The sequence below is a fragment of the Ambystoma mexicanum genome, chromosome 4p, assembly GCF_040938575.1.
Source record: "Ambystoma mexicanum isolate Mex_15411 chromosome 4p, UKY_AmexF1_1, whole genome shotgun sequence".
Taxonomy (NCBI): domain Eukaryota; kingdom Metazoa; phylum Chordata; class Amphibia; order Caudata; family Ambystomatidae; genus Ambystoma; species Ambystoma mexicanum.
The window spans coordinates 1,224,085,623-1,224,157,711 of NC_090927.1; positions in this window are offsets into that span (position 1 = coordinate 1,224,085,623).

The following is a 72,089-nucleotide window of genomic DNA, read 5'->3' on the forward strand; positions in this document are numbered from 1 at the left end:
ATGCAACGGGACGATAAACGATGCCGGTATTACCATACCGGCATAATTTTTGCCTTACCGGCATACCTCGTAATGAGGCCCCATGTGTGTTTCTGTCATGCAAGGTGTTCACTGAGATTCTTTCCACCCTAATACCCCACAGATGATGGCACAGATGTTGCTCGCTGATTTACAAACAATTAATATAATCTCACTGCAGCCACACAGTTGTAATATTTTTTCTTTGTAAGCAGGAAGCATTTTATCTCATCCAAAAAGCACCAAAAGTACAATGAGCCAAAAGCAACAAAGCAACTTACACTTCAGGCACATCAATTGGTAGCCCCCAAAAAGGAGTGGTCTTTTTCATTGTTGCATTGTTGCAAACGATACTGTATTTATACTTGGGGTTTTAACAGCAAGGAGCCGGGAGAACTGCCCTTCTCAAAACCACCCCTGTGGACTCCTGGCGACTGGGTTGCAGGAGTTGCAGTGCTATTCCTCTTTGGGTCACAATTATTCTAGCTCTGAGTGTAAATTGAGAATGTAAACACTTATTTTTTCTTCGCTCAACTCTGAGTCAAAAATCGGAGGCAGTTGAGTGGCTAAGTGAATGCTAAAGGGTGATACTCCCACCTCTGCGCCCACTCTTCACTCCTCAGGGACTTTCTTTTTGCTCTTTGGTGGGATAAGGCTCGGGAAAAGCAAAAATGAAGCCTGTCTCTTAGAGAGTCGTATATTTGCTTTCTATCCCTGATACTCTCACAGGCAGTCTCTGAAGCAAGAGCTTCGAGGGCAGTGCCAGTGGAAACAAAGTGGGAGCAAGGACGAGGAGATATGAACACTGACAATCCAACAATTCTTAGGTTGTTCTCCTTCATTTAGATGTGTTTGCTTGCACTTATACCCTTCATAATAACGTTTTGAAAAGATAAACAGGAAAGCTGAAGCATCTATCCTTTTAGTAAAGGATGACATGAAAACATTCATATGTTTTATAAAACCATAACATGTTAAATAAGATCTATTGTACACACTAAAAATATTGATGCACATATTGCTATGTAATGAGAAAATCAATGAAAATTGCTAATGAAAGAATGTGACCTTATGTACAAAACAGCAGGACTCTGTGATATTCAAAATGGTGATTATCTGGAAAGAGCCTGAACAAATCAGTCTGAAAATCTCAAATGTAAAAGAAAGTGGATGCAGTCGGCTTTATTTGGTCTGGGGCGTGGGCGCCAACATTAGTAAATAATTATGACAGGCAACTATTGAAAAGATGAAAAGGGCATAGGGAAATAATAGCATCGATTTTTAGATTTAAGATTTGTATAGCTATTGTTAAGATCCTTCTGTGGGACCAGATTGTGCCATTGTTGGGTAAACCTTGCAGTAAACATTTTCACGGCTTTCTATTGCTGTGCCTGCCATTTGGCGTTAGCAATGCATGTAAACACATCCTTACGAAGCACACACAAGTGGCTTTGGGGAACTGAGAGACCATTGGGTCTCTCCTTTTCTCAACCCGTGTAACCTTTAGAGACTTAATTATAGCTTTGTCTAATTGTATTTCGAGAATAGGTAAAAACCCTAATAAAATGTTTGGAACAATTGAAATGCACAGAAGGCTGGGGCATGAATCTCTCACGAATTGCACTGCTTTCCCTCTTCAGCATTTCAAAGGGCGACGCATCCCTTTCGTGAAAGGCAATGCACTTCTAAAAAAAGCGTGAAAAAACGGCCTTGCGCATTTGCTGATAAGGGAGGACAATTGTCATCGGTGATGCGCACATTCAGGGGACCTTTGAGAGTGGGAGCAACCTTTCCACACAGGTGAAGTGGATGTACAATCCCATTCCTGCGCGCCTGGTCCTGAGGGTCTGGCAAATGCAGTTATTAAGGCTAATCCTTTGTTCTGGGCTAACACACTGTCACAACTTTTTCATACTATCCTTATTTCCCCGAGAGTTGGCTGATGTCAGTGCTAACATTTAGAAAGGGAGACTGGTGTAGCCCCGACAATTACAGGCTCCTTGCAATGATGGGTAGAAGCCAGAAGATGTTTGCTACGATGCTTTTAAAGAGGCTAAATAAATGGGCAGAGGAAAAAGGCCTACTCAATAAACTCCAAACTGGCTTTGGAAAGGAGCATTCCACTAAATTGAATATCTGTGCAATACATTGCCTGATGTCGGACGCTTCTCGCCCGAAGGCAAAGAATTTGTATCTGTACTTTGTTGACTTTAGCAAAGCATTTGACACTGTGCCATGAGCTGGACTTTGGAGGAAGTTTCAGCCTTGTGGTATTGAGCCGTTTCTCCTTCATTTCATCCAAATGATCTATCCTGACACTTGTGCAATGGTCCAATTGAACCAAGAGGGCATGACGACTCTGCCCATATTAACAAATAAAGGATTAAAGCAAGGTTGTGCTTTGGCACCCCTTTTTTTACAATTTATATGTCTCTGACGTGGCCTTGGTGCTGGGAGATGGAGGTAATTTTTCTCCCAAATAGGGGTGTGAGCCGGTGGCTTGGCTAGGGTATGCTGATGACACGGTGCTACTGTAACACACCCCAATTGGCCTCCAGTGCTCTATCGATGCGCTGTCAGCCTATACAAAAGAAAATAACCTGAAAATGTATATTTATAAGACCAAGATTCTGATAGTTTGTCCCGTTCCAGGACCAAGAACACCTTTAATTGGAAATTTGATGATGCTCCTTTGGAGATAGTAGATAATTACATCTATCTTGGGGTACCTATTAGGGCTCGTCCAAAGCAATCTTCTCGTGGTGTATTTGTAGCTAGTAAGGTACAGAGGAAATAGTGAGTGTTAAAGAAGTATATTTACAGCAAGGGTGGACAAAACATTGAAGGTTTAATATCTATATACAAGACCTGTATCGTCCCAGTTATATTATATGGAACTGATCCTCTAAGTGTATCTATTTTGAAATGGCTTGAGATTTTGGATGGCAAAATACTTCGTTCAATTATTGGTGTACCACCGTCTCTTCCGGTGGAGGCGTTGAGTTTTGAGTTTGGGCTCCCTTCACTCAGATCGATGTGGCTATTTCAACAAGGTAATTGTGTACTATCTTTTCACTTACCTATGTAACATCATAATCGTTTGTTATGCCTGAAAGCAAAACAATACTTCCAACTATCCATTAGCCCTCTTTTTTCAGAAATACAGGCCTCCACATTGAAATATTTGTCTGAAGTAGGGCTTTCCATCCAAGAACTGATCCTTTCCCTGGCTCCTGCCAGGGATATGATATGATACGATAGGTTATTTATCAATCAATTTATAAATCAAAGACAACAGTATGAGATATAAACTCTAGCCTCTGCTACCTGCATGGAAAATAAAAGGATGGCACGTTCGCTAGTCAAGGTTTTTGTTTAAACCGACCTTGTGCCTACTTAGTTAAGGCATGCAGTATGCTTTATTATATACTTAAGATTTGAACATTCTTCCAACAAAAGAGTATATTGGAAGAATTCCAATATACTCTTCCAATATACTCAAAAGAGTATATTGGAAGATTCCCTATGAAGAAAGACACTGCCGCCTATGTAAACCAGCCATAGAAACTTCTCAGCATATCCTTACTGCTTGTTCTACCTTATCTAAAGCACATGAAAAAGGATATGCTTCCTTGCTTCCCAGTATGGATTTTATCATTACTGACCAATTTCGGAACCCCATATAATGTGCTGAATTTATTGTGATTACTGCGTCTGCCTCTTATATTTGGAAAAAGGCCTAACCGGCAATATTATAGCATTTTATGTTTTCTTTTAGCAAAATCATTTGTGTTACTATTTAATGAATCAATGGTACTGCTTACATGATTTATTATTATAAATTGGAATATTTATGAAACTATGATGTATTTCGCTGTTCTCTTTTCTTTATGATGTACTTTCTTGGTTTTAAGGTTTGATATGGATATTGTGTGCTTAAGGTTTTGATTAATTAACCAAATGCACAATGAAAAGAAAAAAAAATCTATTCCATCACACAAAGTTTTGTTTCTCCATTGTGATTGGGTCATCTTCCCACTAGCAGCATGTGTTGATTATCGCCACTGTACAATGCATGAGTGGCGGAGTTCAGCAGTGAGTTCAGTCTGCCCCAGAGTACGCTTGCGAGATGAGCTGCAGCTACTGTTTGAACTTTTGCTGGGTTATCCTGAATTGGTTGCTATACCTTTAATTTTCAAGGACCTCCTTTATATTCCTCTGCTGGGCATGGAGCGTGGCGCCGAGTTCGGCAGTGAGTTCAGTCTGCCCCAGTCCGCCTGACAGAATGTCTTGTGGTGCTCCGGTCATTTCTGCTGTTGTTGCCTCTCAGAAACAATCTGTGCCAGCGGTGTCAGGACGTGGCATAATGTGCTGCAGTATCACTGAAAATTGAACAACGGCTTAGATTTTAAGGTATGTGATAACTCTTTTCTTGAAATACCTGCTGCCTCCCTCGCGAACAGCACATTTGTAACACCTACATTAAAATGTCTGACAAAGGCCGTACTGAACAAGGCAGACTCTGTTGTGTCTCAGACTCCTCACATCATACATGTACTTAATGCACAAGCAAATCATGAAACCCGAATTCCGGAAACCGCAAGAGAAATTCATATTGCTCTATCATGCGGGTTCCCAGAGAGAAAAACGCTCGCTGCTACAGTCTTACCTTCACCGTCAGTTTACATCGATGCGGTGAGTCTCCATTTGAGATGACAGACTCAGATCTGCTGACGTTGCGTCAGGTGGGCGAGACCAGTGTAGAAGGAGCCACCGAGACGTGCACCGAGGCAGCTGTCACCATTGGTGCCCCGTGCTCTTCTCGGTGCTTGACGGACGTCCTTGCTGGCGACCATCGACCCCATCGGTCCACGAGTCGGAACGAGGCACGCACGTCAGCTACCCCGGCGGGTACGGGGCTATTGGTCGAGCCTGATATCTCTACACTTCCTCAACTCCTGTGTTCCAATGCGCTGCCTGTAATGAGGCAAAAAAACATTGAAAGAAATCACAACCCTTCTCTGACCACACCAAACTTGAAAATGAACATTAAATTGTTAGTTGACTTAAGACCTACAAAACGGCCGTACGCCAATGCACTGAGGCCCAACGATACACCCACAAAAAAGTTTGCGAGGTACGACGAAACACGAAATCATGACAGAAACGCCTTGTGCGCAGACACGGATGGATGTTCTGCAGCCCCCGCTGTAACAAAGACAAAAAGCAAAAGGCTGCTTCCACCCGAGTTAGCCGCGAGGGAAGCGCGTATAATTGAAAGACTAAAAGCAGATTTTTTGACGATGCGAGAATGACTCGAAGAGAGTTTTACTCACAAATATGCAAAGGCCTGTGACATGACCAACCCCGATAACAGAATGGGTCAGAACTCTTCGCTCTCAAAGACGAGCATGCCTCAAAGGAAAACACTGGCGAGAGAAAAAACTGCCAGTGTCGACAGAAGGAATTCAAATTCATGCCCTCAAATGAAGTTCCCAAAGTAGTGCGCAAACTATCACTGTCTGTCTCGCACAAGACAGTGATTCAGACTCTCAATCCAAGAATAAGGCCCATTTATCTACAGCTGCTGGCCTGCAAATTCATAATAACGTCTTAGCTGTGACATCAATTGCCATGTTACCATTCATGAAGTTGTATGAGGCAATGCATGACACCCTAAATGATCACACTTCATTGTTAGCAACAATACATAACAAGCTGAATAAGATGGAAACGCTATCGCAAAACATTACTCAGAGACTTGACAATGAAGCTGATGTTTCACAATGCTGGCAAGCACGCTTAAGTGATATTGCTAGACAAGAATCCAATGACAAAGTAGACCTCATGGAGGCCGTCATAGAATGCACAAAATGCATGCGGCACAATAAGACCACCAAGTTTGATACCGCGGCCAGTTCAATTTTCAGACCTTCCGTAAAGAAGCTAAAGACAAAGCCAACGTTGAATTCACTTGAGACAACTGTCATCTGCAAAGAGCCTTCCATTCTTGAAAAGGTCGCAACGCAAACAGCTAAAAATTCTTCAGCCTCTAACATAATGCCAACGAAACGAGGGAAATCAACTATTGCTGCAACTACAAAAGAAATTTCAGACCCGCAATATGCTGTTGGGGAAAGTTTACAGCAAGCTCCAATGTTGGAAGTCGAGAATGATCAATCGACTGATGACTCTGTGAAAGTCAATTCAAATGAATACAAAATCAAATACGGGTAACTCCCAAATGTTACCTGATGAAGGCTTGCAAAACTTGACGTCCAAATTATCATTCAGAATATTTCGAGGCGAGGCAAAAACGATAAAAGCCCCAGCCAAGCAAAACAGACATCTTAGAGCAAAACCTAATGTTAAACTCCTAAAAGCGAGGCTTGAACCAATGGCAAAGAGATCAAGATCAAATGAGGCAAAAAGATTTATTAGGAATATTTCATCCCTTCCTCCTAGTAGCATGTTCAAGCGAGTGGAAAAAAAGGGAAACACTTTGAATGAACAGACAACATTTTTTAAACCAAATATAGTGGTAGCACAACACACCAAGAGATCAAGAGAAGAGCTAAGTGAGGACGAAGACCCAGTGGGTGACTCCTCAATTGATCTTTGTGATCTCTCAACATATTCTATTAAAGGCGATGATGGGGACTCCATACTGGTCGGCGAAAATACAACCAGTGCAAACATCGAGACAAAGTTGACAGACGTGAAACTCGGAAAGACGCCACAAAACATGATTCCAAAAAATGCGGAAGTGAAAATAGAAGTATCAAAGGACTTGCCTTAATGGAAAATGACACATCAGCAGCAACAGAAATTTGCCGAAAAGGCAACAATGTGATCAATGATCAAACTTTGCCTGAAAATCTAAATCCAAAATTGACAATGGCCCAAAAAGCCAAATGCTTCCGTCAGAAAAAAATACATTCCATGACCCGGACAAACTTACAAAGACTAACATCTTCAAATTGCAATTAGAGAACTTCTTAATTGAACAAAACGATGTGAACCTTAACCGTCGCAACATCATTAAGATCCTGCATAGTATACCCATACTGCGCACAATAGAATCAGATGACATTGCAGTCGTCGGATATATGTCCGAGGAGCGATTAGATTGGGTTACTCTTCACCTCAAGTCGAAATTAATTGCAAAGTTAATAATCGACACAAAAGAAGAACTGATGTTCTTTGGCTTCGACGCACAGATTCTGGAAGATGGCTCAAATCATCAAAGTAATTCGAAATTGAGCCTGTCTGCCCCTTCGAGCGACAAACAAAAACGCGCAGAACTACGAAATAAATTGAGAGCTCTGCCCGCGTCCGCACAAACGGGCACTGCAAGTTCACGATGGAGATCGCAAGTGAACAAGATAAGCGACCACGAGGATAAGATCAGTGAAAAGACCTCTAATTACTGTTTGGCATCGTGGAATACAAGAGGTTTTGCGCATTTTTTTTTTAAATGGCCAAAATTAGATCAATGTACGATTTTATGCCTACAAGAAACCTGGATGCGAGAAAAACCAGCAAGAGGCGGATATACAATTTTGTTCAATGCTGCCGGAAAAAAACAGGCTTGGTCGTCCATTTGCTGGATTAATTACAATGATCAAAAATAATATAAACTGGACCATTGTAAAGACTGTAAATCCAAACTTGTTTACCCAAGTAACCACGCTGCAATTCCCCAATACCAACAATAGTCCTGGCCGCCACATGTTAATAATCAACGTCTACTGGAATCCAGCGATGATCTCCCAAACCAAACTAATAACAACTGTTACCGCATCAATTGATGAATGTCTAACCGCTTTTAATGACCCTGCAATCATCATATATGGGGACCTAAATTACTCTTGGTTCAAGGAGCGGAAATCACCCTGCAAAATAAACAGTCTGAAAAGCACCCAACTGACAGACAGAGGTGCTCGATGGATGGAAGAGATGACGATAAGAGACTGCACCATGTTAAATGGATGTACTAACAGAGACATCCCCGCTGCACCAACATGGCATGGCGGAACCAGCACAAAGACCCTTGACTATATTTGGGTGTCAAGAAATTTAAAGATTAAAATCACATATCTGACAACAGTAAAAAAAACAAGAAACGATCACGACGCACTACTGTTGACCTGGTATGACATAGAGAAACCGAGCTCTGATGTCAAATATACGGGATCTATAACCACAAATCATTCAGGATCAAGGCTGAGAATCAATGTTAAGCAACTGAACACGTTTACTGAAAAATATGTGACAAGCTCAACATTGGAGTCAAATCTAAATTACAGCTCATTGATGATGCAGTTCAGAGTCGAGAGAACAAATCATAAGATCCATCAAATTTATAACAGACATTTCTTTAGTGCAACCCTTTGCCAAGAAATAAAACAAATGCACATTGATTTAATGAAGCTAAAAAGAGGCAAAGGAAAGAATTGCACCAACCAAATTAAAAAACGACGTCAACAATACCGAAAGTGGCTCAAGGCATTTGACATCATTCGTGACCAGGAGCAAGCTGAAATGGTGTTACAGCTCATCATGCGGAAAGACACTAGTCTGCTATGGGAAATAATTAATACTGGCTCTGTAAAAGCATCATCCGACATGGCAAATGGTGTAAGTGACACGAGTTGGGTTTCCCTTTATACAAGTGTATTCGACGTACAGAATGTCATAAATCCAACAGTCGACACTGAAGGAAATTGTAATTGGCACACTGTGGAAACACTGGAGAACATAGAATGCTCAATTCAAATACTCAATAACTGCAGAGCGGTCGGTCCAGACGGCATTTCCAACGTAATATTGAAATCAAACAGTTCCTTATGGGCAAAGTTCATAGCCACATTGTTTGAGAGGATTGCGGCGAGCAAGTCCCTAGCCGAGTCTTGGAGAACAGCAATAGTCGTGCCCATGTTCAAAAGGGGCGACCGTAACAATCCTACAAATTATCGTCCAATCACGCTCCTCGACATATTAGGAAAGGTGTTCGCTGCTTTCCTTCAACAGAAATTAGCGTTCTAGGCCGAGCATGCACAGGTGATCGATAAGCGCCAAATGGGATTCACTAAAGGAGTTGGTGTCGAGTTAAATTTGATCATTATAAATACCATCAAACTCGAATCCATGATGAACAACAAAAATGTGTTTCTTACCTTTATAGACCTGAAACAGGCTTTTGATACTATCAACCGGCAGAAACTATGGGGAAAACCTCTTTCATGCACATGTCCTCTGGAGATATTGCAGCCCATCATGGCATTACATTCCAATACCTCTTTTTGTGTAAGATTGAACTATAAAGGTGATCTTTCTGATGTAATCCATACAAAGAGGGGAGTCAAACAAGGGTGCCTATTGGCAGCACTATTGTTTAAACTTTTTATAACAGATCTTCCTATCGTCTTATCTGAACCGAGGACTTCCCCTCCAAAGATAAACAATCATCATGTTACTTGGGTCATATATGCTGATGATATTGTCCTGCGGGACACTGCACAAATTGGGCTGCAACGATCTTTAAACGCATTACAAGTCTACTGTGACAAAAATGGCCTAACAATAAATACAAAGAAATCAAAGATTATGTCTATTGTCAGTGGACGATCAGTAAGTAAAAAAAAACTTCAGCTGGTACTTAAACCATGAAAAATTAAATGCAACAAATTCCATTTGTTATCTAGGAGTCCAATTTGACGTTTCAATACGTGAATGGAATTGGACTCAAGATCTGGTAACGCGAATAACAATGTTTGCCGTGCAAGGACTTAAACTTCATGTTGCATATGGCAAATTTACGTTAAAACCACTACTCTCCTTCTACTTGCAAAAAGTAGTACCTGCCATCATGTTCGGCAGTGAAGGAGGATGGAACATACCTGCTGATATTTGGTGCAAACTCGAGGGCAAATTCTGGTGAAAAGTTTTGTGCCTGCCAAAGAACCTTTCAATAACAGGATTCGCTACAAACTGGGCATAGATTCACTATATGGTACAGTTCTGTGGAAATTAATTTCAGCATGGCGCAAAATGAGAATTGCTCCAGTAGTAGGCCCTTTTTACAAAAAGGAATCAACTCTCAAATGGTCAATCTAATAAGTAAGTGGGAACAAAAACTTCTCGCCATAATGCGATGTGCAGATCTGACTGGCAAACTCGTAATAAAAATGCCACAAAGATCTAAAATAAAACGTAAACGTTGGAATTGGATACAGAACAATGAAAAGCAAATGAAGTTAAAATCTACACAAGACCTGGGAACTTCGTCTCATGGACTTGATGAAACTCCCAAGTATCTGTGAAAATTCCCCTCACAGTATTATCGTAACCAATTCATGAGATTGCGCTTCAACCTCTATAAGACCAAAGCGATGTTAATGTTGAGGCGTGATCCGGAAACCTCAGATAATCAATGCAGATACTGTAACAACAAAGTTGAATCAGCTAAACATCTTATAATTGAATGCACAGCTATTACGGCCCAAAGGTCGCTGGATCTTGCAAATTTCGCCCCAACAAACAACAACTTAGAAGACTGGTCGAGCTACCTAATCACAGAAACAAATACACGGCTGACTTGTGCAGTAATCAACTTCATGGACTCTATATTGCCAGAGAACTGACGTGCTTTTGTCAGAGAACATATTGTATCCTCATTATGAAGGATTGAAGTGTAGGATTAATGTATCCATGTAATAAAAAGTTTGTTTTTCTATAACTAAACAAAAAATTCCAATAAAAAAATAAAAATAAAAAAAACATTGCATCAGTGGGCACCGTGCATCTCATTTTGTCCCATCATGATTCACTCCCTTACGTTCATTCTCATCTGCATATTATGATTGTTTTGGAGTCTTTGATTTGGGAGCCCACAGTGACTATTCACTGGTACCCTGTGTATTGCAAGTGGTGTCCCGTGAACATTCGTAAGTCACTTTTTAAAAAGAAATCTTCCGGGACTGATCATGGCATTTTCAGTGCATTATGTGTCTGATAAAAAATTAAACATCAATTAAAAAACAATGTGCCTAATTCACAGAAGCGTTTTATAATGGAAAAAACCTCATTGGAGAAAGTTCTGTGAATAAGGCCCAATATGTGCAGACCAACTATTAAAAATGAATTGATTCTTATTTTTTTGTTTTAAATGATTATCTCTATTAATTCAATGAAAGAACTTCGTTAAAGGGACGTTATGGTTAAGTTGCACAAACAAAAACCTATGAAATTCAATGAACAATCTTTGTTAAAGGGACGTCATGGTTACAAGTAAAACAAAAAAAAAACAGAAATTCACCAGTTATGGTAAGCTAAGCAACCAGAACTCACACCACTATCGTGCACTGCTAAGACTAAGACCTAGGACATCAAAGACGACATCACAAATGTTATTGATGACATCACATATCTGGGCCACTTGTTTTTCTTCACTGACATATATAGGCCAGGTGGTTTTGTTCACTGACAGTCAGAATATTAAAATCGAAAAGGTGCTATATATCTAGACGTTAACCTTGTCATATGTTCTTAAAGTACTTTCCTTAGGGTTTGGTCTCAGCTCATGGTGCACATACATGTGGAAATGAGCAGGCCTCAAACACACAATTCCTTTGTGTACATGAAGATAAACATTTTCTAATGAAAATGTTTCTTTCTTCCTTACTTTAGTTTCCGTGTATGTGCCTCTGATTTGTATGCAGTGTGGTTCTTCATATCTATTGTTTGTACTAGCACAAGTGTTGTAAGTCTTGAATTGTTAGCTAGTTATTACATGTCTAACATTACTCAAAACTCTGATAAGGTAGCATTCATTATTGTACTATCCAAAATTACAAGATTATAAATATTGTACTTCTATGGTGCATGCTGCAGTTCTTGCCTATGTTTATATATGATTAGGTTTCTGTATTAACAACAACACTCCAAAACAATGATTTTAGATGAGTACATTCTTTAATAGATTAAGTAGTTCATGATAGGTCTCCTGATCACCCCTGACATCTTGTTACCAACAATATAAACGCAACCCCTTGTAGGGACTTTCCATTAAAATGTATCTCACATGTGATATCATCTTTGATGTCCTGGGTGTTAGTCTTAGCAGTGCACGGTGGTGGCGTGAGTTATGGTTGCTTAGCTTACCATAACTGGCGAATTTCGGGGGGTTTTCAGTTTTACTTATAACCACAAAGTCCCTTTAACAAAGTTTTTTCATTGAATTTCATAGGTTTTTATTAGTGCAACTTTACCATAACATCCCTTCGACAATGTTTTTTCATTGAATTTCACAGGTTTTTATTAGTGCAACTTAACCATAACGTCCCTCTAACAACATTTTTTCATTGATTTTCATATGTTATTATTAGTGCAACTTAACCATAACGTCCCTTTAACAAAGTTTTTTCATTGATATGTATAGGTTTTTATTAGAGCAACTTAACCATCACGTCCCTTTAACAACGTTTTTTTCAGTGAATTTCATGGGTTTTTACCAGTTCATGCTATTTTCCTACAACTTAATAATATCATACATACCCAATATAGCAATATTTGTGTCCAATTTACCCCTGTTACCTTAAAACTCTGCCATTTCCCACCTTGGAGAATCATTTTTAACACTTCTACACACTTTTTGCAACTATTTCAACCGGTTTTGCATCCATAGACATCTACGAACACCTGACTTCATTGTGGACCTTCCGGACAGTGCCACAAGACCATACGCTGGCGCGCCATGATGACGACTCTGAGAACCCGTCCGCACTTCACAATAAGATACGTACTTCATGGACAGTTCTAACTGCATCTTCTACTGATCTAGGAACTTTCAACTGCAAATGTTCCCTTGCGCAGCTCCTACACCTATTCCTACTCCTATTCCTACTCATTATCCATTAACAATCTAGTGCACAGTACATGCTAATGCCATCCTTCCTCCCCAAGAGCCACCACCACTGCGGTAATCAAGGGGCATGAGAAACACTGCCCCCTACCTTAGTACAACATTTTCCCCGTCCACCGGGACACCTGCGAAAATCCTTTTCCAAGATGGCCACCATGGAAAAGGAAGGTGGGGTTCCATACATCTACTCTTCGCTTTCCATGGCAGCCTGCAGAAGGCGAAAAGAGAACCCTATGACCATATTACCACAAGCACATTTTTCTTCCCTTTCAAACCTATCCCAATTTTGAATAATTTTTCTACAAAGCCAGTCCCATGGACATGGCCACTCCAATCCCATGTGTTGGCCCTGGTGATCATGGGCAGTAGCCAGATTGTATGCACATACAATCAGTGGTCGAAATGTATGAAAAGAAGTAGTGGAGCTATGTTCCCTGCTGGCCTGCCCCAGCTCCCCACAAACCCCATCGCCACACTACCTACGACACATAATCCAAACCCCCAAACAAACAAACCTGCTATTTAAGGGAATGTTCATTGCAGTGCACTGAAGTGCAAACTTCAACTTCTTCCTACACTTAATAAAAGTATAGGAACAGTGAAGCTTAAAAATAAAAAGTATAGGAGCACCGCTCCCGACCGCTCCTGCTCACTTCGACCTCTGCATACAATAGTGATATAATCTAGCCCCCACTTGACAAAATCCATTCAGACTTTACAAAAAGATTTATATCTAGATCTATAATCAGTTTGCCAACTTAATTGTAGATATGTCAATTGGCACCTCACTTATAAGCCTTTGCATTATTTTGGGACTCCCCCTCTAATTTTTTCCCCTCTTTGTCACAATCCGAGTCTTCAGACTCGTGACTCACCTGTTTATTGCTTGTGGTTCTCTTCTTGGAGTTTGTTAGTTTCTTTTTCCTGGGCGAGCGAGCCTTGTAGAGGTAAGGTCTAGAATACTCTGAATCCAGTCTGCTGGGAGGCGACGAGCGCACTGGTTCCTGTCTCCCAGCTGCGGCAGCTCCGGGACTTTGGAGGCATTCAGTGTTCCTAGAAGGATCCGGAAAGAACACGCACTGGAAAGGAATAAGGTAAGCAAGGCTCCGAATACAGAGGTCGCGGTAGAGAGCGGACCGAGAGACCAGGAAGGATAACGAGGGCGGACACCAGGAATCACGAAGGGAACAGGGCTAGGAAGATTAGAACACAACTTGCCGGGACGAAGGTGCAGGCAAGCGGAGGGTTGAGACGCGCGGAAGCGTGGCGGCGTGTCAGTGTTCAAGGAAGCATGAGTACGAATACAGGAAGACTAGACCGCACTGTTCCTTGGGGTCGGCCATGTTGGAAGGGATCAGAGTAAATCGTTACTGACTGAGAGACCAGGCTGACCAGAAGGGTCGATATCGCCGATTCATGACACTCTTGACCAAATCTCACCAAACTTTGCAAACTAATTTGGAATTGGGTCAGGAATATAATTGCAGAATTTCATGCATTTTCATTTAGTGGCGCCAAAGTTATAAGCCATCCAAGAACTGCTTTTCACCAACCCTGTAATGCAGAGTTGTCTGCGAACTTCACAGGACTGTCTGCAAACATCCGGACTGTTTGCTAACTTTTGTGGCAAAAAACACCTGTTTTTCTGCTTCTTGCAGTCATATCGCATCCCATCCTCACCACCCCTCACCTCCCCAGAGATTATTTGATAACTTTGACAAGTACATGTTGTGTTTTTTAATATGTTTTTACGGCGATGTCCACGGACACCGGCCGCTGTCCGTGAATCCAAGATGGCGGGCGTTTCCAAAAATCTGACGCTTTTCACCATCCAATCAGTGGGCGAGTCCGATGTCCGAGGACACCACGTTGCCCTCTAAGCCAATCAGAGTCCTGTCCGTGGACCGAACAGGTAAATGGGTCCATGGACAGGGCACAGATATCACACATTTTTTTTACTTACATTTTGGTCGTTTTAAAATAAACTACTAGACAGATTTACACCAAATTAACAAAAGCACACTTTTGGGACTAAGCCGCCGCTTCTGCCACAAAGAAAAGTATATGGCCCACTCTGAATTCATTTGCCAGGTTTGGTGAGGTTTGGTCCAGGGGGGTCCCAAAAATGTTTTTTTCCCATAGACATAATGGGAAAAAACTTTGCTCATGCCTACAGCTCAAACCGCTGGATCGATTTCCACCAAATTTGAAGCAGGAGCGGCAGCTTAGTCCCGAAAGTGTGCTTTTGTTAATTTGGTGTAAACCCGTCCAGTAGTTTGTTTTAAATTACCAAAACGTAAGGCAAAAATATTAGTGAGATCTATGTCCACTCTGCGGACACATTTCCCTGTTCGCTCCGCGGACAGGACACCAATTGGTTAATCGGCTTGCGTCATGTCAGCGGACACTCGAGATGTTCTCTGATTGGCTGAAGTGAGGCATGAGGTGCGTCACATTGTTTCCATGCGCCCACCATCTTGGATCCACGGACATCTGCGGATAGCATAGCGGCAAACAGAGGCAAAATGAAAATTTGGGGAGTGTGTTGGTGTGCAGGAGTGCTTGGGGAGGGTTGGGGAGTAGGAGATGGGTCAAATACTGTATTTGTTTAGGTGGCAGGCTGCCCTGATGTGTTTACCATGTCTGCGGTCATCGCGGCTGTCTGCAGACATAATAAATGCACTACTAGCTATTTTACTTTAGTATGATGCTGGTTTTGGGTTCTTAGTAGAGCATTGATTGTAATTAATATCCCCTATAAGCAGCCCACATACCACAGTCAAAATGTTTGGTAGCTTAGGTGTGTTATGCTGCAGTGGTTGTGGCCAGGGCCTAGAGTCTTGGGTGCATGGCCATGCTACCAAGACTCTAGGCCCTGGCCACAACCACCGCACCATAACACACCCATAGAATCAAACACCCATCAAATATCCACAACCCAAAAGTTTATGTACTGTTTCATTTGTAGAGTTTGTTTGTGACGTTTTGGCTGAGGCATAAGATACCCATACTTACTGGTTGAGTTTTTTGTGGTTGTATGGAGTTTTTTCATTACATGGGTAATTGGACCAGACATTCATTTTCGATCTCTGTGATAAAAGAAAAGATCATATGTTAGTGTAGGTAGTTCATAATGAGTTATTGCATTGCATAATAGATATTTTTGTATTTTCTTTACCCTCATATTTAGTACTTTACAAGTGCTATAGTTCAAACCAGTGTACTGTGCAATTTGCTCAGTTTCTGTGTTTGTTTTCTAAATCATTGGGTCTGTGGGCAAAAAAATCCATGCTGGATTAAAAAAAACTTCTATGTTGTGGTACAATATATTTCTTTCATTGTTTTACTGTTTATTTCTTGTTTCTTGCTAATCTTCTATCTGTTGGCTTGTTGCAGATTTTTTGGGAAGTTAGATACCTGCTGGCGTATTCTAATTGTTTATTTCTACATTTATGCTATTCATCTATCTGTTGGGTTGTTGCAGATTCTTTGGGGCAGTTAGATGCCTGTTGGCGTATTCTAACTCTATATTGCTGTAACGCTCACCTGATTCCCGTAGAGGCGCCGGTCTTGACTGGGCGTATACCGTATCTTCACAGGTGATGTGTAACACACGGCTGGCTCTTTGGGCTGGACCTCTGTGCACGGTATATCTGACACGAAGGGTAAGATGTCTGCAGATAGAAAATATGGGATTAAGGAACTGGGCTGTTGAATGTCTCTCTCTTCTTCCCTTTCTCTTCTCCTGTAGAACCCCAAGGTTAACACTCTCACCTTAGGTAAGTGAACGCTGTGCTCTCCATCTGCCTCGGGGCAGGGTGCTTTAACCAGTTTCTTCACTGGATAAGGGGAGCAGGCCTCTTGACTTCAGAGGACTGCTGTCCGTTGTTTACTGCACGAACGGTAAGTTTCAAGTAATTCTAATGTCTTTAAAGGCTTTAGTAATGATGTTTCTTGTTTTGCAGGGTTCCGGCGATGGCGGATGACGGGCTGAAGTGAGTTGAAGATGGAGCCCGTGTGATGAATAGAAGCGCCTGGAAGCACGTAAGTAAGCGCTTGTTGCCTGCTTCACGATGCGCTCTAACTGTCTTTTTATTTTGCAGGTATAAGTTCGGAGCGGCTGCAGGGTGCCGGAATACCCACTGGGTTAGATGTGGAAAGGAGTAATGGCACGTGAGTATTAAAGTTCCCCAATGTCTTTAAACGCACCTTGTTTTGTCTTTCAGATGCGGGATGCAGCGCCGAAGGCCTCCGGAGCGTGCGAAGGGTTGGTAAGCTTTTGTCTTTCAGATGCCGGAATGCAGTGTGAAGACCTCCGGAGCGCACGAAGAGTAGGTAAGCCTTTGTCTTTCAGATGCCGGAATGCAGCGCGAGGCGTTGGTGACAGCCGATGGACCAGGTAAGTGAAGAGCTGTCACTGAAGACCGTAATGCTAACCTGTTCTTTCTTGTCTTTATAGGTGTTGCTGAAGACTGGATTCAGGATGGTAAGCCTTTTTCCTTAGGCCCAGGATCAGATGCAGAAGACACGATGAGCGTTCTGCTGCAGAGGATGCAGAATAACGCAAAGCAAGATTCATCCATCAGGTGTGGTTTAAATAGCCTCCTGTAGTGCTTAGGTGTCTCCTTCCACAGCCACGCCTAGGTAAGAAAAGAGTTCCTGCTTTCCAGAAGAGTTCCAGTGTTCTGAATCTAGGGAGTGGCTCCTGCCCCACCCAACAGGAAAAGTAGTTCCAAACAGAAGAGGATCAGAGGCTCAACTGGCAGGCAAGTAAGCAGCATGGTCTGCTGCAGGTAAGTCCACCCAAGCATAATGAGCCCGGCGCTTCCAGCGCTGGGACTGGGCATATTTATGAGCCTGGTGCCACTGGCGCCAGGACTGGGTCCAAAAGGTCCCAATTGGGACTGGTTGGCACTCGGAACCTGGGTTATGGATCTGCTTCCAAGGGAGTTGGGAAAACCCTGACCTTTTGGAAGCAGAGATCATGACAGTACCCCCTCTCAAGGCCCCTCCCAAACCGGGCTTCTCCGGGGGTTTTGGTTTGTCAGGAAATGTTCGGTGAAATCTTTTGATTAGGCGAGGAGCGTGGACATATTCAGCAGGTTCCCAGGATCTCTCTTGGGGGCCGTAGCCTTTCCAGTCAATTAGGTAAAATAGTTTAGATTTGGAGATCTTGGAGTCCAGAATGCTTTTGACTTCAAACTCGAGTTCTCCATCAACTAGGATAGGTTTTGGAGATTTAGTTAGTCGGGTTTGAGGTTGCACGGGTTTTAATAGAGAGACGTGGAAGACCGGATGTATCTTCATGTGCGGGGGCAAGTCCAACTTGACCGCTACTGGGTTTACTATGGTAGTGATGGAATAGGGACCAAGGTATCTTGGGTTGAATGTGCGTGGCCCTTTTGGAGGTAGATATTTGGTGGATAACCAGACTTGATCCCCTACTTGATATTGAGGGGCTTCCTTCCGATGTTGATCTGCTCCTTTCTTGTATTGTTCTTTAGCCCTTTGAAGGTGAGAAACAGCTTCCTTAAAGGCTTGGGTGATTGTAGAATGCAGGTAGTCTACTGCTGGTGTTTCAAGATCTTGAAGGGGATCCAACTCCGAGGTTCGAGGGTGACTGCCGTACAAAAGAAAAAACGGGGTTTTCCCAGTTCCCGAATGGACAGAGTTATTGTAGGCATATTCGGCTATCCAAAGGATGTCTTTCCAAGTTTTTTCAGTTTGTTGCAGCATGCAGCGTAAATACTGTTCCAGAGTTTGATTGGTCCTCTCGGTTTGTCCGTCGGTCTGAGGGTGGTGACTGGTCGATAGTCTCACATCAATTTGAGCCGACCGACAGCAACTTCGCCAAAAATGAGAAATAAATTGACTACCTCGATCCGAAATTAGAACCGAAGGAAAACCGTGCAGTCGGACGATGTTTTCGAGAAATTCTCGGGCCAGCGTTGCTGCTGTTGGCAAGCCTTTGAGCGGAATGAAATGCGCCATCTTGGAGAATAAGTCCACGATTACTAGAATCGTATTGTATCCGGAGCATGGAGGTAGATCGGTGATGAAGTCCATAGAAAGCGTATGCCAAGGGCGAGGTGGGATGTCAATAGGGCGTAAGAGGCCTGCTGGTCTTTCCTTTTGACTCTTGTTTTGGGCGCATACTCCACAGGACATTATAAAGTCTCTGATATCTTTTTTCCAAGACGGCCACCAGAAGTAGCGCTTAATCTTTTCTGCGGTCTTGGCCATACCGGGATGTCCTTCCATTAAAGAATCGTGATAACAAGAGATTACTTTTTTCTGTAAATCTGTGCTGGGTAGGTATAATCGTTCTTGGAAATACAATAAGTTGTCCTTTACTGCAAAGTCCTTTCCCTGCAGATGCCAATTCTGTATGTCTGCTGGAGTTACAAGTTGCCTGGCTTTATCCTTAACTTCCTCTATGGATTCTGTGGCGATTACACCCAGAATTCTTTGTTCGGGAATGATTGGTACAGGTTTAGGGTTGATCAAGTGTTCTTCCACTCCCATCCGAGAAAGGGCATCAGCTTTACCATTCTTTGTACCAGGTCGATAGGTAATTATGAAGTCAAACTCGGCAAAGAATAATGCCCAACGGAGTTGTCTAGAAGATTGGGCTTTTGCGGTTTTCAAATATTGCAGGTTTCGGTGATCCGTAATCACAGTAACGGTGTGTCGGGCCCCCAGCAGATAATGCCGCCAAGCCTTAAAGGCAGACTTGATAGCCAGAAGTTCCTTGTCAGTAATCGTGTAATTGATTTCAGGAGGCGAGAATTTGCGGGACCAAAATGCCACGGGATGCAACTGATTGGTTACCGGGTACTTTTGTGATAGAACTGCCCCCATGGCAAGGCTTGAAGCATCAGTTTCCACGATGTAGGGGAGTTCGGGGCGAGGGTGTTTTAGGATTGGTGCAGAGATAAATTTAGTCTTCAAATCCTGGAAAGCTTGTTCCGCCTCGGTAGACCATTCAAATTGTTTGTTTTTCTTTAACAAGGCTGTGATGGGCTGGACTATTCGAGAGAATTCGGGGATAAACCTGCGGTAAAAGTTAGCGAAGCCTAACATGCTTTGCACACCTTTTACGGAGGATGGTGATGGCCATTTGAGAACTGCATCGACCTTCTTTGAATCCATACGCACTCCGCCAGGTGATAATATGAATCCCAAGAATTCAACTTCAGTCACGTTGAAAACACATTTTTCCAACTTAGCGAAAAGTTTGTGTTGACGCAATCTTTCGAGGACCATTTTCACGTGTTTCCGATGTTCAGATTCCGATGAAGAATAAACGAGGATGTCGTCAATGTAAACAACAAAACACACATCTATGAGCTCTCTGAGGACATCGTTCATAAAATATTGAAAGGCGGCCGGGGCATTGCAAAGTCCGAAGGGCATGACCTGATATTCAAATAGCCCATACTTGGTGCGGAAGGCCGTCTTCCATTCATCGCCCTCTTTTACTCGTACCAAGTGGTAAGCTCCTCTAAGATCCAGCTTTGTATATATGCATGCTTTTCTGACTTGGTCCAGGAGTTCAGGGATCAAAGGTAACGGATATCTATTCTTAACGGTGATCTGGTTCAGGGAGCGATAATCTATACAAGTTCTAAGGTCTCCTTCCTTTTTTGGAACGAAGAACAAAGCTGAAGAAGCAGGGGACTTGGAAGGACGAATAAACCCATTTGCCAGGTATTGATCCAGGTATTGTCGAAGGTGAAGGTTCTCAGGCTCGGTGAGGGCATAAATTCTACTACAAGGAGGAGTAGATCCAGGTATCAGGTCTATCTGGCAGTCATAAGACCTATGAGGAGGTAGAGAGTTAGCCTGATCCTTCCGGAAAACATCTTGGTATTCTAGGTATTCGGGAGGTAACTGGGGAGTCTCTGAAGAAATTGCTGCCAGTGCAACACCAGGTGGAGGGTGACAAGTAGAGACACATTCTGGAAACTGGACCGTTCTTGCTCGCCAATCGATCAGAGGATTGTGTTTCTCTAACCAAGGTATTCCTAGAATAATCGGAAACTGAGGGGCCTTGATCACATCGAACACGATCTTCTCATGGTGTCCATCTTGACTTACTAGCGTCACCTCTTGAGTGGTATCCGTTACTGGCCCGGAGGCTATCTCCGTACCATCCACCGTAGTAATGACGTCCTTTACAGCCTTGGGACAAAGAGTTAGATTCATCCTCAAAACCATTTCATGATCCACATAATTGCCGATGGCACCACTGTCGACGTAAGCTTCAATTGCATGTAATCGATCCGGATTATCAGGGCTAATGAGGACCATAGGTATCACGAAATGCGAGGTCACGGAACTGGTTTTCACGCTCGGCAAGTGGACCTCTATTCTTGTCGGGCGAGGTCGTTTCCCTGCTCAGAGTTTGTAACTTTGGTAACTGCAGCTCCTACTGCCTTCTTGGCAGGTTTCACCGGACAGTCTTGAAGAAAGTGCCCTGAGTTTCCGCAATAGAGGCATAATTGCAACTGTTTTCTCCTTTCCCGCTCCTTTTGTGTTAGAGGACCTTTCAGACCCCCTATTTGCATGGGTTCCCCGGAGTCTACTCCTTTGGAAGGATTTGGCGGTTTGGAAAATACTCGAGCATCAAACTTGGAACGATCGGCCTTCCTGTTCTGCAGTCTGTGATCTATTTGAACGACTAAGTCTATATAGTCCGAACAATCTTGTGGGGGATTCACTACTTGGGCTAACACATCTTTGAGCTCTCCACGTAGACCTCTATAAAACAGCGTAATCCTTTTGTCCTCAGGCCATTGAGTTTCCACTATCAGTCTGTTGAAAGACGCAATATAAGCCAAAAGGTCTTGATTACCTTGTCGCAACGAAAGAAGCTCATTGTCCAAGGCCTGCCCCTGTGAATGTCTTGCAAACAGTTTTTTCATACTGAGCTGAAAAGCTTGAAAATCATGGAGGACCGGATCATCTTGATTTACTAGAGGGATCCACCAGTCTGCCGCATTGCCACTAAGGTACGAAAGCACGAAAGCTACTTTAGCTTGATCAGTTGGAAAGGCTGCTGGCCGGCATAAGAAATGCAACCGGCACTGATTGATGAATACTGCAAACCTCTTTTGGTCACCAGAAAATCGTTCGGGCGGAGCCAGAGGTACATTCCCAGGTAGGTTGATCTGCACTGGATTCATAGAGGATGTAGAAGGAAGATTTCCCCCAGATGCGGGTAACGGGGTCTGTCCGGCTTGTGACTGTAGCAATTGTCTAGCGAGATCATCTGTTCGCTCCTTGGAAATAATCAGTTCCCTTCTTAGAGCGTTCGTTTCCTGACGGGCTGCATGCATGTCTGCCCTTAGTTCCCCAAGTAACTGGGCTAGTTGGTCGGTATCCGAGGTTTCCATAGCGCCTGGACGGGAGTTTTGTGGTAGGCTTTGCGTTCTGTAACGCTCACCTGATTCCCGTAGAGGCGCCGGTCTTGACTGGGCGTATACCGTATCTTCACAGGTGATGTGTAACACACGGCTGGCTCTTTGGGCTGGACCTCTGTGCACGGTATATCTGACACGAAGGGTAAGATGTCTGCAGATAGAAAATATGGGATTAAGGAACTGGGCTGTTGAATGTCTCTCTCTTCTTCCCTTTCTCTTCTCCTGTAGAACCCCAAGGTTAACGCTCTCACCTTAGGTAAGTGAACGCTGTGCTCTCCATCTGCCTCGGGGCAGGGTGCTGTAACCAGTTTCTTCACTGGATAAGGGCAGCAGGCCTCTTGACTTCAGAGGACTGCTGTCCGTTGTTTACTGCACGAACGGTAAGTTTCAAGTAATTCTAATGTCTTTAAAGGCTTTAGTAATGATGTTTCTTGTTTTGCAGGGTTCCGGCGATGGCGGATGACGGGCTGAAGTGAGTTGAAGATGGAGCCCGTGTGATGAATAGAAGCGCCTGGAAGCACGTAAGTAAGCGCTTGTTGCCTGCTTCACGATGCGCTCTAACTGTCTTTTTATTTTGCAGGTATAAGTTCGGAGCGGCTGCAGGGTGCCGGGATACCCACTGGGTTAGATGTGGAAAGGAGTAATGGCACGTGAGTATTAAAGTTCCCCAAATGTCTTTAAACGCACCTTGTTTTGTCTTTCAGATGCGGGATGCAGCGCCGAAGGCCTCCGGAGCGTGCAAAGGGTTGGTAAGCTTTTGTCTTTCAGATGCCGGAATGCAGTGTGAAGACCTCCGGAGCGCACGAAGAGTAGGTAAGCCTTTGTCTTTCAGATGCCGGAATGCAGCGCGAGGCGTTGGTGACAGCCGATGGACCAGGTAAGTGAAGAGCTGTCACTGAAGACCGTAATGCTAACCTGTTCTTTCTTGTCTTTATAGGTGTTGCTGAAGACTGGATTCAGGATGGTAAGCCTTTTTCCTTAGGCCCAGGATCAGATGCAGAAGACACAATGAGCGTTCTGCTGCAGAGGATGCAGAATAACGCAAAGCAAGATTCATCCATCGGGTGTGGTTTAAATAGCCTCCTGTAGTGCTTAGGTGTCTCCTTCCACAGCCACGCCTAGGTAAGAAAAGAGTTCCTGCTTTCCAGAAGAGTTCCAGTGTTCTGAATCTAGGGAGTGGCTCCTGCCCCACCCAACAGGAAAAGTAGTTCCAAACAGAAGAGGATCAGAGGCTCAACTGGCAGGCAAGTAAGCAGCATGGTCTGCTGCAGGTAAGTCCACCAAAGCATTATGAGCCCGGCGCTTCCAGCGCTGGGACTGGGCATATTTATGAGCCTGGTGCCACTGGCGCCAGGACTGGGTCCAAAAGGTCCCAATTGGGACTGGTTGGCACTCGGAACCTGGGTTATGGATCTGCTTCCAAGGGAGTTGGGAAAACCCTGACCTTTTGGAAGCAGAGATCATGACAATTGCTTGTTTGATTTTAGTGGTATTTATTTATCTGTTTGCTTGTTGCAGAATCTTGGGGCAGTTAGATACCTGTTTGGCGTATTCTAACTGTTTATTTATTGTTACATATTAGTGGTATTTATTTATCTGTTTGCTTGTTGCAGAATCTTGGGGCAGTTAGATACATGTTGGCGTATTCTAACTGTGCATTGTTTTGAAGTTGAAGTTTTGCTTATGTTCATACACAGATTACGTATAAAATGTTGGTTTTAAGAATATTAAGTAAGTGTTTACAAGATTTTCTGATAATCTCTGCTTTAGAGTAATTGTACTATCATTACATTCAAAACAGCCACAATTCTTTTTTATATATGCAGTGTAGTGACCTGCATTGGTTGTGGCTCCTGCGTGGTAGATTATACCTATTGTTGTGGAGGTTTTCTTACCAATTGATACTTCATGTGTGAATCCAGTCAGTCTACAGTTGTTTTTGGTACCCTTTGCATTGTAAAATAAAAGCATTACTATTACATATTTACTATGTGTCTGTATTTGTAAGGTGGAGCGATTATCTGAATTGCAGGTAGTACATAATCTGCCATGGTTTGCATTTTGTACAAGTTGCTTAAATGGAATTGATTCACAGTTATGTTTGGATACATACACAAAGAGTTCATTAGGGACTTGTTCCTGTGCCACATGGCTGCAGAGAGTGCATGTATGTTTCCACATGTATGAAAGATTTCATTTATAGGTATGTATTTGTTTTCCAGTACCTGCAGTAAGTACATTAGACATTCTTGTGGATCTTCTTGTGAGTTTATAGTGAATTTGACCATTCCAGGACAGTAGTCTAATTCTTGTCTTATTCCATGAACACTGTAAGTGTTGTCAGGATTGTTGGTTGCATTTCTATGAAGGACTAACATTTGCAAATACAATTTGGTCTGTAGTGTGTCAGTAAATGTTGTCAATAATTGGAGGCAATTGGAATAGAATATTTATTGCTGCATTTGCATAGCAATTTACACCAGTTGTATTTGAAAACTTTAATGGACCTGACAGTTCTGTGTTGTAGTGTGTGTTGCTTCTTTGAAGAAGTAGAGTTACTTTGACCAGTCGATTCTTCTTTGGTTGTGGTACTTGATGAAGTATTAGCTTCCTTTACTTTCTTTGCGGAATTGCAGTGAGATCCTGCATCGTTTCAGTTTGAAGTAGTTTTCTTTTATAATGTTTTTTTGCGGAACAGAATAGCTTTTTAGATGGGGTGTAGGGTAAACGCAGTCTATTGTATTCTCAGTCAGTCAAACAAGTTTATTCAGATATATAAAAAAACCATCAAACGACAGAACAACAATATTATACACATATAAAAATTGCAATTTCATAAAAAGGTCAATACTTCCAAAAATAGAATTAATGGACATTCTCAATAAAACAACAAATGATAAAATCAATTCTCACATAATTTCTAATATAGTGGCCTCATAAAAACGAATGATAGAATCTGACAAAATTGCAGAGCTCAAACATTTGAAACCACTACTAGAAATGTTATAAAATTCACATTGCTAATTTACACCACCTTGAACTTTTAATAGGCTATTTCTAAAATACATTGCTCTTTTAAAAAACATAACTAGTGCCCAAGCTGTGTAGACCGTGTCGGCACTCAAAAGAAACAGAAGTGCTTCCCTATGAGTGTGGATCACTGTCTTCTTAAGGGCTGGAATCAAGGTTGCTCTGCAAATGCCTACATACCCTATACAAAAGAACAATAGGTGTGGTAGGTCTTCCCGGGAATGGCCACAAATTGGGAAGCCCGCAGAATCAGAAAAACCTTTCCATTTATATGTATTCCCTTGCAAACGAAGGGAATCAAACCGGGCCCTTGTGATCAGCCACCTGTTTTCTGGTATGGGCTCCATGTTAAATATGGTTGTATTCCAGTAGGCCTACGAATGCTGTTATGAAATTGGCCAGATTTGTGGCCGTACTCCATGAGGATTCTTTTCCTCACTGCAATCTCCCCCAGTGCAGTTTTATGAGCTGCACCCTCACTCTTAATTATTAATGAGGCGGGCGGGAAAAGGACACTTAGATTGACCTCCCCCAGAATCTTGGAGATATAAGCGAGCCAGGGGATTTTTTGCCATCCAGCTCTACCCAACACACTCCGAATAATAAAATGGCAAAGAGAGGCATGTTCATTGGCCCACAACCGAATCCAAAATAAAGGTGGTGCCATCGCCCACTGGTCCTCCCAGAATTTCACACCCAGTTCTCTATGCGTTGCTATTCCAGAGGCACAGGTCGGAAGCCCCAACAGTTTTTTTAAAAATGTACTCTCTTTACTTTGGATTTCGGCCACATTCTGGAAGCCCCAGATGGGTCCACCATACATAGTAGTTGCCACAGTTTGTACACCATAAATCTTTATGATCACATCCAGTGGCTGGCCCCTACACTTTGACATAAATCTATAAATGCCTCCTATTTGCTGGCTCATCTTTACAGATTGTTTGGCCACATGGGACCTACCATTTAGAGCTTCTGAGAAACTAATTCCCAGATAGTCAAAGACCTTGACTCTGGGTATGATTTCCCAAGCACAGAGCATTGGTTTCATGGGCACTGAGCATTTTCTCCGTACACAAGCCATTACTGCAGATTTTCTGGTATTTATTTTTAGGCCCAAGTTACCCATAAATGTTGTATAGGCATTAATCAGAGCATGTAAGGCCCTTGGCGTTCTTGCTAGTAGGACTGTATCATCCGCATAGGCCAATACTGGGAATCCCCTTCCCCCAAAACTAGGAAGTCGGCCAAAATATGAAGGAGGTCCTGTGAGAGGCCGTTAATGTAAAGGCAAAAACAGATAGGGCCCAGCACACAGCTCTGCCTTACACCACACCCCACCTTAAGGAAGGCCGTGCAATGCCCCCCTGGACCACTACGCACACAATTCTTGTTGTCTGTGTGTAGGTCAACCAACACCCGCAAGATATCCCCAGGGCACCCTATGGACCCAAGCACAGCCCAGAGCTTGGCTCTGTCCACCTTGTCAAAGGTCGTGCTCAGGTCCATAAAGGCCAAATAAACTGCCTCACCGTGACAAAAGACTGAGTTGGCCACTAGAATATACAAATTGAGGCTCTGTTCCATGGTACCCACTCCCGGGCGAAACCCAAATTGAATGTCTGAAAGAATCGATTGTTCGCCAATCCAGGTTTCTATGCGGGCCAGCAGAATTCTCCCAAAAATCTTGAAAGAGGAGTCCAGCAAAGAAATGGGCCTATACGCACCGGGGCTGGACATTTTAAAAATTGGGAAACTGATTGCCTTTTTCCAGGAGGGTGGATCCATGATTGTAGGCAGGCATTGAATACTACCGTTAAAAGAGGTGCCCACAAGTCTACCGGATCTTGGAACAAATCAGAAGGAATCATATCCGGACCCGAGGCTCGATTATGTGCTTGAAGCTTAATGGCCTTTTCGGTCTCCTCCACCACAAATGTCATACAAGACCCTGCAGGGTCTATGTAGTCCTGTGTGCTCTCTAACCCAAACAGATTCCCAAAATGAGTTAGCCATGCCCCTTCTTCCACATGGGTGCCACTGCCCACGTTAGCCAACACCCCTCCGGCCCTCTATTTACAAATGTCCAAAATGCCTTCTGATCCCCTCTCATGGCAGCATTCAAAAAGCCTTCTCAAGCCACCCCTTCAATCTCAAGTTTCCTTCTCTTTAACTCTTGTTGGTATACTTTCCTGACTTGAACAATGGCAGTTCTACTGCTAGAAGGATCCTTGAGTGTTAACAACAGGGTTTTCTTCACCCCTTTGCAAGCCTCATCGAACCACCCCCTCTTCGTTGAATTCCCCTTTGCTCTTATGGCGTAGTGAATTTAATTGTCTGGGCAGGCGACATTTCTACAAATTTCTCAACGACTACCCTCGCAGGTAAGTGACCACCCAAAATATCCATCAGAAGGGATTCATTCTCGCTAATTGATTTGTAGTGTAGCTCCTTCTCTAAGATGGTCCCCTATTTAATTTGTCTTGAGCCAAGGGGCATGCCCATCAGTGGACTAGGAGCTATATCCTTCGAGACCCCTTCCCCCAGCAGACCCTTAAGTGACAGACAGATGGGAAAATGGTCACTATGTATGTCTTCCATCACCTCGAAACTTTCAGTCAGTTCCCATAGGTAAGCAGAGATGCAGAAGTAATCAATTGTGGACGAGCCTTTATGATTGTTAAAGGTCACCTCACCTGGAATATCCGGGGCTAGGTGACCATTAAATATTCTAAAGCCCCATTCCAACAGCCAAAGGCTTAACTGGAGACCCTTTGGGCACACTCTCTCGTCCCTCATGCACCTAGGCGGGATATTCTCTACCATATCCTCCAGGGGGTCTAAAGTGTCCATAGCTACCCCCCCTTCCATTTTAATGTTAAAATCCCCCCCAAATGTATGATACAGTTTTATTCCTGCCCTTGGACAATAAGTCCTCTATAAACCTCTTAACCTTTGTTAGTTTGTCTAGTTCCGAGATATGGGGGCTGTTATAAAAATTGATAATACATATTGCATCCCCCTTTGCAGTTGATAGTAACACCACCTGCAAAAAGTCCATCCCTGTTGAAATCACCTCGATCTTACATTCAAGGGCAGCCTTAATCAGGATGCACAAGCCACCATAATGTCTGCCTCTCGGTTTTTTCTTTGCCGGAATGCCATAGGAGAAGAAACCATCGAGGTGTGGGGGTTCTATGGCCCATGTTTCTTGAAGTAGGACCACTGAGTTAGCTTGAAGAAGCTCATTTACCGGCCCCATTTTCATCTTCCTAATTGAGCCTGCGATGTTCCAAGAAAGCAGGCGAAACAATGGGCTCTTACTTGCGGGGCACCCAAGGGGTACAAAAGGTACCCTAGCCTCTACGACAGCCTCTTGTCAATCTACATCCTCGAAGAAGGTTAAAATCTCATAGTGGTTATCCAAGGGCAGGGGGGCTAGATCATTCCTTTCAATGACATTACCCTACCTCATTTTAGTTGGGATAATGCTCCAACCGCCCAACAATCTATTGGTTGGTAGCGTCCGACCTGAGGCAGTGTTTTTCTCTACATATCCCCCACCAATCCTACTACCCATCAGCTGGCTATGCGCCACCTGCTCCCCGCACCGGACATAAAAATAATCCAGAGGAAGAAGTTTACTAGACAATCTATTACCATTAGGCTTAAGGCCCCGGGCTATGCTGGTGTTCAAGAGGTAATCAGTTAACTGTGAGTCTGAAAAAGTTATCACCCCACAATCCCCAGACAAGTTCTTGTGCCTTTTCCAACCAAGCCCACTCGCCTAGCCATGCAGATGATTTTTGGGTCTATTTTAGGCCCCATCAAATTTGTATTTATCCAGTGGGATGCCTTGTTGATCAGGGAAAGTGTTGATTCAAAACTCCCCATGGGGAGCCCAGGCAATCCGGTAATGATCCCCGCAAAGGGGACCGCTTCCGGCGGTAGATTCAGAATTAATGCATTCCCCTGCTCAATCCCTTGCCCCTGTGCAGATGTAATTGCCTCCAAATTACTTTCGTTCCTGGCCTTACCAGGCCCGCTCACCCCCTCTTGAGCTGCTGGGACAGTTTCCTGTTCCACTGTAACAATGACAGCAGATTGCCTTCCTTGTGCAACCGTAGCCATAACCCCACCAGAGGGATGGCTGCCAGTTGGGGATACAATAGAGGGGCAAGGACAGGGCCTATCAGCCACCTCCCTTTCCTCAACACTACCAGCCAGATCACACAGTTTAAGAGAAACTGCCCTAATTGAATCATCCATGATTGCCAGAGTATTTAAAACCCCCTCTTTTAACCTCCTCAAGGAGTTCAACACCAGCTGGAGTGGTTTTAGCTTTTCATCCAATAAGGCCTCCAGCCATTCTTTATCCCCCTCACTAGCTGTGGAGGAATCCAATAACACAGAGTCCCTATCCACATGAGCTTTGCTATTACTCCTGGGCACCCCCTCCCTGGGGTGCGGAGGTGGTGTCAGCACCTGGGCGATCCCCTCACCTCCTGTCTCCAAATGCCTAACACCGATGTCTTCGGCTCCCACACACCCAGTCCCTCACACCGAGCACACCGAGGGGCAGCCTCTCTAGAGGAAGCTTCAGCTGCATTCATGCAGGTTACTATTTTATTGGCCAGGACATCCATATAGAAATCCAGGGATTTTTGGGATGTGTTGGGGGCTGTTTTAGGAGTCGGTTTAACATTTTTCATTGATTTAGTGGTTTTTGTGTTCATGAAATTTTTGGTCATTTTTGCCCATTTCCCTGGAGCCTCCCCTACCCCCGATGTCCCCTCATCCCCCGCTTTTCTCTTCCCCATATAAACAATTTAACGTTGATCTCAAATGCCCAGAATACCCAAATTCCTGCTTGGGCACAGTAGTGGAGGAAGCAATCAAAATCACCAGTAGTGCCCAGGAATAGAGCGCTAATTCACACTGAATGAATGCTCAATAAATACAATGCTATGTCCATAAAACAGAATATAGTACTAGAGCAAATGGTGAATAGCCATTTGAGGCAATTGAGGCAAAGTTAGTCTCAGTTGATGATCCAGGAGTATGTCTGAGCTTTTGGAAATACTCAAAATTAGAGGCAGAATGGGGCAGAATAGGGCGGCTTATATAAAACGAAACCAATCGAGGGGGAGAAGGGGAGAGAAAAATGTCTTGCAGCCCCCTCGCAGCCCCCTCACAGCCCCCTTCTCTACTTCTAGCTCAATGTTCAGAGGATAAAAGCAAATAAAACAAGTAGTGGAGCCACGTAATAAAAGGAAGACAAATTAAAACATGTTAAAAACAAAATTATCATATGTTAAAATCCATTGTTAACGTCCACTGTTAATATAAATGAGCCCGTGTGTTCTTTTTATCACTTGTGCCCTTCAGCGTATCCTAAAAGGGTCCACAAAAGTCCACAAAAGTCCAAATGCCCCATAGAGGAGCAATCCAACACCCGAAACCCAAAACATGAAATCGCTAGGAAATCACTAGGAACAGAGGGCGGGGAACGCCAGAACAGCTTGGGGAGCTGCCAAAGTCCGACTTTCCCCCTCCCCGCCCTCCTAAGGTCCTTGCAAACCATCAGGCTCAAAAAACAAACAAGCTTATGGGTGTACCTTAAAGCCCGAGGGCACTGCAGTCCACACTCCACACTCCACAGCAGTCCGTGGCACTGTATACCGCGTGCCGTCCACCGTCCACAGGCAATTCCAAATTCCAAATACGGCTCTGGGGCTCTAAACACGGCTCTGAATGTGGGCAGAAAACCGGTGAGCTGCACACTGCCTCTGCCTCCACACCGCACACCGGAGCGCGAAGGACGCAAAGGACTCCACCGGACTCCGCGCGCTCCATGCTTCCTGGCGTTTTTATTTTTATGTAAATGGCGCCGCCTCCAGTTGGATGTTAACCCCTTGCTGGCATATGGTGAAAGAGCTCCCAGGATGCAAAGGACTCCACCGACTCCGCATGCTCCACTCTTCCTGGAGTTTTTATGTAAATGGCGCCGCCTCCAGTTGGATGTTAACCCCTTGCTGGCATATGGCATATGGTGAAAGAGCTCCCAGGACGCAAAGGACTCCACCAGACTCTATTGTATTCTAGAATGCAAGGGTTATCAACATTTACTTTACTTGCATCAAAGTTGATTAGAAATAGCCCGTCAAGTTCTACCAATATCTATCAATGCTTTTCTAGGGTAAGACCTTGTAATTTGTGAATGGTAACTGCGTATGCTAGAGTTAGTGAAAATTGTTCTCTGCGTAAATACATGTCTTTGAAAAGAAGGAAGCGGGCGGTTGAGCGTCCTATCCTTTTAACTTCGGATAGTTTGTCAAAGAGAATATTGACAAACTGAATGTTGTTGTCACATGGGTATGTTTGAAATCCAACAACTATACCAAGTGCTCCATTAACTAGTCCTTGCTCCATGTCAAGGTTAATGTTTAAGCATTACTCTACAGTTTAAATATAATTTTAATATATTCTCCAAACCAGCTGTGTCTTTTCTAAGATATTTAGTCTTGTTGCAGCTTGTTGACAAATGGGTAGTGTCATACCATGTATTTGATCTGTGGAGCAAATTTCAATTATTGGTTGCATTTCTTTTTTCAACATTGTTTCATTTAATTTTGAACAGCTTGCAAGTGTTGGCATTAAGGACATACAATTGACATTTGTGTGTACTAATTGTTCCTTGACATCAGTAGCACATGAGTTATGGCCATAGAGTGCATGGATGCGCCTGGTTTTTAATATTGATTGTGCTTCTTGAGATAGTACACCAAATCTAATACTTTTAAAAATGTTGGTGTATGTGAGGTCTTCAGACTGGCACATGTTTTCTGTTAATTCTCTGTATTGGAAATGTTGCCAAAGGATGACATTGCCTATACTGCCAAGAGTTTTACAGCACAGTTTGTGCCCTAAGGTTTTAAAAATGGGTTCACCTTTCACTGCTGTCAATTGAAGAAGATCTCCAAAAACAACAATGTGTTTTCCTCCAAAGAGCTCTTCACAGTCTGTTTTGAGAACCTCTTGTAATCTGAGGTGAATCAAAGCCAACATTAGTTTGGAGACCATGCTCACCTCATCTATTAGCAGCATTTTCATTTGTTTGAAAACTCTGCATAGTTCCATTGCAGCTTCTGTGGAAGGTTTGTAATAGTCTAATTTGTTATGGTGTTCTACTGTAAGGAGTAGTAATCAGTGTAAAGTGACACTGCCTATGTTGTAGGCAGATAAAACTGTGGGGGCAGTTACAACAGCTGACAGTTCGTTGTTTGTCAATTGTTAGAGGAACTTGCTGATGATTTTGATTAAGACTGTTTTGCCTGAACCAGCTTGATCACTCACGTATAGCAGTATAGGTTTGTAATCTTGGCAGGTACAGTTTTTATTTTCATGTTGCACACCATGTTTAATTTTGTTTGTTATTTCTTGGAAAATGCTACGCTGCTCATTGTTCAGTTGTGATTTCAGTACAGCGAAGTCTTCTGTAGCTTGTACATGCTGACACATGGTGTTTTCTACTTCTGTCATGGTTAATTCTGCCTCATTTACTATTAGCGGCTGTCCAAGTGTACTTGGCTTCCTGTTACAGAAGGTTGACTACTGTCGGGAGTGTCCACTTTAGTTGGGCCTGGAGTTCTTCTTCGTGTTGCTGTTCATTGTGCAACATTGTTTGGTACTGTGTAAAGTTTACTTCTGTTATAGTGCTTTCATTTGCTTTGAATGCGTCTTCATAGGAGTCATATGTTTCCAGTAACTCTTCTTCTTTTCTCCATGGTTTAAAAAGTTGTAGCAGGGACATGTAATACAGTTCTTTATGTTGAGGAGTTTTTAATGACAATTTGATATGATTAATTAAGCTGCATTTGGTAAGTTTCACTAAACTGCCTTCACAATTTACAACTCTGTATCTACCTTTCTTTTCATCTGGTTTAATATATTTTTGTATGTGAAGTTGTGGGCTACGTGGTAGAGACACATGTTTCGAAAGTGGTACTCCTGTTTGGGTAGTATGTGTGTAGTAAATTGTTTTTCAAAATGTCTTGGGTGTTGGGATCATTTTTGGCTATTGTTTCTATGTCCTTGAGAACTCTTTTTCTAGATTTAGCAGGACCAAGACTTAGCCATACTATATTGTCAGATTTTCCATACAAGGCAGCACCGGTTAAATGGTCTGCAGCTTCATAACAGCCACATTCTCTATGAGAGAGCATTTTTATTCCTAAGCTGTGCAATTTATGTGATAGTGTTTGTCAGATGATATGTCATCCCAGGGATCCTGAAGCTCTGTTTTCTCTCCTTTGGTTAAGTAGGCTGTGACATATCATGCAACTGTGCAACTGCAGTGGAATTGTCTGCAATGTACTGCACATCTATGTTTGTATTCCATCGGAGGGCAATGATTGCATTGTAATCATTGATGTGTTTTGATTCTTCTGTTCTTTTTATGTAATATGTGTTCTTAGGTGATTTACCTTTGACACTATTTCTGACTGAAGACATGAAGTTGTTTACTTGACCTGTTGCTGAAACTGGTGTAGGGAAACCAAAGCAGCATTTAGTGTAGTATTTCTCTTTTTTTAATATTTGTGTCTTTGAAATTTTAAAATGTGTGCATGAAGGTCACTATGTGTTGTTTGTGAAGAGATTTCAAAAGTGACATATTTTTGGATGAACTGCAAAACAGTTGCATCACTGTCCTGACCAAATTTAGGAGCATCTTTAATCCATAATAGCATGTGGATGTGTGGTGATCCTCTGGTTTGTTATTCTTTTAACCAAAAGAAGTGTTGAACTTCTCCGAGGGGAGCAACAGTCTTATTACAAATAAAGTGTAGCGTGGCAATGAATCCATGATGGAAATATCTTGATACATTTACAGGATCTAGAGATCAGAGTTCTCCTGGTGTTTTTATATCTATGTTTGTTTTGTTTTTGTTTGCTGTGCGTAGGATATCGTGTAAATCTTCTCATGCATATTCTGCACAACTTAATGTAGCAAACCAAGTGGGTGGGCCAAGGTTTCTTATCATACAGTATACATCTCCATGTCGTCGGAACAGTATTCTTTTGTACCACGCATGTTTGCGAAAAGATTTGTAATACTCAACTGTAACCTCATCTTTTTCTTGGACTTTTTGTAATAAATGCGTAGCTAACATATTTTGAAAATGGGTACCTGATTTTAATGTGTGTGCAACTCCGTAGCATAGAGTTGCTAGTTCACTTTCAAAGAGAAGGTGGAATATGTATTCCACGTTTTGTCTGAATCTGAGGTCGTCAGAATATATTCTTAAAGACGATATTCTGATGCTGTTATCTGTATTGGTCTATCATCGTACCTTCCTCCTTTTCCAGTAGGAAAGAGTAGAGGAAAGGCCTGTGCTTCTATACTTATTTCCCATACGCTGATTGGAGATCCTTTGGCTTGTCGCATTTGGTACGTTTCCAGTGCATAATCTATAGTGTCTTTAGAGTGTAAAGGATTAATTGTATTATGGTCTAAAATATTGGATTCTGTAGCAGGATTTAGAAGTTGAAATTGACCAGTTTGTAGTGAGTCTTGAATTATTTCAATGGTTTCTCTGAGGTTTTCTTCAATATTTATTTCTTTTTAGCATTCATTGTTGTTTTTTAGATATTGCAGGGCTTGTCTAAATTCAAAGTCCATGAGTTGTTGCCAATTTTTTTTTCTTTTGTAGGTACACCATTTACTAAGACAATTAAAGATTGATCTATTGGATGTTGCACTCCTAGAGTGTGTACATTTTCTTTGAGATCTAATTGTTAATAAACTACTTTGCCACAAACGCCTTTCAATAATTCAGAGGGTGGTAATTCTGCTGTTTTTGGTTGAAGGCGATTGCTTGAAATAGGTGCACTGTTTGAATTATGATGCTCTCATATAAATTCAGTTGTTGCAGGGGTTTTGGTAGTGGGAATAATTCCAAGTTATTTGTCATAGCATGTGAATGTGTTTGGTTGTTGTCAAGTTTTGCAGTGCAGTAATTGCAAAGTATTAAGTGGTCAGTAATTTCGTATTTGTTTTCTGCTGTAAGGTAGAGAGCTAATTGGAACCATTTGGAATCTTCTTTGTCTTCTATTTTGTACATTATGTCTATAGTTTTTGTGCTACTTTTATAAAAAAAAGTCCTGCAGCAACACACACACAAATGGTTTGGTACTTCAGCAGAGGTATTTTTAAACTTGAGTATTTCTTTTTTGTATGTGTTTAATGGAAGGTTGCTATTTGTACAGTAGTTGCTAGTTTGTTGTAAAGCTTTTGCATTTTGTAAGTGGCTTTCACTTCCAAAATATTTTCTCTAGATATGCTCTATTTCGTCAAGTAGTTATTTGGCTGCACCATGTAGAAGATTGTTATTTAAATTGGTTAGTGCTAAAGCAGGTCTCCTAGCATAGTAGAGTTTATGGACCAGATTTCTGATAGTTGAATGATGTGTTGATATCATTTTGATATGATGGAAGGTGCTTTTGCAAATAGGTCCTGAAATGCAGGCTAATGGATGTCCTTGTAGTCCTGTGTATTTGCACACTGGACAGGCATCCATATTTTGTAGTAGTTTCATTTTGAATTTGTCTTTGCTTTTTACATACTGATTGAGGAACTGTCGTAAAGATTTGAAAGATTTTTTGGCTATGTTACACATTGATGTGCACAGCTATTTGTAGACTGGATGTTTTGTTCAGTTGAATGGAGAGCTGATACTGAGTTTTCTGGGGATATTTGTGTGAGCAGAGTTTCTTGGTCCATAATGGTGTTATTAAGTTGTTCATACCCCCGTCCATTGCTTTGTATGGCAATTGGGTGTTTTTGCTTTTGTTTATATGCTCCTTCATTAAAATATGGTTCTGTGCTCGTGGTGAGACTCAATTCACCTTCACAGATGTTTAAGAAGCTATTTATGTTGATATTCCGTTTATTGAGAAGTCTTTTTTTGTAGTTTAGTAGTTAGTTTTGTTAGTGGGTTCATTATGTTTAAAACTAAAATAAATAACTTCCTTTTGAGAAGGATTGCACTGTCTATGAGATCTTCTAAGATACATTTTCTACAATAGGTTTTAAAGGTTGTGCATGATTTCTCTCCTGTTTTTATAAGGTTCTGAAGGACTCTGTGGCGGAAATCTTTTTGTAAAATATTTTTTTTTTGGTATGATTACTTGCCATTACATCAAGAGTTTCTGTACTGGAAGGTTTTTTTGTTCCGTTTGATGACTGTATTAGCTGTTTTGTTTGAACTTTTTGTACAAAATCTGCTAGAGATGGATGCTTATTTTGAACACTTTTATTTTGATTTGATCTACTTCTGCGTTTCTTTCTACGGAGTTGCTTTTTGGTAGGCATTCTCTGTGGTCTGTTGGAGAAAAAAAGAAAGTGTCGGTTGGGATGTTGTGCAGCGTATGCGTGCTTTGTGCATGAGTGTCTGAGTATGATGGTAAGGGTGATTGTGGAGGTGTCTGATTGTGCAATGGGCAGCTACATCAAGTTGGGAAGGTTATTCTTGTATTTGTGTGTACCTATACTGGGCTTCAGATGACAATATAAAGTATGCAGCTGGTAAGGGGAAGCACTAATACTACACCTAATGGTAGAGGTTAATACACTTGTTTGTTCTACAATACTAAAATGATAGTCTGTTTGAGTAACAGTTAGAATATTATGTTAGTATTGTACTTACTTTTTTGTATGGAAAGAGGAGGTTGCTTCTAAGTATTTGTTCGTTCTTCAGACACTTCTGCTTTTCTGGAGAGTGGTCTTCACTGCATTTGTAAAATAAAGAAGTTAGTGAATATGTGTGTTTACAGCACTTTTGTAAATGTAGACATTGTTTTTTTTGTTTTTGTAGTAGCAGTGTTTTCCTATAACTGAGCATTGTATGCACATGCACTTTCCTTTGCCTAGCTGTATCCTGTTTATTATATTTAGAATCTTTTAGTTTAATATGTTTTACAAATGAGTATAATAGTAAATGTATAGAGCACACTTGGTTTTTTTAATATTATGTTATTGGATGTTAAGAGATAGAAGAAATAATCATATGCATTTTTTGCTATTGTTACAGGGTAAATGGCACAGATTGTACAGAAAAGCATGCGATGTATGCATTTGTGAAGGTGTGGGAAATAAAGCATACATTTCATATAGAGGCAGTGGTGTTGTTTCAGCTGGGAGCCTTTCTAATGCTATTGTCTGTGTGTGGGCTTGAATGAAGATGCATGTACTCATCCTGGCTGTGTTTAATTTCATAACACAATGGACAGCCTTTTTCATAATTATACTGTTATTTCTCCCATCTTTTAATGTGAAATAACATTTCTTTAGATAGCTGTGTGTGCACACAAACATTTGGAGAGCAAAGAGGTTTGCAATTGACAATTCATCATAGCAGATGGGAGAAATTACAGTAAGTTCATTTTACAGTTTATACAGGGTAAGTGGCAGTTGCTCTGTTTATATGTATTCCTAGAATAGCTGTACATGTACTATGTAGAAACTATTCATACCTGTGATCTGTGTTCGTGCATGAATCTGCAAGTAGAAATTTTAGGGAGTTTTATAGTAGCTGTTGCTGTAGGTCCTTTGCAGTCACAGCCCAAATGTACTGAGAGTGATTAATAGTACATCTAAAGTGTTGATCTGTGATGATAGAGTTAGATGTAAAGTTGTTGGATTTGATTGGTGGATGATTGTGTGACTGCTTAACAGTAGCCAATGAGGAAATGGCGCAGAGAGTGAAGTGGAAAGGTTAGAAGAGATGCCCCAGTGTTAAGCGCTCCGCGGACACCACAGCTGTCCGCGGACAGGGCGTGCCACATCCAGGGTTTCTCAGAAAATCCAGCATGGAAAGGGGACTGTAGGGATCAGCCAATCAGATGTTGAGGTTGTGGTTTGTGTTGAAAGAGGCTGTGTGTAGTGAAGATGGGAGAGGTGGAGAAAGTCAGGGTGTTGGTGGTTGGATATATGTTTGTGCATGGTTTGGAGCAGTATGCTAAATGCAGGAATGTGGCAAACAATTTTGATGTTAAAGGAGTGAAGGTGGTGTGGAGCACTGTGCCTGGTTTCAATGTGCAGGGAATTGTACAAGTTTGTGGAGATAGGGACCGAGTGAACAGTCCACATGTAGTTGTTTTGCACTCTGGTGCTTTGCATTTGGGCTATGGCAGTGCCCATACTTTGTTGGCAGATTTGGAACACTTGGTTCAGGCAGTAATGAAAATACTTCCAAATGCCAAGGTTATTTTTTCTGGTTTAGTACCTAGAGTAATATGGGAAAATAGTTCTGTTTTTTGTCCTCAGCAAATATTGCTAGGTGTGCAATCAACCGAGGCATGTTTGCTTTCATGCTTAGAGCTGGTATGTTCTTTTGTAATAATGAGAACATTGATTCTGGTAATGTTGTTTATTTTAAAGAAGATGGCATGTCTTTATCTTTTATGGGAAATGCCATGCTCTTTTGGAACATAAGGGTTGCTTTGGAGAAGCTAATGTGAAGATTATTGGAGGAAAATAAGAAAGAAAAATACAAAATAAAAGGTGTTTCTTAAGCATCTGCAAAAACACAAATAAAAGGCTCTTTTCAGTGCCAACTTCAAAGGGGAAATAGGGCACACTATTTAAATTTTCATTCCCCACGCTCAGATTTTTTCGATTTTTCCGCAGACACTGCGGTTGTCCGCGGACATAACGTATTACATACGGGGATTTTGGGGCTGAGAGGCATGCAAATGAGACTCAGCAGAACAAGGGATTGGTCAATAAGGTTTACTGTGTGTGTTGTGTAAGGAGAGAGGTTGTCAGACGTCTTTTTCCTGAGAGAAGAGCAGATAGCTATGTCTCTGTGTTTCAGAAAGCAGATTCTTTGGATTTTGGGAGATTCAGGAATAAATTGGTTGGAGGTGCATACAGATCGCTGTGGAGTGGCTGCACTTCTTGGATTCTCTCATGTGGAAGTGCACTGGCATGGAGTACGTGGAATGAAGTGGCTGGTTTTGGTACCTTTTTGTGCTACTTTGGTGACACAGTGTCATCCAGACATTATTATTATTAATTGTGGAGGGAACAGTTTAGGACATGTGTCTCAAATTTTTTTGCAATTTGCAATGAAAGAAGGACTTGGGAAGGTCATGGGCATGTTTCCAAATTCCCAAGTAATTTTTTCCCCGTATTGCGCAAAGACAAATGTGGCTGCATTCTTCTTCATTTGGTCCACAAATAGAGAAAGCGAGACACAATGTCAATAAGGCTGTTTGTGCCTTTTTGAGAGATGTTGGCATGTCTTCTTTACACAATGAAAATATTATGTTTCGTAGCACACACATTTTTCACAGAGATGGAGTATATCTTACTTATGCTGGCTATCAGATTTTTCTGCAAAATGTACAAAATGCATTGTGACCCTATTTGGAATTATAGCACTTCATTTTGCAGCAGGTGTTGACCATTTGAAGTTTTCAAAACACAGAAAAACACAAAAAGGCTGTTTTCAGATCCCCCACTTCCTCCCAGAGAAAAGTACAATGGTTCTGATAGGGTAGCAACCCAAAAAATGTTAAAAGTCTGTGGACAGGGGCTTGCACTATTTATTTGTCACTTCTACTTTTAAACTGTGAAAGGTGGCTCTGAAAAGAGTCTTTTTTTGTTGTTTTATATGTTTTTGGTTTTTTAAACACAACACACAAGGAAAGGAGGGGATAGGAGGGTAAGGAAGGGACACCAACCACGGGGACAAGAAAGGGCAGGTGGAGAGAGGAAGATGAAGGGTGGGCCTTATTCAGGTAGTGGGCATTATTCAGGTAGTGGGCAGTCCTTTTCGTGCTCCTTGACCGCAGACTCGAAAGCACTCTGAAGGTTCTCCCCCCTACAGAGTACTGCATCGCAGTACATGCATAATATTGTGACCCTTGAAAGGTAAGGGTCAACAGCATCATGAATGGCCTGCGAGGCAGCTGGAGGGATGCAGTGTCCCACAGGAGTGTCTCTTGTGGTGGCAGGAGCAGAAATGGAGGATGCTGCAGAGGAACTCAACCTACTACGTTTATCGCAAGGTACAACCTTACGAATAGCCCCACTGTGGAATGACCTAAGGTGTTGCTTCATTGATGTAGTAACATAGCTATACGAACCAGGCTTGCCACGACTCAGCACTATGCGGCACTGAGTGCAGATAACCTTGTTCACACAAGCTTTTGGCTTTCCATCAAGAGTGGTAAATAACCACCACACCCAAGACTCACGATGAGTGCTAGTAGTAGGGACTTCCACTACCTCATCCTCTTCATCCACCTCTGCATCCTCACTCCTGTTCCCCTCTGCAGGTCCTTGGGGAGGTGGTGGTGGTAGAGGAGGTGGGCGTGGTGCTGTGGCAGAAGCAACTGCAGCAGGAACAGCCATGGATACCATCTTCAAAGTTCTTTGAAACCAGCAAGACCTCAGGACTTGAGGAACACAAAAGAGCAATCCAGCAGTGTGGAGTAGTGTCTCTCTTGTAAGTCCAAAAACAGAATGCACTCCGCGAACACCCGCGCTGTCCGTGGACAGATCGAACACCAGGAAAAGGCTCAAAAAGTTCCAAAAAGTATGTAGATTGCCAGGGACACTGTCTGAAGTTTTACTGTAAAATACCTTGGATTGCTCAAAAAAGCACTTTTTAAATGTCCGGGGGCCCGTACAGTGTCTGCAAACAAGGACACACGGTTAAGCGTGGGTGTGGTCACATGATGACGTCAGGGACACATTCACGAATGGGACATCTGTCCGCAGGACACCAAATGCGCAGGGACAGTTGTGCGCACGAGCGCCAGTATTCTATGGACAGTGTTCGGGTCCCCGAACTAATTAAAAGTGCGACACACATGCGGTGGACACTTACAGACAGGCGCAATGTTCGTAGGACCCAAGGGTGTGCTGCGCATGCACGTGGGTGTTCTACAGACAGTATTGAAGTCCCCTAACAAAATAAATGTGCGCACTACTTTGCGGACAGGTGGACGTGCTATGTGTTCTACGGACATATTCATTCTGTAGGGGGGTGTTCTTAGGATCCCTTAATTTGAATAGTTACAGACATGCGAATGGATTTTGTGTCCTGCCGACACCCTCATTTAACTACTGAGAGTGTGAACAGGTTTAGGGTTCTTAGGACACCCCCATTTTGGTTAAATGCAGACAGGCGGACAACTTGTGTGTTCTAAGGACACCTCAATTTTAATTACGAACAGTACGGACAGGTATAGTGTCCTTACGACACCCCCATTTTGGTTAATTGCAGACATAACGGACACCTGCGCTGTCCGCGGACACCGTAACTGCCTTTTTTAAAAAAAAAGAAGACACAGGCATATATTAAGAACACACTTACAATTTTATTATTGTTTAACAGTATAAAAATTATGAAAGAGAGGGGGAAGCAGAAACTGAAACAAATACAGGAGAATTAGGCATTTGGACATGATTTATGGGAGGGGAGGAAGGGATGGAAGTCTCATGATAAAGTTTTTCTTGCTGTGGAGAGTTTGGGGATAGTTGGCTGGGACATGGAGAGGGAGAACAGGTACATGTGGGACAGTGATATTTAATGTTTTCTTTAATGTGGTCCTCAATAAACTGTTTTATAAGAATTACATTTTTCATTAACATATCCATTTTTAGTTCCATTCGCTTCAGAGGATCTTCTAATGTTTCTCTTGGTATATTATACTTATTTTGTCTGTATGGTCTGTTAAAAAAAGATGTTAAGTACACATAAAGTCATGGTTATTAATTGGCTTATATAGAGAAATATTGTGTCTACCATAAGTATCACTGTTTTCACTCATTTCATCTCGTGGGAAATTTTCTTCTAGCCATTCCAAAGTACTGGACATTTATGTGTAAAAAAATAAATAAATATTCGTTTTAGTGTACCTAATACAGAAAATTTAGAAATATATTAAATACATGTAGCGTACTTACCAGTTTCTTAGGAACTTTTGGTGTTACTGCTGTGTAGGTATGCTCTTGCTTTTTGCTGTGCAGTTTCTGTGAGGTAATTCTGTTGGAGGCATTTATTTTGTTGTTGGTATATTCCTGTCACGATGCGACTCCCTAAAGTGCCGATGGGGCAGCTGCACACAGGAGATCCGGTTCCGCAGCGGCATGGGTTGCATTTATCATCTGTACCTGCACCTGCACGCAGACCGCACTTACTCCTGCTATCAGCCTGGCCCAGCGACCTGCAGCCTCCCGCTTGTCGTGGCGCTTCTGGCCTCGATGGCTTTGGAGACGACCATGGCGGTAACGATCCTGATGAGGTCCTGCCCATTTCCCGGCCGCTCACGTGACCTCTCATCTGTACCCTTTAATCAAGCAGCAGTCATGCACAGCGGTCACGTGACTTTGGGCCGTAAGAAAGGGCAATCACCTGACTAGGAAACAATGGTCACGTGATCAGGAAATCATTGAATATAAGGAGCATGATTCATTTGGTTAGTGCTTCTCAGCTGTTCAGACGGCGATTGGCGACCTCTGTGTTCTAAACCACATTATCTTTGATCCCTGGATTTTGACCTTGTTTTTCAGCTCTGGATTATTCTTTGGATTTGCCCCTATCGGATTTGGTACCTGATTGGACTGCTTACCTGAACTGCTGTGACATTGGAACTTACTCATTGGTTTGCTTTTGTTCTCTATCCTTCTGCCTTGACAATTTTTGGATCTGAGTATCAAACACCAAACGCTTTGTCAATTCTTGTTCAAGCACTAGCTGAATCTGCAACATCACAGTGGACCCTGATTACATAGAGGTGTTTCACACCTCATGTTTTGCCACATCTTCAACATCCTCAGGGGGAACAGTTAGGTTTAGAGTGGTAACCGGTCAACCCAAGGGTAGGTGCCTTTTTGTCTTTCCATAATATACAAATCTGTCTGCTTTCCAAATGTTTAATATACAGTCCTGTTCTCATACCTTGACCTTGCATACTTAACCCTGTATTTGCCTTGCAGCCATCTGGGACCCAGTGTTTTCTGTTCCTACCACCTGTGGCCCCAATAACCGGTCAGCGAGTGACTATATTCTTCTCTGACTGGTACTTGGGGACCTCAGATCTTGACAATTCCATTATATTGCAAACACTATTTCAGTGGATGGTTGGTGTCTTACATATACAGTTTCCACTTCTTATTTTTTATTAAATGTAATGTATTTATGTGGTGTTTTTTGACCATGTTTGGTGTTTTTATTGTATGATACAATAATGTAAGATACCCCCTGAGTTTTTGCATAGTGTTGATGGTGACCGCATCCGTCTGCGGACATGAGCACGGTTCGCGGACATCAAAATCCCTAGCGGGGGAAGGGGGTTCAGAATTTCTATGTCATATGTATGTTATATGTATGTAAACTAAGGGAATCCTAGTAAACATTTATCAAATTTATATTATCTATATCTATATACAGTGAGAAAACTTTGTTAAAGGGGTATTATGGTTAGGTTGAGCTACCAAAAACCTATGAAATTCAGTGAATAAAACATTGTTAAAGGGACATTAGGGTTAAGTTGCGCTACTAAAAACCTATGAAATTCAGTAAAAAAAAAGTTGCTAAAGGGACGTTATGGTTCCAAGTAAAACCGAAAAACCCTTGAAATTCACAAGTTATGGTAAGCTAAGCAATCATAACTCGTGGCACCACTGTGCACTGCTAAGATTAACACCCAGGACTCTCCAGCACCCCTATAAAAGGCCACGCCCTAAAGCTGCTCCTCATTCTGTTTTTGGCTATTGGAGAGAGCATTGCTCAATATAGGTGTGCTACGTTCATTGGCTGCTGACCTCTTCTTGCTGTGCTGTGTGTGCTGTATCTGCTGTGCCATTCCTTTGCCTGCTGTGCTTCATCCCAGATGGCAACCATGGCTTCCACCTCTGCAGCTGCCTCAGCTTCAGCACCACCCCCACACCCTCCACTACCACCACCTTCCCAAGGGCCTGGAAAGGAGAACAGGCATAGAGATGTAGAGGGATGAAGAGGAAGATGAGGAAGTGGAAGTCCCCACTACTGCCGGCCAGAGTGAGTCTTGGGTTTGGAGGCTTTTTGCCACCATTGGAAGGGTACCCAAGGCACATGCAGCCAAGATACGCTTCACTGAGTGTGACTTAGTGCTCAGTTGTGGCAAACCGGGTCTGTATAACTACGGGACCACTTCCATGAAGCAACACCAAAGGTCTTTTCACAAGGTGGCAGTTTGAAGGGTTGTCCCCTTCGATCAAAGTAGTAGGTTGAGTTCCTCTCCAACATGTTCTGTATCTGCTCCTGCTACAACAAGAGACACTCCTGTGGGGCAGCGCATCCCTGAACCAGCTGCGCAGGCCATATGTGATGCAGTAGACCCTTACCTTTCGAGGATCAAAGTATTGTGTACTGCGACGGAGTACTCTGCAGGGGGGAGATGCTTCGAAGTGCTTTCGAGGCTATGGCCCGGGAGCATGAGAAAGTCTGCCACCTACCTACGTAAGGCCCACCCAACATCTTCCTCTCTCCACCTGCCCTTTCTTATCCCCGTGGTTGGTGCCTCTTCCTTACCCTCACTTCCCTTCCTTTCCTTCTGTGTCTTGTTAAAAAAAAATACATACAAAACAACAAAAAACAAAAAAAGGCTCTTTTCATAGCCACCTTTCACAGTTTCAAAATAGAAGTGCCAATAAAAAGCTGCAGGGCCCTCTGCATTTTTAGAAGTCTGCGGACAGTCCGCAAACATTAACATGTTTGGGGTATTACGCTATCAAAACCATTACACTCTTCTCCGGGAGTAAGTGGTGGCTCTGAAAAGAGCCTTTTTGTGGTGTTTTTTTGTGTTTCAAAAGGTTCAACTGGTCAACACCTACTGGAAAAATTATTTCTATACTTCCAAAAAGGGTTGCAATGCATTTGTATATTTCGCACAAAAATCTGATTCCCAGCATGAGTAAGATGTACTCCATTGTCATGATCCCTGCTTCCAAGGGGTCAGGACTTGCCTCACATCCTTGGAAGCAGGCCCATAACCTTGATTCTGGGTACCAGCCAGTCCCTATCGGGACCTTTTGGACCTTGTCCTGGCGCCAGTGGCACCAGGCTCATAAAGATGACCGGTCCCGGCGCTGGAAGCGCCGGGCTCATAATGCTTAAGAGTGCTTGGGTGGACCTACCTGCAGCAGACCATGCTGCTTACTTACCAGCTCGATGGCCTTCTGATCCTTCTCTGCCTGGAACTACTTTTCCTGTCTGGTGGGGCAGGAGCCACTCCCTGGAATCAGAACACAGGAATTCTTTTCTTACCTGGGCGAGGCTGTGGAAGAAGACGCCTAAGCACTTCAGAAGGCTATTTAAACCACACCCGATTGATGAAACGTGCTTCGCGTTATTCTGCATCTGCAGCAGGACGCTCACCGTGTGAGCTCCAGTCTTCCTGAGATTCTTCAGCTCCAGTTCCTGTGAAAACGAATTCCTTACCTGCTAGAGATCCGATCCTCAGCTGCACCTGCCAAGACAAAACAACAGGTTAGCAGAATTCAATTCGAGAGCAGCGCTCTTACTTACCAAATACGGCGGCATCTTCCAAAGCCTTCCGCCGCTTTCTTCGGCTCCCCATCGACATCTGCAAAGAAAAGAAAAGGACTTGATTAAGCATTGCATTCTTGAATTGCTTACCTGCGCTCCGCACGTTCTGAACTTCAAGAAGCGCTGCATGCCGGCATCTGCAAAACAAAGGGAGACATTTTAAGGCGCATTCTAAACCAACCATAAACTTTCTACTTACGCGCTCGCACGTTCGCCGGCATCCATCTAGCAACGCTTTCTACATCCACGATCTGCAAGGACAAAAGAGACATTAAGGCGTGCTTTTGAAACAAACAGCAGTCATTTTACTTACGTGCACCGCGCTTCATCTTCTTCGTACATACGCGCTTGCACGATCCTGGGCACTTATTCATCAGCGTCCATTGCACCTAAACCTGCAGGACAAAGAGAGACATTAGAAAGGGTGACAGCAACCGGTCATCTTTCCTACTCACTTGCTCGCCGCATCATTCCTCTACAATTTCAATCTTGACACCCTGAGACTGAGCAAGGGACTAAATTAAGGGTGCTCCAATAACTATCAAGAAACCGCTCGTGCGGTAAACGGCGGTATCTTCCAACATAAACCTCTGCAATCAAGAGGATTGTCAGTGAACCAGTGAAGTAACTGGTGCTTGCGCCCCTGCAAAGACGCAGGATGGAGAGCCCGGCCTTAATATATCTAAGGTGAGCAAGCCACGCCCTTGGTTCGAATAAGAGGACTGAGGAAGGAGAAGTTCAGTCAATCCAGTTCCTAAATCCTTGTTCTTCCGTCTGCAGACACCTCACTCTACACGTCCGGTACATAGTGAGAAGGGGACCAGCCCTAGGAGAAGGCCGAGATCTACGAGTCACACTAGAAGACACGGCGACAGCTCAGTCCATCCCAGCGCCTCCGTGGAAATCAGGTGAGCGTTACAGAACGCAAAGCCCACCACAAATCCTCCACCCAGGCGCAATGGAAACTTCAGATACTGACCAACTAGCCCAGTTGCTAGGGGAATTAAGAGCAGAAGTACTAGCAGCGCACCAGGAAACAAACGCCCTAAGGAGGGAGCTAATTGTGTCCAAAGAGCGCACAGATGATCTTGCTAGACAGTTGTTACAAACGCAGGCGGGGCAAACACCGCTGCCGACCCCAGGGGGGTAATATCCCAGCGACCTCCACTAATCCTGTACAAATTAATCTACCTGGAAATGTGCCTTTGGCTCCACCTGAACGCTTCTCAGGCGATCCCAAAAGGTTTGCAGTGTTCATCAATCAATGTCGTCTGCACTTTCTGTGTAGGCCAGCTGCATTTCCCACTGATCAGGCCAAAGTGGCCTTCGTACTTTCATATCTAAGTGGCAGTGCTGCAGACTGGTCAATTCCCCTGGTAACCCAGGATGACCCGATTCTTCGTAATTTTCAGGCCTTCCAGTCCAGTATTTGCCAGACACTCTCAGGGACAGGCCTTAGATAACGAACTCCTCTCTTTACGACAAGGTAATCAGGATCTTCTGACATATATTGCATCATTTAACAGACTGGTAGTTGAAGCCAGATGGCCCGAGGATAAAAGGATTACGCTGTTTTATAGGGGATTGCGTGGAGAACTCAAAGATGTCCTGGCCCAAGTAGTAAATCCTCCACAAGATTGTTCTGAATGTATTGACCTGGTGGTTCAACTGGATCACAGGTTACAGAATAGGAAGGCTGATCGCTCCAGATTCGAAGCTCGGGTTTTTTCAAGACCACAGAGTTCCGCCAAAGGAGTCGATACCGTAGAACCCATGAAAATAGGAGTCGTGAAAGGGCCATTAACACAAAAGGAACAAGAAAGAAGAAGACAGCTGCAATTGTGCCTCTATTGTGGGAATTCAGGACATTTTCTTCGTGAATGCCCGGTGAAACCTGCTAAGAAGACCGTGGGAGCTTACGACAAAAGCATCGAAAAGCCAGAATCGGGAAACGACCTCGCCCGACAAGTGTAGAGGTCCGCTTGCCGAGTGTTAAAACCAGTTCTTTGACCTCGCATTTCATCGTGCCCATGGTCCTAATAAGCCCCGAGAAGCCAGATTGTTTGCATGCCATCAAGGCATACATTGACAGTGGAGCAATCGGCAATTATGTGGATCGCGAGATGGCATCCAGGATGAATCTACCTCTCTGTCCTAAAATGGTTAAAGACGTTATTACCACAGTGGATGGTACGGAAATAGCTTCCGGACCAGTTACCATACCACCGAGGAAGTGACGTTAGTAAGTCAAAATGGACATCGTGAGGAGATCGTGTTTGATGTGATCAAGGCCCCTCAGTTTCAAATTATCCTGGGGATCCCTTGGTTAGAAAAACACAATCCTCAAATTGATTGGCGAGCAAAGACGATTCAGTTTCCGGAATGTGCCTCCACTTGTTATCTGAAGTCCGACCTTAAGCTGGCAGCAATTACATCCGAGGGTCCCCAACTGCCTCCTGAATATCTAGAGTTCCAAGATGTCTTCCAGAAAGAACAAGCCAACTCCCTACCCCCCCACAGGTCATACGACTGTCAGATAGACCTGGTACCTGGGTCCACTCCTCCATGTAGTAGGATCTATGCTCTCACCGAACCAGAAAATCTCCACCTTAGGCAGTATTTGGACCAATACCTGGCCAATGGATTTATTCGTCCTTCTAAGTCTCCAGCCTCTTCAGCTCTGTTCTTCGTTCCGAAAAAGGAAGGGGATCTCAGAACATGTATCGATTATCGCGCCCTGAATCAGATTACAGTCAAGAACAGATATCCTTTGCCATTGATCCCTGAACTTCTAGACCAAGTCAAGAATGCTCGCATTTATACGAAGTTGGATCTCAGAGGAGTTTACCACTTGGTCCGAATAAAAGAGGGCGACGAATGGAAGACTGCCTTCCGCGCCAAGTATGGATTATTTGAGTATCAAGTAATGCCCTTTGGACTATGTAACGCCCCGGCCGCCTTCCAGTACTTCATGAATGACGTCCTCAGAGAACTAATTGACGTGTGTACAGTTGTCTACATCGACGATATCCTTATATATTCGTCCTCTGAGGCGATCACCGGAAACACGTCAGGGCAGTTCTTGAGACGCTTCGCCAACATAAACTCTTTGCCAAGCTTGAGAAGTGCGTTTTCCATGTCACCGAGGTCGAATTTCTGGGATTCATTCTGTCACCAAATGGAGTCCACATGGATTCAAGAAAGGTAGAAGCTATCATTAAGTGGCCATCACCAACGTCGGTGAAAGGAGTCCAAAGCATGTTGGGTTTCGCCAATTTCTACCGTAGATTCATTCCAGAATTCTCCCGAATAGTCCAGCCCATTACTGCCCTTCTAAGGAAAAACAAACGCTTTGTGTGGTCTACCGAGGCGGAGCAAGCCTTCCAAGAGTTAAAAGCCAAGTTTATCTCCGCTCCTGTTTTGAGACATCCCCGCCCAGAGCTTCCTTACATCGCAGAAACCGACGCCTCCAGTCTTGCGATGGGTGCAGTCCTATCGCAAAGAGATCCAGAAACAAACCAGTTACACCCCATGGCATTTTGGTCCCGCAAATTCTCGGCTCCTGAAATCAACTACACCATTACCGATAAGGAACTTCTGGCTATTAAGTCCGCCTTCAAGGCCTGGCGACACTATCTTCTGGGTGCCAGACACACAGTCACAGTGATTACAGACCACCGCAACTTACAATACCTAAAGACAGCTAAAGCTCAATCCTCCACACAACTCCGCTGGGCACTATTTCTTGCCGAGTTTGACTTCGTCATTACCTACCGACCAGGCAACAAGAACGGTAAAGCTGATGCCCTTTCCCGGATGGGAGTGGAAGAGCACATGGTCAATCCTGAACCCGTACCTATCATCCCCGAACAAAGAATCCTAGGTCTAATCGGCACACAATCCATTGAAGAAGTTGAAGCCAAAGTTAAACAACTTATAACTCCAGCAGACATACAGAATTGGCATCTTCAGGGAAAAGACTTCACGGTGAAGAACGACCTATTGTACTTCCAAGAACGGTTATGTCTACCCTGTGCTAGTTTACAGAATCAAGTCATCTCTTGTTATCACGACTCCCTAATGGAGGGACACCCCGGTATGGCCAAGACCTCGGAAAAGATCAAGCGTCACTTCTGGTGGCCGTCTTGGAGAAAGGATATCAGAGACTTTGTAATGTCCTGTGGAGTGTGCGCTCAAAATAAAAGTCAAAAGGAGAAACCAGCAGGCCTCTTACGCCCACTTGACATCCCACCTCGTCCCTGGCATACTCTCTCCATGGATTTCATCACCGACTTACCTTCATGTTCCGGATATAATACGATCTTAGTAATCGTGGACCTATTCTCCAAGATGGCGCACTTCATCCCACTGAAAGGTCTACCGTCAGCAGCAATCCTGGCCCGGGAGTTTCTCGAAAACATTGTTCGGTTGCACGGCTTTCCTTCAGTTTTAATCTCGGATAGAGGAAGTCAATTTGTCTCCCACTTTTGGCAGAGTTGCTGTCGGTTGGCTCAAATTGATGTAAGGCTTTCAACCAGTCACCACCCCCAAACCGACGGACAGACCGAGAGGACCAATCAAACTTTGGAACAGTACTTACGCTGCATGCTGCAACAAACAGAAAGAACTTGGAAGGACATCCTTTGGATAGCCGAGTACGCTTACAATAATTCAGTCCACTCTGGAACCGGAAAAACCCCGTTTTTTCTTTTATATGGTAGCCATCCTCGAACCTCTAATCTGGATCCACCTCAGGATCTATGGACACCAGCAGTAGACCACCTGCATTCTGCAATCACCCAAGCCTTTAAGGAAGCCACTTCTCGTCTGCAAAGGGCTAAGGAACAATACAAGAAAGGAGCAGACCAACATCGGAAGGAGGCCCCTCAATATCAATACGGAGATCAAGTCTGGTTATCCACCAAACATTTACCCCTAAAAGGACCGCGCACCTTCAACCCAAGATACCTGGGACCCTACTCATTCACTACCATAATAAACCCAGTGGCAGTCAAGTTGGACTTGCCCCCTCATATGAAAATGCATCCAGTCTTCCATGTCTCGCTACTAAAACCTGTGCAGCCAGAGACCCGATTGACTAAATCTCCAGAACCAATCCTAGTTGATGGAGAACTCGTGTTTGAAATCAAAAACATCTTAGATTCCAAAATCTCCAAATCAAGGCTATACTACCTGATTGACTGGAAAGGTTATGGCCCCCAGGAAAGGTCTTGGGAACCTGCAGAATATGTCCACGCACCTCGTTTAGTCAAGAAATTTCATCGAACATTTCCTAACAAACCAAGACCCCCGGAGAAGTCAAGCTTGGGAGGGGCCTTGAGGGGGGGTGCTGTCATGATCCCTGCTTCCAAGGGGTCAGGACTTGCCTCACATCCTTGGAAGCAGGCCCATAACCTTGATCCTGGGTACCAGCTAGTCCCTATGGGGACCTTTTGGACCTTGTCCTGGCGCCAGTGGCACCAGGCTCATAAAGATGACCGGTCCCGGCGCTGGAAGCGCCGGGCTCATAATGCTTAAGAGTGCTTGGGTGGACCTACCTGCAGCAGACCATGCTGCTTACTTACCAGCTCGATGGTCTTCTGATCCTTCTCTGCCTGGAACTACTTTTCCTCTCTGGGTGGGGCAGGAGCCACTCCCTGGAATCAGAAAACAGGAACTCTTTTCTTACCTGGGCGAGGCTGTGGAAGAAGACGCCTAAGCACTACAGAAGGCTATTTAAACCACACCCGATTGATGAAACGTGCTTTGCGTTATTCTGCATCTGCAGCAGGACGCTCACCGTGTCAGCTCCAGTCTTCCTGAGATTCTTCAGCTCCAGTTCCTGTGAAAACAAATTCCTTACCTGCTAGAGATCCGATCCTTAGCTGCACCTGCCAAGACAAAACAACAGGTTAGCAGAATTCAATTCGAGAGCAGCGCTCTTACTTACCAAATACGGCGGCATCTTCCAAAGCCTTCCGCCGCTTTCTTCGGCTCCCCATCGACATCTGCAAAGAAAAGGACTTTATTAAGCATTGCATTCTTGAATTGCTTACCTGCGCTCCGCACGTTCTGAACCTCAAGAAGCGCTGCATGCCGGCATCTGCAAAACAAAGGGAGACATTTTAAGGAGCATTCTAAACCAACCATAAACTTTCTACTTACGCGCTCGCACGTTCGCCGGCATCCATCTAGCAACGCTCTCTGCATCCACGATCTGCAAGGACAAAAGAGACATTAAGGCGTGCTTTTGAAACAAACAGCAGTCATATTACTTACGTGCACCGCGCTTCATCTTCTTCGTACATACGCGCTTGCACGATCCTGGGCACTTATTCATCAGCGTCCATTGCACCTAAACCTGCAGGACAAAGAGCGACATTAGAAAGGGTGACAGCAACCGGTCATCTTTCCTACTCACCTGCTCGCCGCATCATTCCTCTACAATTTCAATCTTGACACCCTGAGACTGAGCAAGGGACTAAATTAAGGGTGCTCCAATAACTATCAAGAAACCGCTCGTGCGGTAAACGGCGGTATCTTCCAACATCAACCTCTGCAATCAAGAGGATTGTCAGTGAACCAGTGAAGTAACTGGTGCTTGCGCCCCTGCAAAGACGCAGGATGGAGAGCCCGGCCTTAATATATCTAAGGTGAGCAAGCCACGCCCTTGGTTCGAATAAGAGGACTGAGGAAGGAGGAGTTCAGTCAATCCAGTTCCTAAATCCTTGTTCTTCCATCTGCAGACACCTCAATTTACACGTCCGGTACATCGTGAGAAGGGGACCAACCCTAGGAGAAGGCCGAGATCTACGAGTCACACTAGAAGACACGGCGACAGCTCAGTCCAGCCCAGCACCTCCGTGGAAATCAGGTGAGCGTTACATCCATCTCTACTAAAAATGTGTGTGCTATGAAACATAATATTTTCATTGTGAAAAGCCGACATACCAACATCTCACAAAAAAGCACAAACAGACTTGTTGACATTGCGCCTCGATTTCACCATTTGTGGACCAAATGAAGAGGAACGCAGCCATAATTGCCTCTGAGCAATACGAGAAAAAATTAATCAGAAGTTTGGAAACATGTCCATGACTTTCCCAAGTCCTTCTTTCATTGCAAACTCCAAGGACATTCCAGACACATGTCCTAAACTGTTCCCTCCACAATGAATAATATTAATGCCTGGATGACGGTGTGTCATCAAAGTAGAACAAAAAGGAACCAAATCTAGCCACCTCATTCCGCGCACTCCATGCCAGTGCACATGCACACGAGGGAATCCAAGATGTGCAGCCACTCCACAGCGCTCTGCATGCACCTCCAACCAATTTATCCACGAGTCGTCCAAAATCCAGACACTCTGCCTTCTGAAAGAAACAGCCATAGCTTTCTGCTCTCCTCTCCTCTCCTCTCAGGAAACAGACTTTCTGCCAAAGTCTCTCCTTACACATCACACACAGTAAACCTTATTGGCCAATCCCTTGGCCTGCACAGCCTCATTTGCATGCATCTCAGCCTCAAAATCCCTGTATGTAACACGCGTGATCCGCAGACAGTCACGGTGCCCAGGGATAGATCGCGAAATCTAAAAGTGGGGAATGAAAATTTAAATAGTGTACTTCACTTCCCCTTTGATGGCAGCTCTGAAAACAGGTGTTTTTGTTTTTTGAAAGTGCTTCTGAAAACACCTTTCATTTTGTTATTTTTTTTCTCCACTTATTTTCTTCCTGATGTCTTCACATTATCCTCTGTAAAGCATTCCTTATATTTTGAAATAACACAGCATTTCCCAATATGGATAAAGAAATGCCATCTACTTTGAAATAGTCACCATTAACAAAATCAATATTGCCATTGTTACAAAACAACATCCCAGTTCTAAACAAGAAAGCAGACATACCTTTGTTAACCAAACACCTTGCACCATTTTGCTGAGGACAGAAAACAGAAAATATTACAATTGTCCCATGCTACCCTGGGCAACATGTCAGAAAGAATCACCTTGACATTTGGAAGAACCACCATCACTGCCTGAACCAAGTTTTCAAGAGCACTCAACAAACTAGGAGCACTGATGTATCCTAATGGGCAGCACCCCAATGCAGTACCACTACATCTGGACTGCTCCTCATGGAGACACTCTTACAAAATCCAACCACTGCTTGAATATTGGAACCATGCACAGTTGACCACAAAACCACCACTCCTTCAAAACCAAAACTGGCAGCCATATGTTTAGACATAGCATACCGCTCTAACAAACAGATCTCCAACTACCAACACCCTCACTTTCTTCACATCTGCCATCTTCACTACACACACACCCTCTCTTCCTGCAAAGAACAACTTCAACAGCTGATTGGCTAATTCCCACAGTCCCCTTTCCATGCTAGATATGCTGAGAAACCCTGGATGTGGCACGCCATGTCTGCGAACAGCCGCACTGTCCACGGACCCCACAACACAGGGGCAGCCCTTGTTCCCTTTCCACATCATTGTCTGCACCACTCTCTCATTGGATACACATAAGCAGTCACACAAACATCCACCAATCACATCCAAGAACACTACATCTAACTCTGTCATCACAAGTCAGCACTTTAGATGAACTGTTCATCACTCTGAGTACAAGTGTCCAGTGATTGCAAAGCACCTGCAGCTAAAACTATTGTAAACCTCTTCAAGATTTTTCCTTCCAGATTCATCCACATCTGCATACATCAATACAAACTACAGGTATGAATATTTTGTTTATAGTACATTTGCAACTCTTTTATACACACATATGAACAGGGTACCTGCCATTGACCCTGCATAATCTGCAAAAAAAGCATACTCTAATTTTTCCTATCTCCTATAATCAAGTTAATTTACAAATCTGTCTGCTTTCCAAAATTTAATTTACCCGTATTACTCATTGCAATGTCCAAACTCGTATTTCCTTCTGTCATTTTCACAACCACTTACCCCTTAACACACTATTATAAATTCCTAGAATGCACGCAAAACAGGAGACCCACTTGTATCTTACTAAAGCATTGCAAGTACATAAAATGCATTTATTTAAACTGAATGCCTAACACTTGCCATACTTGCAAAACCAAACAAATACAAGTGTAAATTCAGAACAGTGCTAATAGGAATGCGGATAAAGTCAAAGAACTAAAAGGTTTCCAGCACTCATGTAGCAAACACCCACACACAAAAACATACTCCTTTTCAATCTGTACATCTTGCTAAGCTTTTTTTCTCACACTACTACAACTTCCACTAATCCATTACCACACTAAACATTGAAACAGGAACACACACTTTCAAAAGTGCACCTCATAGGACACACCTATAAATACTCCACTAACCCCCTTAGTAATGATGCTGATCCTCCAAAATCCCCATTCACATACAAAGCTATGCAATTTAACACAGCACAGCAAATGTAAATGATCTATTCTTCAAGTGAAATTCTTAAATTATGTAATACTTTATTTTGTATTCCTTCTGTATGTATTTACCTTTGCCTACATATGTTTTGCCCATCCTTGTATATTACTGTGTAACCCTAAGCTGAAAGTTTTTCTTGTATCTTCTGCGCCCTGATACCCTTGGGTCTAGAGTGCATTACAAATAAATAAACAAACAAACAAACAAATTACTGTGCCATTAACACACATATGTACTAACTTCCTTCTTTCACAATTGCAGTGAAGACCACACTCCTGAAAGCCAGTAGCGTCTGAAGTAGTCAGTAAGAGAGTAAGACAGAACCCAGAAGAAACCTACTGTTTGCATCCAACAAAGTAAGTGCAATACTGTTGTAGTGTTCTAACTGTTACTCAAACACTGTAGTCTTCTGGTATTGTAGAACAAACAATTGTATCAACCTCATTGCATTAGATTCAGTATTACTGATTGCACCGCAACAGGTGCACACTTTTTATTGTATTGTCATCTGAACACCAGTATAGTAACACACAAATACAAGAATAGCCTTCCCAACCTGAAGTAACAGCCCATTCCACAATCACACACCTCTACATACGTGCCTACCATCATACTCCGACACTCATGTACAATGCACACATACATTGCACAACATACCAAACCACACTTTATATTTTCTCCAACAGACACCAAAGAATGCCTACCAAAAAGCAATTCTGTAGAAAGCAATGCAGAAATAGAGCAAATCAAAATAAACGTGTACAAAATAGGCATCCACCTCTAGTAGAATTTATACAACAAGTTCAAACAAAACAGCTAATACAGTCACTAACCGAAACTAAAGCAGCTTGCAGGAAAGAAACTTTGACTCCTCTTTCAAAATGTAAAACTAAACAGAAAGGTATTAAAAAGAGTTCAGTTACCACTAGTGCTAACACTGCACCTATAAATCTTGATGTAGCCACGAGTAAGCATACCAGAACAAATATTTTACAAAGAATGTTCCACCACAGAGTCCTTCAGAACCTTATAAAAACAGGAGAGAAATCATGCTCACCCCTTAAAACCTGCCGCAGAAAACTAATCCTGGAAGCTCTCATGGACAGTGCAATCCTTCTCAAAAGGAAATTGTTTATATTAGTTTTAAACAGAATGAAACCACTAACAAAATTAACTACTAAACTCCAACAAGGACTTCTCAACAAACAGAATATCAACAAAGATAGTTTCACAAACATCTGCGCAGGTGAGTGGAGTCACACCACCAGCACAGAACCATATTTCAATGAAGAGGCATACATACAAAAGCAAACAATCCCAATTGCCATACGTAGCAGTGGCGAGGGTATGAAAGGGTTAATAATACCATCATGGAACAAGAAATGCTGTTCACACAAATATCTCCCTCAAACTTAGCATCAACTTTCCATTCCACTGAATCAATGCGTCCAGTCTACAAATGGCCATGCACATCAATGTGTAACATAGGCAAAAAATCTTTCACATATTCACGCCAGTTCCTTAATCAGTATTTCAAAGGCAAAGACAAATTGAAAATAAAACTACTACAAACTATGGACTTGTCTCCAGTGCGAAAATACACAGGACTACAAGGACATTAATTAGCTGCATTTCTGGACCTATTTGCAAAATCACCTTCCACCATATCAAAATGATGGGAACACACCATTCAACTGTAAGAAATCTCATTCATAAACTGTATTATGCCAAAAGTCCTCCCTTAGCACTGGCCAATATAAATAACATTCTTCTACATGGTACAGCAAAAGAACTATTTGAAGAAATAGAGCACATCCAGAGAAAATATTTTGGAAGTGAAAGCCACTTACAAAATTCAATATATTTAGAACAGAGTAGCAACAACATTACAGATGGCAACCTTCTACTACACACATACAAAAAAGAAATACTAAAGTTTAAAAGTGCATCTGCTGAAGTACCAAACCGTGTGTGTGTGTGTTGCCGCAGGACTTTTTTATAAAAATAGCACAAAAACTGTAGACATGATGTACAAAATAGAAGACAGTGAAGATTCCAAGTGGTTCCAATTCGATTTATATCTTAAAGCAGAAAACAAATACGAAATTACTAACCCCTCAATACTTTGCAGATACTGCACTGCAAAACTTGACAACAACAAAATACCTTCACGAGCTATCACTAATAACTTGGAATTATTCCCACTACCAAAACCATTGCAACAATTTAACTTTTATGAGAGCATTATAATTCAAACAGTGCACACATTTCAAGCAATAATACACTTTTAACCAAAAACAAAAAAACGACCTCCCTCTGAATTACTGAAAGGCATTTCTGACACAGTAGTTTATTTGCCATTAGATCTCAAAGTAAATGTGCACACTCTGGGAGTGCAACGGCCAATAGATCAATCTTAGATTATCCTAGTAAATGGCGTACCTACAAAAGACAAAAAAAAATTGTCAGCAACTAGTGGACTTACATAAAGTTAGAGAAGCCCTCTAATATCTAAAACACAACAATGAATACTACAAAGAAATAGACATTAAAGAAATCCTGAGGGAAACCAGCAAAATAATTCAAGACTCATCAGGAACTGGCCAATTTCAACTTCTAGATCCTACGAGAGAATCCAATATTTTAGACCATTATAAAATTCACCCATTGCACTCTGAAGACCCCATAGATGATGCACTGGAAACTTACCAAATGAATCAAGCCAAAGGTTCTCCAATCAGCATATGGGAAAAAAGTGTAGAAGCACGAGCCTTTCCTCTACTCTTTCCTATTGGAAAAGGAGGAGGGTACAATGAAAGACCCACACAAATAACAGCATCAGAATACAGCTTTTTATGAATGTATTCTGAAGAGCCCAGATTCAGACAAAACGTGGAATACATATTCCACCTTCTCTTTGAAAGTGAACTAGCAACTCTATGCTATGGAGTTTCACACACATTGAAATCAGGTACCAATTTTCAAAGTATGTCTGGTATGCAATTACTACAAAAAGTGCAAGAAAAATGTGAAGTTTTACAGTCAAGCATTGCAAATCTTTGAGCAAACATGCGTGGTACAAAAGAATACTGGTTCTGACAACACGCATAAGTCAGCTGTATGATAAGAAACCTTGGCCCACCCACATGGTTTGTGACATTATGTTGTGCAGAATATGAATGGGAACATGTGCACAATTTCCCATGCATAGTAAACAAAAACAAATCAAATATAGACATAAAAACACGAGGAGAACTAGAAATAACAAAACAAATTGAACATGGCATGCAGCACGAAACTAAAACTTGTACCTGTCAAGAATACAAATCCTATACGGCTATATTGTCGGAATAAAACGTATATTGTGCCTCCTATTGTAATTAATATATTAATATTGGCCTATGCCAAGCTGCTCGAAAGTCATTTGCGAGATCTGTGTTACAAGGTTCTGACCTTTAATCTATGTAGGCCGCCATTTTAAGTCAAACCGCCATTTTAGGATTTATGTGGAAAAGTCACCCTGTGAGCTAAAATGGTGGACGATGTCATTGCAAAAATACAACATGGCCGTCTTGACCTCTGTACATCGCTAATGTGTAATCTGCCTGCAGGCTACTTGTTGAGGTCATGAACTGAGACCTCGTCCTACGTTGACCTATGTGTAAAAGGATTACTCGCGCAAGTAAACCAATCCACGAGTATGTATTATGATAATGTATTTACACATTGGACAAAGAACATCTGTTTTACTATATTGTATAAATCTTTAAGAAGACCTGCAATACGAAACTTAGAATACACAGTTAATGCATACGCTTATTGTTACATGTAATAAAGAACAAACCAGTTAGATGTGGTTATTTGAGACTCTGCAACAAACCCTAGAATTAGTAACTTATAAATTAGAATATTAACCCAAAGAAGGGTTCACCATACCGCTCACAAAATGTATAAAAAGCGAATGCATTTTAATGTACAGTCTCTCACTGAACACACTGAACCACGCTGGAGTTCGTTGTGTTGTACTGAGGGCCGATAGCTATCTGACTTTGCACTGTTTTGTAATTGTATTTGATAGAGAATAAAGTACTTTGTATGTTCCTTTGAAACCTGTGTTTGGTGTATTTCCTTTTGGGGTACTCAGCCTCGATATTTTGTTTCTCTTTTCACAATATGTGAGTGGTCAAGCTGGTTCAGGGAAAACATTCTTAATAAAAATCATCAGCAAGTTCCTCCAACAATTGACAAACAACACACTGTCAGCTGTTGTAACTGCCCCCATAGGTTTAGCAGCCTACAACAAAGCGGTGTTACTGTACACCAATTGCTACTCCTTCCAGTAGAACACCAAAACAAATTAGACTACTACAAACTTTCTCCAGAAGCTGCAATGGAACTATGCAGAGTTTTGAAACAAATGAAAATGCTGCTAACAGATGAGGTGAGCATGGTCTCCAAGCTAATGTTGGCTTTGATTCACCTCAGATTCAGAGATCTTCTTCAATTAATACCAGTTAAAGGTGAACCTACTTTTAAAACCTTAGGGCACAAACTATGCAGAAAAACTCTTGGCAGCATAGGAAATGTCAATCTTTGCCAACATTTCCAATGCAAAGAATTAACTGAAAATGTGCGTCGATCTGCAGACCTCACTTATGCCAACATTTTAAAAAGTATTAGAGTTAGTATACTATCTAAGGAAGCGCAATCTATATTAAATACCAGGCACATCCATGCACTCTGTGGCCATAACGCATGTGCTACTGATGTCAAGGAACAATTAGCACACAAAAATGTAAACTGTGTGTCCTTGATGCCAACTCTTGCACGCTGTGCACAATTCAATAAAACAATGTTGAAAAAAGAAATGCAACAAATAGTTCAAATTTGCTCCACAAATGGGCCTTCGGCCATGCACCCAAGACTTTAGGGCCTGGCCCCAACCATTGCAGCATAACACACCTATGCAAACAAACAACTACCAACTGACCACAACCCAAAAACATAACACAACCACCACAAGCCCTATGCACTTCACTTGACATATTAAGACAGTACTTGCAGCCAATGCACAAACTCTTCAATGCATGCCCTCTCCACCCAATACTCACTACCCTAACTACCCAAACCGAATACATCACAGCATATTAAAATACACAATAGTGTGGTCAGTGGCTGGTATGTCTGCGGACAACCGCAGTGACTGCAGACACCGCAATCACATCACGGCCTTCTTCCACCTAAACAATTACACTATTTGACCCATCTCTCACTCCCCCACCCTCTACAGCCACTCTTCCACACCAACACACTGCCCAAAATTAGATTTCTGCTCTGTTGCATGCCGCGCTGTCCGCGATGTCCGTGGATATCCACGGTTTCAACATGAAGGGCGCATTGTGAAAATGTGACCCACCTCAAGCTTCACTGCAACCAATCAGCGGACATGTTGCTTGTCCACGGACATGACTTAAACCCCTTGACCAATCGGTGTTCTGTCTGCAGAGTGAACAGGGAAGTGTGTCTGCAGAGCGGACCCACATATCACACATTTTTTTGGAACTAATTTTGGGACCCTCCTATTACTTTGCCCCTCCTACACCAAACCTCACCAAACTTTGCCAAAAAATTCAGAGTGAGCCATATGCTGCAAAGTTTGGTGAGGATTCGTTCAGGGAGAGCGAAGTTATAAGCCACCCAAAAAGTGCACTTCCTATGGATTTAACAGCTTAACCATAACTACACAGCCGCTACCACAGGCCGTGTAATTACAGGGCTTGCTGTAGAGGCTCCATAGTAATGGCTACATTGCTCAACCCCTTCTGAGGAGCAGTTTTTGGCTACCTTATAACCTCCTCACCGTGTAACGAATTTGCACGAAACCTTGCAAAAATATGTATACGACCAGCTCTGAATGATTTTGCAAAGTTTTGTGCGGTTTCATCAAGGGGTGACAAAGTTATGGGGGGTCCCAAAACATTTGAAATCCGGATAGGATGAATGGAAAACAAATTTGCTCATGGCTACAGCCCAACCTTGCATGAGGAGTGGCGGCCTTGTCTCAAAAGCCTGCATTTGCAAATTTGTTGTTAAGCCATCCAGTAGAATTTGTAAAAATGCAGTAAAAAGAAATTGTGATATCTCTGTCTGGTCCACGCACTCACTTCTTGTTTAGTGGCCGCGGACGCCTATGGGCCAATCAGGGAGCTGCATAACATTCGTGAACATTGTATGCGGCCGCTGATTGGTCAATTAAAAACATGAGATTAATCAAAACCTTTATAGCAGATGCCATGTTGGATTCTGAACTGCGCCCGTAGTCTGCAGACCTCGCAGTAAAAACATATTAAAAAACACATTAAACTTGTCTAACTAATGAAACAATCTCCTCTGTGAAGGGTGCAGTGAGCTAACACATGGTTGTAGACCCTTCTGAGTGTGAGAAATTCCATAGAACAGGGTATTTCACCCATGTCATTCTCCGTAGAGGGACTCCCACAATCCTTTGTAAGTAGCCCAGAGTAATCCAGAAATGGACGCTTTGCTCACTGCATTTTAGAGAGGCTCAGATTCCCCTCTGTTAGGGGCGGACAAGGAAAAGGTCAAGGAAAGCAGACAAAACAAGTGAAACCAGTGAAATACAAAAGAATTGCAGGAGCCGTAAGTCAGGTTATGGTCAAAGACACTACAGACGCTTTTAACCCTTCATTAAAGGTCATACCTCCTTACAGGAGACTGCTTTGCCCTCTCTGTAGGCTCAAGGCATGCCAGAACTACACTACACAACATGCTTTGGGTGTGCATCAGCCAATTAGGAGCCAGACAGGGTGGGGCACGCGATTGCGCATGCCCGAGCTCCGAGGCGCGGGGCTTGTGCTCGAGATTCCAATCAGGAAGGATGCATGCAAGCAGCTCTGGCAAAAACACCTGCGAGGGGCCCAGCCCCACCAGAATAGCATCCCGGCCTCTCGCCCACTTCAGGTAAGTGCTGCAACATTGTAGAGGGATACCGGGGAAGCGCATGCGGCCAATTTTGCCCAATCAGAGCCTTTGCGCCTGCATGTAAACATAAGTAACCACTCCTACGGTGCAGCACCAGTCGTTTGTTTGCTTTGCCCATAGTTCACCGCTGGTTCAGAGAAGCTCTAAAGCTGATCACGGAAAGGTTTGTTAACACGCGTGTTTGCCGTCTTGTGAAACGTAAGGCCCCAAGGGCACATCACACAAAACGGCAAATACACGGTTCAAGCCACGCGCGGCTACGCTCGTGTAGGCACCTTTTGGTGGCATAAAGGCTCGCATGGGTCTAGAGGCAACAACCCGTGTGGCGAACCATTAAACTGGGTGACATAAGCCACATGTGGCAGCGCACGCCAATTGAACCCAAAACAAATGTGTGTGTGTATGCGAATGAGTGTGGCATGAAAGCAGAATGATCACGAACTCGGTGATCACATAGTAACGCTGTATTTTTTTGGGAGTTTGGACCTGCTCATAGCAAAAATGGACGTGGCACAAGACTTATAGCCCCAGCTGGCGATGTCAAGGGACCACATCTCAGGACTGGACTCTACAGAATGCTAAGTGTGCATGCCTGTTATATAAGCCACGCCAGTCGTGTGTCAGTTGGCGCCAAGTGTACCAATCCTGCTCTCTGTATAGTAATGTGAACCAATCCTGTTCTCTATTGTAGTATTATGAACTGTGTAACATTACATAAGGAGAACCAAAACCACCACAAGAACGGGGTGGTTGAAGAGTGCGTAAGAATTAAATCCTCTCCTAAATTCATCACCTCTCCCTATCCCTCTATCCGGTTTCCCTAAATTCCCCGTACCCATCCAACCAGCGAGACCCTAACCCTTCTTCCCTGCTCTGTTCACAGATGCCCGCGTAAACCCGACATTTCAGGCACCAAGACCACTGTGGGGGTGGTTGGATAAAGCTACTCCTGCGCTTTGGACCTGTGTAAACTGACAGAAGCACAAGTCCAAGTGCATTATAGGCACCCGAGTGGTGCAACCAACCCCTGAGTGCAACATGGAAGAGATTGCTAAGGCCCTACATGAGTTGCAGGGTGAATTAGCTGTGTCTAGACAAGAGTATGCCACCTTTTCGGCGCAGGTGCGCAGTCTAGTGGCACAAACCTCGCCATTGCCTGGCCAGGCCCCAACCCCAGTACAGGTGCAGGTGTCTCCAGAACCAGTAATACCCCTTGATCCACCAGAGCGCTATTCAGGAGATCCTCAGAAGATCTCCACACTCCTCACTCAATGTCGCTTTCAATTCTTAACGAAACCTGCGACCTTTTGGTCGGCTCAATCCAGAACTGCTTTTGTAATATCATATCTAACGGGAGATGCCACAGCATGGGCAAACTATTTAGTCCAAAAAGACGAGGCAGTCCTAAATGACTGGGACGACTTTTGGAGCGAATTTAAGAAGATATTCAATCAGCGAGCCACCACTCTGTGCGAAGATCGAGAGTTATTGGCACTCAGACAGGGCAGCAAAGAACTGGTGACGTACATCACAAAATTCAATCGCCTGGTAGCCGAAGCAGAGTGGCCACAAGAAAAAAGAATGTCCTTATTCTATCAAGGGCTGTGGGACGAATTGCAGGATCTGATCGCCCAAGTAAATCTGCAACCACGGGAATGCTCGGATAAGATTGATCTAGCTTTACATATGGGCCATCGTCAGGCAGAAAGGCGGGGTGATAAGCGGAAAGGGGGTCAGCGTCCTGTGGCCCGGCTAGACCAGTCTAGGAGACCCCGAGTGGCAGTGGACAAGCAGTGGACAAGCCTAGTGGGGAGGAACCTATATACTCCGTCAGAGGACACTTATCCAAAGAAGAAAAAGAGCGGAGGAGGAAGGAGGTTGTTTGCATGTAATGTGGAACAGCAGGGCACTATGGGCCTCATTACACGGTAGGCGGTAGAGATTTAACTTTACCGGTAACGTAATACCGGTAACGTTAAATCCCCATGCCAATCATGACCTGGCTCACCGCTATTAGCGGCACCGCTAAGTACGGTGCCACTAATAGCGGGCAGGCAGCGTGCGCGCGACCCTCCATCCCGTAAATAACGCCATGCCGCTAATAGCACACCATCACAAGGCGAGCAGACATGGTAGTAGCGGCATGGTAAAGGCCCCCAAACCCCTTACCACCATGATGCTAATACCTGCATCCGTTAATAGAACTGAGCATTGTTCCCACCTGCCACAGGTGGACACAATCAGCACAGGTGGAGGCAATTGACACTGTGGCAGCTCAAAAGGAGCACACCACACCCCTTCCCACACCCCTTCCCACACCAATATGGTTCCAATACTGGCAGCATTACATGGCCTAGAGGACCTCATTGCAGTGCTGCTGCTACAACAACAGGCTGCACAAAGGAGACGCAGGAGGAGGAGGAGGGCCAGACAGGCACAGCAAGCACCACCACGTCACCTATTCCCAGGATCAGAGCCAGTCCATTCAACCTAACACCTCAGCAGATACACACCCTGTACCGTCTGGACCGGGACACCATCACCAGCATCGTGGACATGATACACAACAACATTGTGAGCCTCATAGACATCAGAACTGCCATCCCCCCTCTACTGAAGGTGGTGTCAGTGCTCCACTTCCTGGCCACAGGAACCTACCAGCATACAGTGGGGCAGATGCATGGCATCTCCCAACCAGTATTCTCATGCAGACTGAACCAGGTACTCGATGCCCTCCTGAAGCATCCACCCGAACACATATCCATGCCACGGACTGCCCGGGAGATTGCAAACACCAAAGTTGGCTTCTATACACTGGCAGGCATTCCAAGTTGCATTGGGGCCATCGCCTGTACACATGTGGAATTGGTCGTCCCATATCACAATGAAGTAGTCTACCGAAACAGGAAGCAATTCCACTCAATCAATGTCCAAATGCTATGTGACGCAAACAATATAATCACACATTGCTGTGCCAGATTTCCCGGATCTACCCATGATTCCATGGTCCTGCGGAACTCAACTATCCCCCGCTACATGGAGCGACAAACGGCACAACGTTCATGTCTACTTGGTGAGTAGCAGGGCAAGCACATGGCAGTGTGATTGGGGGGTAGAGAGATCCTCCAACTGGGTGTGCATGGGGGGGTAGAGAGATTTTCCAACTGGGTGTGCATGGGGGGGTAGAGAGACCCTCCAACTGGGTGTGCATGGGGGGGCGTAGAGAGATCCTCCAACTGGGTGTGCATGGGGGGGGTAGAGAGACCCTCCAACTGGGTGTGGCCTGTAGTCCATTGCACAAATGCACATACAGATGTACGCTAATGGGCATCTGTGAGGGCAGCAACGTACTTGGGATGAACGGACATGCAAGTATATGGCACACGACACAGCTGCCAATCCAAACCCATTGACATTAAAGATCAATCCTCATCCACATTGCACGACACTCCACGCCATGGATTGCACATATGACATCCATGACATCAACATAGTCATGCAGCATTCCTACAGCACAACATCAACAATGCATTGTGCCCTTGGATGCATGCATTGGGACCCCCCCCTAGCCATGGCAATGCACCACAAACACATGGCACCACTGAGGCGTTGCCTCTCAGCATGGCAAGATCAATGTCGGAAGCACTGTACACCACCAGTGTGGTACCAAATCTGCCTGGCCACAGGGACACCAATTACCTGGCCTCACCCAGGACATGGGAATTACTGTAAAAGGCATCAATGGGGCATGTCTAATTGCATGCTTGTGCTCACCTTTGCACAAAGCAGTCACACAGACCATATTCATTGATGCAGTTGAATGTGCACATGATTCTCAATGATAGGTCAAAGTATGTGACATGAACAGGCCACACATGTGCCGAAAAGTAACAGGAACCCATTTCTCCCCCCATATAGGTGATGCCGGCTATCCCCTGAAGAAGTGGCTCCTCACACCTGTACGGAACCCACAGAACAGGCATGAAGAAGAATACAATCGTGCCCATACCCGTACCCGCCTTGTCATTGAGCAGACTTTTGGACTTCTGAAGTCACGGTTTAGGTGCATAAGCAGGTCTGGTGGCGCACTCCTAAATGGCCATGAGAAGGTGGCAAAGATCACCACGGCATGTGTCATGCTGCACAATATGTGTATGAGACGGAATGTGCCACTGCCCCCTGACGTTGAAATGGAGGCACCTGATGAGGATGATGATGGGGACGAGGATGGAGGTGAAGGGGATGCAGGTCATGCAAGAGGGGATGGCCAGGAGGCACGCGCTGTGAGCCAGCATTTGATCAACCAATTGTTCTGAGTTACATGTAGTCATACTGTCACCTGTATATGGCTGGTGGGGCACTGGTGTCGGTTTGTTAGCTCACAATGGACCTTGGCATCAATAAATTGATCATACACAATGAAGGAGTCCAGGCCTGTGTTTTGCTCAAACAACTGTGTATTAATGAACAAAAACAGAAAAATTTGCAACTCCCCATCCATCCCGCCACCCTTACAACTGTCCCATCACACCCTTCCCCCCACCCCCCACAACTGTCCCATCACACCCTTCTCCCCACCCCCCACAACTGTCCCATCACACCCTTCCCCCCACCCCCCACAACTGTCCCATCACACCCTTCCCCCACCCCCCACAACTCTCCCATCACACCCTTCCCCCCACAACTGTCCCTCATAAGTCTTCAACAATGCATGTGTTCTGGCATGCACCGAGGTCAATGGACGTTCACGCCCTATTGTTCATTACCAGGGCCAGCATTTGGGGGCTGGCTGGTGGTGCGCCTGGTGGTGCGTGAAGACCGTCTCAGAGGACTCGTCTGCCGCGAACTGCAGGTTGAAGAGGTGGCAGACTGTCCTTGTGTAAATTGGCACTCCATTGCATCTGCGATGCGGGTCAGCACCTCCCGGATGTGTGTTAGCTCGCCACACAGCTTGTCCGTGCAGGACTCCATCCCCTCCCTGGAGTGCCTGGATGTCTCAGCGAGGTCAGCCCTGAGACGGGCAACCTCCTCCACATGTTGACCGACAAGCACTGTTAGAGCCTGCTGGCGCTGGATGGCGGTGGCCAGGTCAAGGGCAGTGGCGGCCTGTGGTGATGTGTCTGCTGCGCCTCTGGATACCTGCCGGTCTGCAGATGCCGCCTCTGGGGGATTGCTCTGGGGTTACAGCAGGGCTTGGGGTGTGCATGGGCAGATCTAGATACGTGGGCTCATCCACGTCGGACAATGGGCCAATTGCTGCAGCCTCCCCTGCCGAACTGGCTGCAGCTGAGGGTGGACCCTCGGTGGCGGGGATTTGGGGGGGGAGTGGACCTCTGGAGCCGGGGCAGTAGGGTGTTGCTTGGCACTGGCAGTGGTGCGCAGGTCTTGTTGTGGAGGCTGCAATCGGGGCCTTGGCCCTTTTCCCCTGGATGTCATTGGGGCATCCTCGCTGGGCTGTGGCCTTCGCTTCTTTTGCACATGGGGTGCCTGGGTAGCTCCCTCGCTGTCTGAATGCAACCCTGTAGGGGACAAGAAAGGGGATGTCATTGGTTATGGTCGCATTTACTCAATGCAGGCTACATCATGATTACTTTTGGGCCCATTTCAAAATCATTGTGGAGGATGCAGGTGAGGTGTCATTTCAGTCCCTCATCCATGCAGTGTTGTGTGTGGCACTTGGCTCTGTTGATGTATGCATGTGTTGGTGCTGGGCCAAACATGCAGTTATCCTGGGCAGACATTTGTGGGGACCTGTACATTCACATTGCATGCTTGCATCAGTGCACTTACCTCCATCAGATGTGTCTTGCACGCCGTGCTCCATCCTTCCGACACCCTCTATGCATTCTACCCCGATGAGGTTTGCACAAGTCTCTTCCCACTCCTTCAACTTGATGGGAAACCCTGATCCTCCATCAGTGGCAGTTTTGTGATTCTCGGACAGGATCATCCTGACCCGGAGTCTCAGGTCGTCCCATCTTTTTCGGCAGTCGCGGACGGTGCGCGTGCTGCTGCCAACGGCACTCACTCTGGTTGACACTTCCTCCCAGATGGCCTTCTTCTTTAGGAGGGTCTCCCTCTGCATGTCATTAGCAAAGACCACTCCTGCATTGTCTGCTAATGTCTGAGTTAGCATGACTAACTCCTCAGTGGAGAACTTCTCCTTTCGCTGCCTGTCTGTGGATTTCTTTAGTGCCTTGGGCATGGTAAGGGTGCGACAATGATTTCCAGGCAGCAGGGTAACACGTACAGGTCCAGGGGGCAGAGGATGGCAATGGATTGTGTTTTTAAAGATGGCCGCCGCGCTCTTTCCCGTTCCTGTGCGATGACGCTATTTCCGGTTCCGCTTTTTAGCGGTCACTGCTAATAGCAGTCACCGCTTTTTAGCAGTCACCGCTAATAGCGGTCACCGCCAATAGCGGACACCGATATTTGCATGCTGCGCGAGGGCGGAGGTGCTATCTGCACCTTCGGGGAGGCCAGTAAGGGACTTTTTGGTCACTTTAGAGGCATGGCGGTATGGTCATTAACAGCATGGCGCAATGCTCGTGTCCGCGTACTCGTAATGTTATGCTATTAGCGCCCTCTTGCGAGGGCGGACACGTTAATTGCGCCATGCCGCTAATTTACAATTTTTAGTGCACAACGTGTAATGAGGCCCGATGTCTGTCAATTTCCCACCAAACCCAGGTAAACGCATTGGCTCGATGGTAGTGGGAATCCCCTGGTCGAGCCTGTCAAATAGTAGGGCTCCAATTGCTGGCTACCCCAATTTTGCCTCATATGTCACTCTATTGGGTCAAATGTGCTTTTTAGGGCAGAAACAGGCAGTTACCATGCTAGTAGACTCTGGCGCAACAGGGAACTTTGTAGATGCCCCATATGTGACTATGCAAGGTATCCCCATGCAGCCGAAGCATAAACTGGAGACCGTGCAGGCGGTGGATGGCAGGCCTCGCTGCTCGGCACCCATAACACACAGTACTCAGTTGGTGACATTACAGTGTGGAGGATCTCATTGGGAGGAAATTGTCTTTGATATCATTGCTGCCCCGCAATTTGGATTTATCCTGGGATTACCTTGGTTGAGGAAACACGACACTCATGTCCATTGGACATCTGGGGAAGTAGAGTTTGGCTCTCCTTACTGTCTGGAACATTGCCTACGCGGGCTGTCAACAGCCCTATGTGTTATTGGGATCACAGAGGCCCAATCCGAAGTATATCCTGAATACTTACGCGAGGAATATTCTGATTTTGTGGATTTCTTCAATAAAAAGGCTGCAGAGTCTTTACCCCAACATCGACCTTTTGACTCATGAATAGACCTTGAACCAGGGGCTGTTCGTCCATGCAACCGCATTTACGCTTTAACCAAGGCTGAAAATGAACACCTGCATGAGTATATTGCCACCAATCTTCGGAGCAGTTACATCTGGCATTCTAATGCACCGGTGTCCTCCCCTCTGTTCTTTGTACCGAAGAAGTCCAGGGGGCTCCGGACTTGCATAGACGACTGCCGGGTGAACCAGATTACCATTATGAACCGGTATCTGCTCCCCCTTATCCCTGTTCTTTTGGATCAGGTCAGATATGCAGTCATCTATAACAAGTTGGATCTTTGGGCACATACCATCTGGTGCAGGTGCACAAAGGAGACAAATGCAAAACCGCCTTCTGAACAAAATTCGGATTGTATGAATATCAGGTTATGCCATTCAGTCTCTGTAACGCACCCGCTGCCTACAAACATTTCTTGGATGAGGTTCTCCGAGAATATCTAGATGTATGCGCTGTCGTTTACATTGATGACATCCTGATCTATTCTCACAGTCCCCAGGAACATGTCCAACATGTGTGTGCTATTCTGCAAAAATTAAGGGAACATCATCTTTACGCCAAATTAGAGAAGTGCGAATTCCATCGTACCACTGTGGAGTTCCTTGGGTATTACTTAACACCGACTCGCATACAGATGGATCGTAAAAAGGTGCAGGCCACATTAGATTGGGCATCCCCGACTAATGTAAACGAAGTGCAATCCTTTCTGGGCTTTGTAAACTTTTACAGACGCTTTGTTAAGAATTTCTCTAAATTAGTTAACCCGATCACTAGGCTTCTTCGTAAAGGATGCCCGTTCGTGTGGGACACCCAAGCAGAACAGGCGTTTCAACAGCTCAAGAAAGCCTTTAAAGATTCACCAATACTAAGGCACCCTGACCTGTCTTAGCCGTTTGTGGTTGAAACCGACGCCTCTAGTTGTGCCTTGGGGGCCATTCTGTCCCAGAGAGACCCCCAGTCTGGATTACTCCACCCTGTGGCCTATTATTCAAGGAAGTTGCTTCCGGCTGAAGCAAACTATACAATTGCGGACCATGAACTGCTAACTATAAAAGGTGTGTTTAGTGAGTGGCGGCATTGTCTAATGGGGGGCACGTCACACAGTGACGGTAATAACAGACCACCGTAACCTCCAGTTTATCAAAACTGCTAAAACCTTGAGCACGTGCCAATTATGCTGGGCCTTGTTTTCGCCGAGTTTGACTTCATCATTACATACAGACCTGGAACCAACAATCGGAAGGCAGATATTCTATCACGCTACCCAGAGCCAGTTCTAAAGGAGTCTGAGACGGCACCCCAATCAGTAGTCCCTTTAGCTTGTATTGTGGGCACGACTATCAATCTGTTTGGGGCCGTACAAAAGGAATTAACCATGCAGGACATGCATAAATGGTGCTCTCTAGATCCGCAGCATAGCATAGTTGCTGGGATCCCCTACCATGGTCAAGCATCATATCTACCCATGAAGAAGCTTCAGTAAAGAGCTATGTCATGGTGTCATGACTCACCTCTAGCGGGACACCCAGGCAGGTCTAAAACACAGGAACTAGTAGCGAGGCATTTTTGGTGGCTGACATGCCGACATGATGTCCAGCAGCATGTAGCTGCGTGTGAAACTTGCCCCCATAATAAGGCAGACCTCCAGAAGCTGGCTGGCCTTCTCCATCCATTGCGTACTCCTTCCACACCATTGCATACCGTTACTATGGACCTCATAGTAGATCTACCGGCGGTGCACGGATGCACCTCCATATTCGTGATTGTGGATACTTTCTTCAAAAATGGCTCATACTTTTCCCTGCAAAGGGGCTCCAACAGCCGGCAACATGGCAGAGCTGTTCCTCCAACATGTGGTACGCCTTCATGGACTCCTGCATCGGATTATTACCGATAGAGGGCCAAAGTTCACTTCCAGATTTTGGCGAGAGTTCTGCAAAATTGTAGGGATGGATGTACGTTTATCATCGGGTTATCATCCCGAAACAGATGGCCAAACTGAGTGGGTGAACCAAGGCCTCGAACAATACCTGTGTTTTGTTGCCGCCAGCAGAGAATCATCCTTCGTTTAACACACCTGGCTGGCTGAGTTAACGTATAACAACAAAGTGCACACGTCCACCAAGCAATCCCCTTTTTATTGCCTGTATGGTCATCATCCTCGGGTGCTTCCTGTTGCCGTTGCACCTCTAAAGACAGCTCTCCCCACGTTGGCAGGGCAAGGAACTTGCATCGAGCAGATCTTGAAGGAGGTACAGGGTAATCTCGTTCAATCAAAACATATAAGAAGCATGCCGA